This window comes from Rutidosis leptorrhynchoides, chromosome 9, assembly GCF_046630445.1.
Source record: "Rutidosis leptorrhynchoides isolate AG116_Rl617_1_P2 chromosome 9, CSIRO_AGI_Rlap_v1, whole genome shotgun sequence".
NCBI lineage: Eukaryota > Viridiplantae > Streptophyta > Magnoliopsida > Asterales > Asteraceae > Rutidosis > Rutidosis leptorrhynchoides.
The window spans coordinates 22,921,060-22,993,148 of NC_092341.1; the positions used below are offsets into that span (position 1 = coordinate 22,921,060).

Consider the following 72,089-nt stretch of genomic DNA (forward strand, 5'->3'; position numbering starts at 1 on the left):
TGGTACCTAGTATACCTAATGACCTATGCGTTTTTAACGGCAGGAAGATTGCGTTAAAAAAGGGAAACAGAACCATCGATATGATGTAGTTAGTTTGAGTAGTTTATTATAGGTGTATGTATATATGTATTGAAGATAGTCAGAGATATTTAGCGTTTTTTTAGAAGTGTTAGTTTCGAGTATAGTTAGTCCTGTTGTGTTCGTAAGATATTTTTTGAGTTGAAACAGTGGGTTCGGAAAAATTTAACGTGTGACGAGCGGGAAGGTATGTCCCGTTGAAAATATGGGTGAAGTTTGATTAAGTTTTTTAATTATAATAACTTTACATTTTATACCCTTGATTTGGGGACTGAACTTGGAAGTTGCTTAAAGTTTGGGGGATGATTTGTTTTTTTTTTCAATGTCGTATGGTAAGCATGGGGTGGTCAAAACGACCAAAAACACCATGCATTTTAGTAGTAGTAATAATAATAATAATAATAATAATAATAATAATAATAAACTCAAGGAAAATGTTAATTGTTTGGAGGAATTGGAAGTTATCATATGGGGTACAATTCATTGAAAAATTCTTTAAAAATTATGTAATAGAGGTGTCTCACATATCAATTTTTAATTCATGTACACTTAATTATAATATTAATTATATTTACAATAATAATATAAATTCAACTTCCTAAATTAATCTAAAGATATAACTATGAGTTTATAAGACAAAAAATATACATTGATCAAAAAGTGATGTGTAAGGATCACCTCATTTTATTTAATTATAGCCTAAAAGCGACATTTAAAAAAATAATATTTGTAACATTAAGAATGATACATTAAAATTGATATAGTTATTTGAGATAGTTGTAACAAATTACATATACAATTGCATTTTCTAACACTTTATGTATAGCTCTAAAGGCCATCCTTGGAATAACTCTATAAATTATAGAAGTATATTGAGCTTCAACTCTTTTTTCCTTTTCATTGTTTGCGATAATATTAATATATATAATAGGTCAAATGATTCGGTGGTATACATAGAGCATATCCTAACGGTCTATGGTGGTAGTAAAATGTCTCAAACGACCATAACACACTGTCTCTCGCTCTATACGTCCTTCAACACACTGAACGACACATTGAAACAGAGCGAACACTATTGAAATTGAAACTAAAATTTAAATTACATTAAACCAACAACCACCTACCATTAGCCTTAAACATACATATATGTTAGCAGACTATTATTATTATGCATGGTTTTCTTGTATTGGGTCTGCGAGCCTGGTTGATTATTTCTATGGGCCTGCGAGCCCACCTAGTGCTAGGTTTCTATTCTATATATTCATTGTACGCACACTGTTTTGGGGGAAATCAATCACCCGATAATTATGCAGCCTGTACGCACACTGTTTTGGGGGAAATCAATCACCCGATAATTATGCAGCCTAACATGGTATCAGATGCCAAAATAATCTCCCAATCCTAACAAACAAAACCACAACCCTAATATCCTTCTTGTTTCTGGCCGCCACTGCTCTGTTCATCTCTATCGCCTTTCATCGCCTGGAATCATGGCACCAAACAACAAGTATGATAAAATTTACACCGTCACTTCTGTCGCTCATCTTATACCCATCAAACTTGACCTTGCTAAACTCAACTATGGTCACTGGAGCAAGCTTTTTTCGACCCACTGTGCGGGTTTTGATGTGCTTCCTTTCATCCAAGGAACATTAACAAGCGAGGAACGATCCACCGAAGAATGGTCCAAGGCCGATTCTGTTGTTCTCTCATGGATCTTTCTCACAATTTCCGAGCCCTTATTAGAAAGGGTTCTTAATTCAGAACCAAAAAACGCTCACGATGCCTGGCAATTCCTTGCAACTGTTTTCCAGGACAATAAACGAGCCAAGACTGTTGAACTCATGGCCGAACTTAAAGCTCTTGACATCGGCACTCAAACCGTGGAAGAATACTTTCGAAAATTGGATTCTCTGTCCACCTTGTTACGCAATCTTGGATCCAAAGTTGATGAAGATGATCTCGTGACTTATGCTATTAACGGGTTAAATGAAAAATTCCCTCATGCTTCTCACAACATACTTCACAGCAACCCGTTCCCGAGCTTGGCAACCGTTCGATCCATGATAACCTTGGAAGAGATGCAACTCAACAGAAAAACGCGAGCCACCACCGAAAGTCTCGCCACACCATCAAGTCCAACGGTCCTCCTGGCTCATACGACCACCGGGAATACTCGATCTCAACCGGCCACCAACCACCCTCAACAGGTTTGTCGCAACTTCACACGAGGGTTCTGTCGTTTTGCTGATCAATGTCGATACTTGCACCATTCCAATCGCCAAAATACCTCTGGTAATATTTGCTCTTCTCATGGTAATTTTTCTACTGGACACTCGAGTAATTCTACCAACAGCAGGCCAAATGGCAATAGTCAAGCCCAATTATTAAAAATAATTGAAGCCCAACAATATGTCATTAATAATCTCCATCTGACTGGTGTGGCCCAACGTTCAAGTCCTGCTCTAATGGCACCATTAACTACTTTCAGGAATACTGGACAACAGCCCCTCTCGGCCCAGCAACAATATTCTGTCCAGCAGCCTTTTAATGGCCCAATTGCTCCACAGGCCAATGTTGTTGGGCCAACTCAGCTTACCAGTCCAGGCCAATTGTTTTCACAGCCTATCCAAACTGGACCACCAGGATTTCGTGGGCCATTGCAGCCTACACTTCATGGGCAGCAGCCCTCCTTTGGGCCGAATCATCCTGAATTTTCGGGTACGCATCAACAGCCCACTTATAGCCAAGAGACAATAATTCCGCATGCTTTTAGCACTACTACTCTCCCGGACTACAGTAACACGGGTTGGACTATGGACACGGGTGCGTCCATCCATCTCACATCTAGCATTAATAATTTAAGTACTATTTTTAATCATTGCATGTATCCTTCGGTAGCCGTTGGCGATGGGAACTCCATTCCCGTCGTCAACACTGGCCATAGCGTTTTGCCTAACATTAATCGCCCACTTCATTTATCAAATGTTCTTGTTACACCTAATATTGTTAAAAATCTAATATCTGTACGTCGTTTTACTCGTGACAACAAAGTTTCTGTTTCTTTTGACGAATTTGGTTTTTCTGTGAAGGATTACTTGACTCGCCGCCTGCTCCTTCGATGTGACAGCACCAGAGATCTATATCCTCTCACGACTCCAACACCGACACCAGCTCAGCATGCTCTCATAACCACCCCAAGTATCTGGCATCAGCGTCTCGGACATCCCAGCACTGATTTTTTTCGTCGTATTTGTTCTAGCAATTCCATTTCTTGTACTAATAATAAGTCTGATGTACTTTGTCATGCCTGCCAGCTTGGCAAACACGTTCGACTTCCGTTTACTAGTTCTACTTCTCATGTTACTTCTTTATTTGACATTGTTCACTCGGATTTATGGACGTCTCCAATTCCGAGTCTTAGTGGCTATAAATACTATGTTATTTTTTTAGATCATTACTCACATTATTTATGGGTGTTTCCGTTACGCAATAAATCTGAAGTTTTTAATATATTTGTTCAATTTCGTGCTTATGTAAAAACCCAATTCAATTGTGAAATTAAAGCTTTTCAATGTGATCAGGGTGGGGAATTCGATAACAACCAAATACACCAACTCTTCCGAAACAATGGCATACAAATACGTCTCTCATGCACACAAACGTCCCAACAAAATGGCAAATCCGAACGCATGATTCGCACTATTAACAACCTTATCCGAACCCCTCCTCTTTCAAGCCCATTTACCTCCCACTTTCTGGGTAGAAGCTCTTCACATGGCAACATACCTACTAAACCTACTACCATCATCCGCCATAAATCACGAAATCCCGCATACTCGTCTCTACAAATATCCTCCACACTACTTTACTCTTCGCGTCTTCGGATGCCTGTGCTACCCCCACCTCAACACAACTAACAAGCTTGCACCTCGTTCTACCCCTTGCATCTTCCTCGGGTACCCATCCAATCACCGGGGTTACCGTTGCCTTGACCTCGCCACTCACAAAGTTATCTTGTCTCGTCACGTTACTTTCGATGAGACTTCCTTCCCCTATAGTTCCACTAACACATCCACACCGCCCTCCTATGAATTCCTCGACCCCCCTCCAAACCTCTACTCCCGTACCTTCTCTGACACGCCATCTCCACCACCTACAGTTTCACCTCCTACACCCACCGCTCCTACGCCTCCTCCACCCTCACCTCCTACCCCCGCTCCACCTCAACAAACAACCACTTCCACACACCCCATGGTTACCCGCCACCGCCTCGGAACCACCAAACCCGTTCAACGTCTTAATCTTCTTGTCGACAATCCCACTCCCACTCCTGTTCCTAAATCCTACTCTCAAGCTTTTAACGACCCCAACTGGCATAACGCTATGATCGAAGAATATAATACTTTGATTAAAAATGGTACTTGGACCCTTGTGCCTCGCCCTTCGGACACGAACATAGTTCGCTCCATGTGGTTGTTTAAGCACAAGTTTAATGCAGATGGTTCACTGAGCAGATATAAGGCTCGGCTTGTGGCTAATGGCCGTAGCCAACAGGTTGGTATTGATTGCGATGAGACCTTCAGCCCGGTTGTAAAATCGGCTACCATCAGGACTGTTCTCAGCTTCGCTGCTTCTCGACACTGGCCTGTTCATCAGCTAGATGTCAAGAATGCATTCCTACATGGTCATCTATCTGAGACAATATATATGCATCAGCCTCCAGGATTTCGTGATACTGCTCACCCGGATTATGTCTGTCTCCTGCAGAAGTCTCTTTATGGGCTAAAGCAGGCCCCTCGCGCATGGTTTCAGAGGTTTGCCAGTTACGCTCAACGAGTGGGTTTTCATCACAGCAGATGCGACACATCCCTGTTCATCTACAAACAGGGCACCGACACAGCTTATCTTCTATTATATGTCGATGACATCATTTTGACTGCATCATCACCCGCTCTTCTTCGGTGGATTATCAGCTCTCTGCATCGGGAATTCGCTATGACTGATCTGGGACCACTCCACTACTTTCTGGGTATTTCTGTCACACGTAGCTCCTCCGGAATGTTTCTCTCACAGAACAAGTATGCCTCCGAAATCATTGAGCGCGCTGATATGGTTGGTTGTAACCCTTACAGGACTCCGATTGACACCAGCACCAAACTCACCGCGAGTGGTCCTCCGGTAAAGGGCCCCACTCTGTATCGCAGTCTTGCAGGTGCACTACAGTACCTCACTTTCACCAGGCCAGATATTTCTTACGCCGTGCAGCAGATATGTCTCTTTATGCATGATCCCAGGGAGCCCCACATGGCTACTCTCCGCCGGATCATTCGGTATGTTCAGGGTACCATTGACCTCGGACTTCAGCTATATGCATCATCTACAGCCTCACTAGTCGCATACTCTGACGCTGATTGGGCAGGTTGCCCGTCTACTCGCCGCTCCACTTCAGGATATTGTGTCTTCTTGGGTAATAATCTCCTGTCTTGGTCATCAAAGCGACATCACACTCCGTCTCGCTCTAGTGCCGAAGCCGAATACCGAGGTGTTGCTAACGCCGTTGCAGAGACATGTTGGCTCCGTAATCTTCTTCGTGAGCTCCATTGTCCTCTCGCCACAACTACTCTTGTCTACTGTGACAATGTCAGTGCCGTCTACATGTCTGGCAACCCGGTTCAACACCAGCGCACGAAACATATTGAGATTGACATACACTTTGTTCGCGACCTTGTGCTCAAAGGTCACATTCTTGTGCTTCACGTACCTTCCCGCTACCAGTTTGCAGACATCTTCACCAAAGGTCTTCCTACGGCACTGTTTGACGAATTTCGATCCAGTTTGAGTGTTCGCCCTGCTCCCTCTCCAACTGCGGGGGGATGTTAGCAGACTATTATTATTATGCATGGTTTTCTTGTATTGGGTCTGCGAGCCTGGTTGATTATTTCTATGGGCCTGCGAGCCCACCTAGTGCTAGGTTTCTATTCTATATATTCATTGTACGCACACTGTTTTGGGGGAAATCAATCACCCGATAATTATGCAGCCTGTACGCACACTGTTTTGGGGGAAATCAATCACCCGATAATTATGCAGCCTAACAATATAAACATGATCTCGTATCCAACCCGATCTTCATTAGTAATAAATGAAATTAAAAAGGTTTTAGAGAGAGAGAGAGAGAGAGTAAGAAGTCTTGTATTCGATCACATAGAAAACGGTCAGAGAATTTCAATTTGGTTTGACAAATGGAATGTAAATGGCCCTCTTGATAAGATTATTAATAGAAGAGAATGGTATATTATCTATATATCTAATAGACAAAACCCTGTAACACTATTCATCAATAGTAACCAGGGGTATTTTCGTCATTTCATCTTTTTTTTCAACTTTCGTAAAAGAACCAACCCTTCAATGTAACAAAAGATGTCGAAAAAAATTCTTTTTTACAAAAAAATCAACTAATATTTTTTTTTTCTTTTCTTCCTCAACGATAAAAGAGGCAACTTTCATTAAAAGGAACAACCCTTCAATGCTACCAAAAGATGTCGAAAAACATTATTTTTTACAAAATAGATCAACTAACTTTAAAAAAAGAAAAAAAAACCGAACGCTAAAAGAAACAACTTTCACAAAAGGAACAACTCTTCAATGTTAGATGTCGAAAAAAATTCCTTTTTACAAAATAGATCAAGACTTTTTTTTAACTCGCATTCAAAACGGAGCCCCCGGCGCGAAGCGAGGGCTCCACAGCTAGTTTTATTACTAAAAGAGAAAGGTATAATGTTAGATTCAATGATACTATGAAGGTTACTAACATAATCTGAAATAATCAATGGACAAAGGATATGGCCACATGAATGGGTATCAAAGCACCCGATATTAAACAAGATTAGCTCCCTTGCTTATTGGTAAGCAAGATGAATCCTTATGGGTGACTAATGATGCTAAAAGGTAATTGCGGAGGCAATAGGGTGGTTAGGGGCTCTTTCACCCATAACCGGACAAATTAAACTAAACTATAATGAATTTTTAGTAAGTTGATTTTTGAAATATTTATTCATCCACCCCAATTTATTTAAACTATAAATGAATTTATAGTAAGTTAATGTTTAAAAAATTTATTTAACCACCCCCAATTTTTAGTCTTTGTTAGGTACTGAAGAAAATTTTGGAGGCAAAATCGAAACCGAAACATAAACCATAGTCAATTTCAAAACCGAAACTGAAAACCGAATTCGTATTTGGTTCAGTTTCGATTAAAACATAAATACTCAAAAGATCAACATTTAACCAAAATAATCATAACAAATCAATTTTAAATTCGACTATAAAATCGATCTTTCTTCTTTATATGTTAATAGTTTTATTCAATTTTTGGTTAAATCGAATAAGTAAAGCCGAAAACTGAACTGAAAATCAAACTCAAATGCGATTTGGTTTTTCTCGGTTTTCATTCGGTTCGATTTTCAAGTTAATCAGTTTCAAAGTTGAAACCTTGAACACCTCTACTATCTTAGGGATTATGGGATAAGTCCTTGGTAGCCAGTTAGCGTTTAACTGTGGTTGAGTTATCTCAACAGATCTTTGTAGGAACCACGCAGCTTTAACTAGCTAAACAAAACAATCAATAAGACCATAGATTAAGATAAGCCTAATAGAGAGTATAAACATAATGAAAAAACCTCAAAACAATGTATGGATAATAACTGCATAAACATAACAAACAGTCTTACAACAGAAATACATAACAAAGTCTAACAACTGAAAAACCATAAAGCAAAACTGTAATTCATAAAGTTGGGACCTAACTGAACCTTATAATCCACAACAAAAGTACAACATCCCATCGTTTAACCGCCTATGGCTCTACTGCAACAGGGTTTTCACTCGTACCAACAACCTTTTCATCACACTCGCTACCCCAGTCTTTCTCCGATTCCAGCGGCTCAACAACATAAACTCCACCATCCGAAATCCCCAACGCAAATTGTTTTGGATTTAAAGGATGAGCAGCAATCGCATTAATACATACTTTTATTGCACTGTAAACATTTTATCAAGTTAAGAAACAGTTATTTAATTATTATATTATTGAAAAAGAATAGATCAATTACAAAGAAACTGTATATATACATATATATACATATATATACCTGAGCTTAGGTGGCAAATACGCTGCAGAAGTAATGCGACATGTCAGTTTCAACCAAATTGATGTAACGATATTCACACTCCCATCCTCCATGCTTACATAAACGTACTCTCCGTCGCATGAATATACAGCATCGGTTATCGAGCCACACGCTTGTTGCGGAAACCACTAGCAACAAAACAGAATTGTAAATATCATTATTGTAAATGTTATTATTTATTATTAATTATTATTATAAAATACTCCCTCCGCCCCATCTTGATAATCCAGTATTCCTTTGGGTTGTCCAAATAATAAGGTATATTTTCTTTATGCCCTTAACTTTTGCATATAAGATAAAAATATAGCTAAAAAAATAAGGGGTAAAACTGTCAAATAAAGAAAAAGTACAGTGTACAGATGAGATTTGAGATTTCTTAAACTGTGTGTTTTTTGTCTGTTCACTATTAATATGAGACGGAGGGAGTAGTAAATAGTAAATGTGATATGGTTACTTGTTAAGGTCAAAACGTGTAAGTTGGCAGGGACACGCTAACCCTGTGTGCCGTAGCACCCACCAATCCCACCCCGAAAGAGACCTGTGCCGGCAAAGTACCTCCTCCCAGGTACCACAGTGACGGCAAGGCGATTTTTACCCCAGCTAGCTAGACCCCCGAAACACTTCACAAATTTCCCCCCGGAGGGAGAAATAATTCCATGCGGGGCGCCCAGACTGAGAATCGAACTTGCGCCTTTCTTAAGGTCAAAGCTTCCCCCACTGTGGGCCCAGGGATCAAAGGCATCGGGTACCACTGAGCTATAAGCTCGTTGGTTGCACATACCTGCATCAGAAATTCAAGATTTTCTGGATCATACAAGGCGATTTGGCTTTCGTGGACCACGAGTAAGCGAGTACGATCCAAGTTAAAATATACTCGAGTCTCAGGCGAAGGGTTGTTGTTTCGTCGAAAAGGAATATTCAAATATTTACTTGTAACTTTTTCCCAATTTTCAGTGTTCCAGATACAAATCTGAAACATGAATCGAATTTGAGTAACTAAATTAGGTAAACAGTTCGAAAGTAATAAGACTATGCTGGAGGAAAAGTAACACACCTGTGCATCTGCTCCTGATGAGACGAGAATCTTTTTATCGATATCATATGCAAGCCCAGTGACAAACTTCTGATGACCAACTAACTTTTGTAAAGCCTGTAACGGGTTGTGATTTTATGTTAGAAAATTATTAAAAATAAACTAAAAACCTAAAGTCAAATATGGATTTGGTGCAAGGAGTACCTGGTCAAGGCGAATGTTGAATATTTGTATAGTACAATCTGCCAATCCAATAGCAATGATATTGTTGTCCTGTGGATTGAAAACGAGACTCGTTGGAGCGGGTGGATGATCAATGAACGACGTCAAAGTCTGCAAAAGAAAAAAAGGATTAATAATATATATATATATATATATATATATATATATATATATATATATATATATATATATATATATATATATATATGCAAAACAAACGTAATATGAAAATAAGGTGAACACAGTTAGTTACCTTGAATGATGTCATATTATACAAGGATACTTTTCCACCTGATGACGATATTACATAAGAATTATTCTTTGAAATTGCGAGACAGGGAACGGCAGTATCCGTATCAACATCTCTAATATCATTTATCATTAAAATCCCACTCGTAGGCTGCCACATTCGAGGTGCTTCCTCAGTAGTCGCCTATAAAATATAAATAAATAAATGTAAGTAAGAGGATGTTTTTGGAACATGAAAAACGCGATATCGTTTGATACGTACATTTCCGGTTGGGTTTTGCTCAGTCTTTTGCCATTTCCACAGTTTGTGCACAGCATTATAAGCCAGTGCTAGTACACCACTTCCGGTGTTTGTATACAAAAGTTTTACAATCTGAAAAATCACAAATTGATTAGATGAGTAATATGTGTGTGTGTGTGTGTGTGTGTGTGTGTGTGTGTGTGTGTAGGGAACGGGTCCAGGGATAAGCAACTTTAGGGGTGCAACGGGTTAAGTAAAATCATATTTTTTTGCTTTCTTTTAAAAAAAAAATTTAGATTCATAAATCTACATCAAAATGTTCTCCTAATCTATATTTTTATAAGCCAAAAACATTTGAAATCGTTCAAAAATCGGTGATGAATGATAATAATCATGCGGAATGATAAATTTATCATTCATCAAAACGAGTCATGAATGATAATATTATCATTCATCACCGATTTTTGGACGATTTGGTTATATCCTTTTTGTAATTTTTGCGTTTTCTTCTATTTGCATATTAAAAAACCCTAAAAAGATATATTTTTTTCAAAAATAAAAAAAAAAAAATTTGCTTATCCCGTTCGTACCCTTTTTAAGCTTATCCATATATCTCGCCCGTATTTATATATATATATATATATATATATATATATATATATATATATATATATATATATATATATATATAAGTTTTCCGTGCATGTAGTATATGTGAAACCATTGATACGTACCGGTGCTTCAACGAGATTATCAAGGAGTCTCATAGAACGAAGTTCAGACGGTTCAGTTATTTCTTTCGGAGTCCAAACGGCTGAACATACGAGCTCGTCTACACCTCTAGATCTCACAACTGACATATTCTGGCTATCCTGATTCTAGAAAATTCAGAAAAGGTTGATTTAAAAATTAAAAAAAACAACAGAAGATTTTGGTGAGTTTAGGAAAAAAAAAAAAAAAAAAAGAGAGAAAAAACAAATCTATTCTTACGGGAGTAGGTACGGCTGGCGACGGTGTACGTATTTCCGAAGTTCCTACGCTTGCTCCAGCTGCAGAATTAGAACCCACAAAAGTTGTGCTTGTAGATGGCTGCAAAAAAATAAATAAATAAATAACCGACATAAGAATCGTACCAATTTGGAGAGTTAATATGAAACATGTTTATATAACAACCTTAGCAACAGCCCCGGAAACAACTCTACGAGATTCTGATTGATTCTCGATGGATCGTACGAGCCGATAACCTTCTGCGTTCCCGAGTATTTTTACACCTTTATCAGCAGTTGATGCAGCTAATAGTACGCCATCTTTGTTAAACCTAATACAAGGTGTCGCCTGCAAAGTATTTATCAAATTAGTTATTTAGTTATGAACGATATAACACATAAGAACGTAAAGGAAACGGGATAATTCATTTAATTGTTACCGATAATCCGCCATCTGCATTTGTACTGGTCAACTGGTTTTGCTTGTCCATATCCCAAAACTTAATACAGAAATTGTCACCGACGGCTAAAAACCGTTTAGCTATGTCGAAATGCACGGAACCGGGAGAGTGCTTCCCAGTAAGACCACTGTATGATTGCTTAACGTTTCCGTCGCTTTCGTTCCATTCTACAAGGAACGATACCCCATCGTTGCTCGTACCAAGGGAAAAAAGCCTACATTTCTTATTGCTATAATCAGTTAAAAGATCCAACAACAGTTGAGTTTATCAAACAAGATAACTGAAATATTATAATGATCAATATACCTGGATCCATCACTATTGTATGCTAGTCTGGTACACGTTGAACCGGGGGCATCATATTCAATTCTTGGACCAGCTTCATCGTATAACCAAACCCTGATTTTCCCGTCCATAGCCGTTGAAAGAATATACTATCCAAGATTAAAAAAAATCAAGTTAGAAGAAAAGCATTAAAAAATAGAAGTTTGTGAACGATGATGTTCAAGAAAAGCATACACTACGACATGCCTTGATGTTTGCCTTATAATGTGGCAATATAGAATATATGGGTGCATCATGACCTTCGAGTATATGTTGGCGGGCCCCAGTTGCAGTGTCCCATATCTGCATAAAGTAGACAAATTATTAGCATGTAAAGTACTTTTTTGTTTCGTTATTATTGTATCATGAGTGAATGTTGTGGTAAATGTACCTTAATAGTCCTGTCCTCTCCACAAGTAATCATCAATACACTCTGTTCTTGGGTGGAAAACGCAACATCACTAACGGACCCCACATGAGCCTCGATCTGAATAACATGAGTAAACTATTTAGTACCAAAAAATGAAACCACCTTATGAATTAAGTTTTATAGCATGACTAACCTCAAGGTGATCTTTTAGTTCTTGTCCAGCATGATATGAAAACACATGTACAACGTGCATCGAGTATGCAACACCTGTTAATCACAGACATTGGAATACATCACTAGTTTCGATTATTTCAATTATCAAGTAAATGGAAAATAAAAGAAATCTATGCATACCCATAAAAAGTCCATCGGGGCTCCATTTGACTCGGTTGACGTACACAGGCTGATGATTGCCCAGAAAAGCCTGAAAACATATAACAAAGCACATAAGTACTATGCCACACCTATTAAAGGCTTACTGGTTCAATACAAAAATTATAAAAAATAGCACATGACGTGCCTGAAAAGCAAATGAACATGATCTGACGTTCCAAACCGAGAAACTTCTATGCGCGATCCTTAACCTGCTACCTATCTCCCAAAGTGAGATGTCACCCATGTCCGTTCCAACTGAAAAACGTAAGATTTCGTTACACCTAACGGTTTGAGAAACTGAAGAGATAGATAGATGTAATTAAGGCAGAAAGAACAAACCTAAAAGCAAAGTTTGGTACTCGGGATGAAAGTCCAAACTTTTCACGTTGGAACCTTGGTTTATTAAAGTAATAACGTTAGTCGGTAATTCTTCAGAAGCAAGGAAGTTGACGCCATGGTTTGGACGCGAGACCGATAATGAAGGGATACTCCTTATCTGCATTTAAGTTTATGTATCAGTAAAAAAAAAGCCTTTACTTTACAAATTTGTATTAATTATTCTTTAAGAAAAATTTGATTGTTCTTTTGCAGCATTTTAAAGAGAATTATGATATTCACCTCCTCTGGCACCCTTAAAGGTCTTGCTCTTTTCAAGACAAGTTCAGGTTCAGCAGCTACACAATTAACCAAGTCATCATGATTAGGTGGCTTACATTTGATGAAATAATATGTAAATGTAAATATTTATAAACTCCAAAAAAATAACATTACCTCCATTACTATGAGTAGCTAAAACAAGATCCCCTCCAATATTAGGATGACAAGTCAAAGCAGGTGTGTTGACCGACGATTGTCCACGAGTTGCAGTGAAAAGAAACTGTGCTTCAGGTTGTTGCATTGGCTGAGATTAAAAAATACATATTTCATTAGAGATCACTTGATATATATATATTATATACACATATGTATCTATATACATATGTATATATATTTACATATGTGTATACATATATATATGTATATATATTTACATATGTGTATACATATATATATGTATATATATACATATATATTTATATACAGATATATATACATACATACGTATCTATAAACACATATATATCATATACATATGTATATACATATACATATAGTACATATAGTTAAAAGTTCAAACGAGAAGCAAAAAAAAGAGCGAGAACTGCGAGAATCATTAAATTACAATTATTTTCACATGTGAGTAGGTTAAATCACGTATAAATGTTGATGGAGATTAAGAATGAACCAAAAATAGTTTGAAAAAACCTATCATTTAACTATATAATCAAATATATAATTTCTCGTTCACATGTGCAGATGTGTTTGTGTAACATGCGAAGATTTCATATAATTCACAATTGAATATGTAATTTGTGGTTGTGCACATTTCTTTGCCAATTATATGAACATTTGATAACAGTTATATGCAATTTGTTGAATATAAATGCATATAAACCATGTAATTAAAGAGTTCTCACAGTTCTGCCTCCATATAGACATATGTACATATATACACATACCGGGTGGAAACCAGGTCTAGGTATGGGACCAACAAACTGATGATTAGCCGAATGAGGTGGAGCGTGAGCAGCATTTGATGGACCACAAGTGTGGTCCACCAAAAGCGTTGTCATATCGGGATTAGCTTTCGGAAATTTGCATAGTTGGTGTTGCCAGTTTAGGCTGCAAAGGAATAAGCACAACAAAAAAGATTAGTTACTTACGGACTACACGTATGTACATTTTGCTAAAAGACAAAACAAGACTGTTAGTTACCTCTGGTTGACTAGTTGACGCAGCCTTGAGCTACTGACAGAAGGAAATTGACTTTTTTCGCGCAACTCTGGGCTCATAGCAATCAGTTTCTTGATCTCTTCGATCACTACAAGCCTCGCTGTATTATTATCTGTGTACTTCGAAAGCAGCGCATTTTCCCTGGAAAAAAATTATTGTTTAATTTAAGGATATCAAAAGTGTATATAGATGTAAAAATCATAAATACACATGGATAGATAGATATTTGTGTGTATGTATTTTATGGCTTTTACTTATATTTAAACATGAAAAACATTATTTCAGTAAACACCAAAAAGAAATAAATAATAATTTTAACAAAGTCAACAAAATGAGAAAAGTTACAGCATGTACTTTTAGTAAGAACAAATATATACTATATATAGTAAATAAATCGATAATTTATCTATTTATAGTAAGTAGTTCCTTGTGACACATAATTAACGTGACGTTTTGTTGGAGGTTTTATTGAGATTTCGTGTAGGGTAAAATAATCGATAGCCGGATAAATCACTGAATCGTGGTATCACTTTCCGAAAGTAATTATTCGACCCTTATTGCCTGGGTTACACGAATATCACTTTGGGATAAGACAGAGATTAGTTCTTGTTATTGGCAGTAAACAAGAACTCTTTTGCATAAGAGTATTAAGGTGTTTTTCGTATATCTTATTCTCATAAATGATAGTCTCTATTTATAGGCACCCGAAAACAAGTATTATTCCACGATGGAGATGTTTCACTAACTAATTTCGTTTTCAAATCTAAAACAAATCCTTTACATAAAGTTGTTTGTTTTATTTCAAACATCCTAATCAAGGAAATCGTTTTCAAATCTAAAACAAATCATTTACATAAAGTTGTTTGTTTTATTTCAAACATCCAAATCAAGGAAATCGTTTTCAAATCTAAAACAAATCCTTTACATAAAGTTGTTTGTTTTATTTCAAACATCCAAATCAAGGAAATCGTTTTCAAATCTAAAACAAATCCTTTACATAAAGTTGTTTGTTTTATTTCAAACATCCAAATCAAGGAAATCGTTTTCAAATCTAAAACAAATCCTTTATATAAAGTTGTTTGTTTTATTTCCAACAACCAAATCAAGGAAATCTAGATTAAATCCTTTTCATAAAGTTGTTTGTTTTATTTCCACCTAGTGCAAGAATAATACTTCCGTAATCACTCAAATTTGTGATAATGGAAAACCATTTTCGGGTCCGGGCAATCTATCACTTAATGGGTGTACACTCCGTACCTCCTAACCCATTTACAAGTATAGATTAAATCCCTCAATTACACTAAATTTCTAACAATCCTCCCCAATTTAGTGCAATTCGTTTCATGAGAATTAAACAAATTAAAACAAAAACTCATGCATAAATGAAAATATCTTGAAGATTGAATTTTCACCTTAGTACATTACACATTCCAAATATTCGAGAATCAGGGTGTTCTAAGAATTGAACCCTTCAACCCATTTTGAATAACTGAAAATAACATACACATAAGTTTTCAAATACTCTAAAGCTATCCTGACACTTTACAAGCCATGTGTCCATATCCTTTCATGAATGTATCCAAAGCTAAAAGTCCAAGCTTTGTTGAAGCGGCAAAACTTCACATTCACATAGGTAGTTCACTTCAGTCATGCACCTGCTCTTGCACTTTTTCAAATGAACTATTAAGAAGCTAGACTTCAACCTGACCTTCAGCAGGTCCGAGTACATACCTTACCTTGGGATGATATAAAATTTATGTACTCCAAATTTCTAAGTATAAGCCTTCCGCATTGAATTCAACTTCTAATTTTCATCAGAAGGGAATTGGGTATCTTATAATTAGAAATTTATGTGGACTTTAAACCCATCCCCACAGCAGACTTGTCAACCAAGTCTCTTGCCAATCCCTTCGTCAAGTGATCAGCTAAATTCTGTTGTGACCTTACGAACACTATAGAAATCACCCCATTCATGATGAGTTCACGAATCATACTATGTCTGACACCTAAGTGTCTAGACTTTCCATTGTACATCTGGCTATAAGCTTTTGCCAATGTCGCAGCACTATCACAATGGATAGACATGGGTGCTATAGGTTTAGGCCATAATGGTATCTCATGGATCAAGTTTCTAAGCCATTCTGCTTCTTTACCAGCAGCAGCTAAAGCAACAAACTCAGATTCCATCGTTGAGTTGGTAATACATGTCTGCTTTTTAGAAGCCCATGAAATAGCACCTCCCCCAAGCAAGAACACCCAACCACTCGTTGAAGAATGATCTTCAATATTGGTTATCCAACTCGCATCAGAATATCCTTCTATTACAGAAGGAAATCCACTGTAAGATAAACTATATGCCATAGTTTTCTTTAAATACTTCAGTACCCGCCTAATTGCTTGCCAGTGATGAGTACTAGGATTACTAGTATATCTACTCAGTTTTCCCACAGCAAAAGCAATATCTGGCCTTGTACATGTCATGGCGTACATCAAACAGCCAATCACCTGAGAATACTCAAGTTGTGATACAGCTTTACCTTGGTTAGGCATAAGCTTCTCACTTGGATCAACAGGTGTACTCACAGGAGTACATTCAAAGCAATTAAACTTTCTCAACACCTTCTCAATATAATGAGATTGAGAAATTGAAATTCCTTTGCTTTCACGTTTGATCCTAATACCAAGGATAACGTCAGCCTCCCCCATATCTTTCATGGAGAACTTTGATGACAAAAATTCTTTTGTTAAATCAACTTGACTTTGGTCAGTCCCAAAGATTAACATGTCATCAACATATAGACAAATTATAACTCCTTTACCAGAATCATCAAATTTGCTATACACACATTTATCTGCTTGGTTCAATCTAAAACCACTAGATAAAACTACTTCATCAAACTTCTGATGCCATTGCTTAGGTGCTTGTTTCAAACCATATAAGGACTTCACAAGTTTGCACACCTTGCTTTCATTTCCTGGCATGACAAAGCCCTGAGGTTGGTTCATATAAACCTCCTCATCCAAATCACCATTCAAGAATGCTGTCTTCACATCCATCTGGTGAATAACCAGATTGTGAATTGTAGCCAAAGCAATCAGCAGTCTAATGGTAGTGATACGTGCCACAGGAGCATAAGTATCAAAATAGTCAATTCCAGACTTTTGTCTAAAGCCTTGAATGACTAACCTTGCCTTGAACTTTTCAATAGTTCCATCCACCTTCATCTTCTTTTTGAAGATCCATTTGCAACCCAAAGGTTTGCAACCGGGAGGTAGATCAGCTAACACCCAAGTGTTATTGTCCATGATGGAATCCATCTCATCATTAATTGCCTCTTTCCAGAATGCAACATCCTGAGACCTCATTGCTTCATCATATGTTTTAGGATCATCATCAACATTGAAACAATATGAATATTGGGTAGAAACATCATCCCTAGAACCTTCAACTAAGTATAGTTGAAAATCTGGTCCGAATGATTTAGGTTTCCTTTCTCTTTTGCTTTTCCGAAGCTCAAGTGACTGATCAACAGCCTTTTCAGAGACTTCATCATTACAATCCTTATTGATTCCATTGTTACTTGGAATCATATCCTTTGGTCTAGGTATAGATGAAAATCGATTTTCATCAAAGATTGCATCCCTTGAATCAATCACAGAATTGATTGAGACAAATTCATTAGGCTCTATTACATAGAACCTATATGCCTTGGAATGTTCAACATATCCAATAAAAATGCAATCTATACCTCTTTCACCTAAACTTTTCTTTTTGGGATCAGGCAGTCTTACAACCGCCCTACAACCCCATACACGAAGATAATTCAAGTTAGGTTTCCTTTTATTCCAAAGTTCATAAGGTGTAATCTTGTTTCTTTTGTTAGGAACTCTATTAAGCAAATAACAAGCTGTTAACATAGCTTCCCCCCAAAATCCTTCACTTAAACCCGAATAGGATAACATGGAATTAACCATTTCCTTAAGGACCCTATTCTTCCTTTCAGATATACCATTTTGTTGTGGAGTATAAGGAGCTGTGGTCTCATGGATAATACCAACGGATTGGAAATACGATTGGTCAATGTATTCACCTCCCCTATCTGTTCTAAGTCTTTTAATCAAAGCCTTTTGTTGTAATTCTACTTCAGTTTTAAATATTTTAAATTTATCTAATGCTTCATCCTTAGTATGTAACAAATAAACATAGCAAAATCTAGAAGCATCATCAATAAAAGTCACAAAATATTTCTTGTTTCCTAAAGTAGGAGTAGCATGCAAATCACATAAATCACTATGTATTAATTCCAAAATTTCAGTATCACGATGTACATTTTGAAATGGTTTCTTAGTGATCTTTGTTAACATACACGTTTTACACTTTTCATTGTTCATGTCAAAAACCGGTATTAATCCATCTTTAGACATATCTTGCATTCTTTTAAAGTGTATATGTCCTAGTCTAGCATGCCAAAGTGTAGAATTATTTATGCTAGAAGTAGATATAAAAGCAAAATTAACATTCAAGTGATTAATGTTAAGTCTAAACATTCTATTGCATAAATAACCAAAACCAACAAACATACCATGTTTTGACAAAACAAACTTATCAGATTCAATCACTTGTTTATAACCACAACAATTTAACACACTACTGGAAACTAAATTTTTTCTTATTTGTGGTACATGCAAAACATCAAACAAACAAATAGTTTTTCCAGAACTAAAACACAAATCCACACTTCCACGTCCATGAACAGAGGCTGTTGACTCATTTCCCATATGAAGAATTGATCCATCAGTCACGGACTCGTAAGTCTTGAACCAAAATCTATCCTTGCATACATGGGTGGTGGCTCCCGAGTCAACCCACCACGCGACATCATCATCCTGCACAAAATAAGCCTCAGATATATATGAAACATAATAATTCTTATTTGAATTATTAAATATATTCTGACCTTTCGAGTTGTGGTTGTTTAAACCATTTCCCGAACCGCTTGTGCTAGATCCTTTGGCATTATTATTACCAAAAATAACCTTGCAATCCTTTTTTATGTGTCCAGTTTTACCACACTTCCAACAAGTCAATTTAGACTTCTTGTTCGGATTAGCCTTGTTATAACCTCGATGTTTACGTTTGCCCTTTTTGTCATTATTACTAGTGAACTTTTTATGTTCCACCATATTGACAACAGACGTACCAGCAACTTCGTTGCTCTTTGGCTTGTCATTATCCTGCAACCTGAGGGATTCCTCAATACGCAGATGACTACCCAACTCAACAAGAGTTAACTCCTCCTTCTTATGTTTCAAAGAATGTTTAAATTCTTTCCAAGATGGAGGTAGTTTATCAATTATGCTTGAGACTTGAATAGACTCATCCATGTTCATCTTATGTTGTGTGAATTGACCAAGTATACGAATGAGCTCATTGTATTGTTCCAAGACCGGTCTAGAATCGACCATCTTGTAATTATTAAAATTACTAACAAGGAACTTTTTACTAGAAGCATCCTCAGACATATACTTGGTTTCTAAACAGTCCCATAGTTCTTTAGAAGATTCAACATTTAGGTAAATATCAAAAAGGGAATCAGCCATACCATTGAGGATTAAACCTCTAGCGATGTAGTCATCGTTCTCCCACTTGCACCTTTTCCGAATTTGTTCAATAGTGGCATCATCACCATGATCTTCAGGAATTGGTGTGCTGAGTACGTACACCACACTCATGCTGCTCAGAAAGAAGTGCATCTTCTTTTGCCATCTCCTAAAATCAATTCCCTCAAACTTATCAAGTTTGGAGAAATTCGCCGTCATGTGTTTCATCGTAGCCGCCATCGATTATAACGAATAATTACTTTCGATTGTTGGAGGTTTTATTGAGATTTCGTGTAGGGTAAAATAATCGATAGCCGGATAAATCACTGAATCGTGGTATCACTTTCCGAAAGTAATTATTCGACCCTTATTGCCTGGGTTACACGAATATCACTTTGGGATAAGACAGAGATTAGTTCTTGTTATTGGCAGTAAACAAGAACTCTTTTGCATAAGAGTATTAAGGTGTTTTTCGTATATCTTATTCTCATAAATGATAGTCTCTATTTATAGGCACCCGAAAACAAGTATTATTCCACGATGGAGATGTTTCACTAACTAATTTCGTTTTCAAATCTAAAACAAATCCTTTACATAAAGTTGTTTGTTTTATTTCAAACATCCTAATCAAGGAAATCGTTTTCAAATCTAAAACAAATCATTTACATAAAGTTGTTTGTTTTATTTCAAACATCCAAATCAAGGAAATCGTTTTCAAATCTAAAACAAATCCTTTACATAAAGTTGTTTGTTTTATTTCAAACATCCAAATCAAGGAAATCGTTTTCAAATCTAAAACAAATCCTTTACATAAAGTTGTTTGTTTTATTTCAAACATCCAAATCAAGGAAATCGTTTTCAAATCTAAAACAAATCCTTTATATAAAGTTGTTTGTTTTATTTCCAACAACCAAATCAAGGAAATCTAGATTAAATCCTTTTCATAAAGTTGTTTGTTTTATTTCCACCTAGTGCAAGAATAATACTTCCGTAATCACTCAAATTTGTGATAATGGAAAACCATTTTCGGGTCCGGGCAATCTATCACTTAATGGGTGTACACTCCGTACCTCCTAACCCATTTACAAGTATAGATTAAATCCCTCAATTACACTAAATTTCTAACACGTTTCACATAAAAAAATTGAATTTTTAAGAGGCACATGTATTCCATGAATTCAATTTAACATGCTTGAGTACAAACATGCGGATATTTTCACCAAAAAGTTTGAATTTGATAAATCAACTAAATTTGTGCATTGAAAGCTTCTAATGTACAAATTATAAATGCAATTAATAGTGAATTTATCATCATCACCCAAATACAAAAATAATTGTCCAGTTGAAAAATGTTTAAGGTTTAGAATGTACCTAATATCTCCAAGGGTAAGAAGGAGTGTCATTTCCTTAAATAGTGCATCGTTGTGCGGTTGAAAAACTTTTAATTCTTGGTTAAGGATATTCAAGGCCTTAACACGATCCTTCCTGTAATCGACAAACCAACAAAATTAATACAGAAATAAACAAAATTTGAAAATAATAGTTTACAATAATATTTATAAAAAATTATTAAATAATAATAATAATAATGATAATTAATATTAATATTGATATTTTAATAATAATAATAATAATCGGAAAAAACACTATTTACTATACCTTTCCAAAGCCTCAAGGTATTTTTGTTTACGAATCTCAAATAATATTTTCAAAGAATAACGATTTTCACCAACGCTTATAAATCCACTGAGATATCTCTCCAAGGCTTCCCATTCTCCCTTTTTAACAAGCTCTTCAATATATTTCACATTCAAGAACCGTCCAGACTCCGATTCCAACCTAATTAATTCACAAAAACTAAATCATCAATTTTCACTACAAATTACAATAATTATAATTATAACAAATATTATTACTACTAGAATTAGAATATAGAATAATAATTTAAAACTCGATAAATAATTTTTACCGATGCACCGTTTCCTTATAATTCTCTTCATGTAAGTATTGAAGTACCAAATACAGAAGTTCTTTAGACAATCTAGACATCCTTCCTCTCCTATTAAAATCACATTTCAACAAAAACACTAAGTGTTTCAAACATTATTAGAACAGATGACACATAAAATTAAAACAAAACAAAAGTAGTATTACATGCTGATTGTAAAAAGTTTTTGAAATGCATGTAATAATTGTACCAAAACGCGTATATATATATATATATATATATACATGTATTTATATTTATGGTTTTGTGTGTGAGAGAAAGAGAGAGTGCGTATCTGCCACCGAAAAAAGTAAAAAATTAAAAGATAATTAATATTCAAGTGCGTCATCAATTTTAGTGTATAACATCATGAATTGAAAGCTATTCTTATACCGATTGAATACTAAATTCGTGTGTGTGTGTGTATGTATGTATATGTATATATACATATACATAGAAAATATAGAAACAAAGATATAGACATAGACATATAGATCAAAACGAAGCAAAGATTACTTGCAGAAATGAGAACGATGCAATAAAAAGGAATTTAGAATCTGTGAGTGGGTGGCTGTTACAAATATGAGTGAGTGAAGAACTAAACTATCATGACACTATTTATAGAGGTTTATAAACTTTTTCATGTTCGATCATTACACGCGCTTACCAAAAGGGTTAGACACACGCATTGATCGGTACCCTCCGTGAAACCGCGTGTCTAAGACACGAGTGGTGTATCGTTGTGGTCCACATGAAAATCTTAAAGGTACTGACAGCTATTACTTCCATGCAAAATTCATGCAATAAATTATTTAGGTACAAAGTGATTACTGAAGTTGGTTATAGAAAGACATAAAGATCTTCGGGAAAAGGCATTAAGAATTACGAATACAATATTCCCTCCGTCTGAAAATAATTGTTCCACTTTGATTTTCAAATGTCTTTTCGTTCAACTTTGACTTTAAATATTATTGTTTGTACAATATAACTTTTGACCATATTTATATGAACTGATTAGGTTCTATAATGGAAATTTCTCATCAAATGTTATATAGCATAAACAAAGAAAATTAAATCCAAAGTCGGAAAAAAGACTTTCAAAACTCAAAATACAGCAACAAAACCCAATACCACATAAGTGGTGTATGGGGGAGGTGAGATGTAGACAATCCTTCTCCTATCCGAGAATAAAGACAAGTCATTTCTCCACTCAGAGTGAAAACACTCTCAAAAGTATAGAAAGTCATCCTCTCTCTATTCGACGGATACAAAGATTGCTTCCTAGTGGATCTCCGGCCAATAAGTAGGAAAAAGTTTTTTAAAAGTAAAATTAAATTAAAAATAAATTTGAGACGCCATGTAGAAGGTAAAATCAAATTTTCATGGGTTTTAAATCCCGCCTGAAATTTAATTTAGGCTCTAAGAGTCACTCAAGTCGCCAATAAATCAACGCTTGTTGTCGACTCAATAACTAGAGCCGTATTCAAAACTCAAAATGAGACAGTTATATTGGGATGGAGGGAGTATTATTTAACTTTACTAATAATCTTATTGTATTAAATGCACTTAATATCTACAATCTAGAAAACATATATACACTATATATATTTATATGTATTACAATAAATTAATATTTTAGTATAATGATAATTATCTAATGCGGAGTAACTTTCTATTATCAGTATTATATACGGAGTATTATACTTGCCCAATGGAAATAGATCAAGAAGAGAGTACTCAACAAAGTCTACTTAATTAGAATATTAGAGTATATCTTCATTATAAAAGAATTTTAACGAATACTCATCAATTAATTTACTATTTTAGTTATTATTTTATGAATATTTAGTTTATTTCATAAATTCTTTTTAAGAGTTAAGGTTCTCTATGAATTTACATTTACTTACTTAATTTCCTTAAAATGTAATAGAATTACCTAAGCGGTAAAATATCATCATATTCATGTGATTATCATTTCACTTTTCAAATACTAAAAAGTGAGTTCACAAAGATCTGTCATTATATATTTTATTATAGTACTATTTTCTAAGTTATATGCTTTTTTAGTTAAACTTTTTAGAATATTATCTTTGTCATTATATATTTTATTATAGTACTATTTTCTAAGTTATATGCTTTTTTAGTTAAACTTTTTAGAATATGTTTTACTGGTGTTTTTTATTATGCGTGTTATATTATTGTATATTTTAGTTAGCCCATTTATCTTGTATCGTTAGTATAGCCCGGTTTTGTAAAGCCCATGTACATATGTATTTTTCACAATGAATCCTCTAATTCATTCCTTTAAGTACATATTTACATAGGCTTCGCAAAACGTGTTATACTAACGATACAAAAAAATTAGCTAACTAAAATATGCAATAATATACACGTCTAATGTGTATAAAGGCGTTGTATAATTTAATAATCGTCATTTTAAAGTCAATATATAACTATTATATACACCACTTATATGCACGTTAAAGTTAAGGTTTCTATGAATTAATTTTACTTACTTAATTTCCTTATAATGTAATAGAATTACCAAACCAATAAAATATCATCGTATTCATGTGATTATCACACTTTTTCACATACTAAAAATGTGAGTTCACTGGGATGACATTATATATTTTATTATAGTACTATTTTCTGAATTATATGCTTTTTTAGTTACACTTTTTGGAATATGTTTTACTAGACTTTTTTATAAGAAACTGTATACTTTAGTTAGCCCATTTATATTGTATCATTAGTATAACCAGGTTTTGTAAAACCTATGTAAATATGTATTTTTCGGAATCAATCATCTCATTCATTCCTTTAAATACATATATACATGGGTTGTGCAAAACCGGGCTATACAAACAATACAAGACGAATGGGATAACTAAAATATACAATAATATACACGTCTAACGTGTATAAAAATGTTGTATAATTTAATAACCGTCATTTTGAAGTTAATATAACTAACACTTTTATGCACATTAAAGTTAAGGTTCTCTATGAATTAAATTTATTTACTTTATTTCCTATTAGTAATGTAATACAATTATCTAACCAAAAAATGTCATCTTATTCATGTGATTATCATTTCACTTTTTCACATACTAAAAATGTGAGTTCACTAGGATATGTCATTATATATTCTACTATGTACTGTTTTTTGAGTTATGTGCATTTTCATATACACTTTTTGAAATATGTTTTGACTTTTTATTAGACGTGTATATTATTGTATATTATAGTTAGTCAATTTTATCTTATGTCGTTAGTATAGCCCGGTTTTGTAAAGCCCGGTTTTTTAAAGCCCGTGTAAATATGTATATTTCCGAATGAATTCTCTCATTCATCCCTTTAAACACATATTTACATGGGGCATTGCAAAACTAGGCTATACTAATGATATATAAGATAAAAAGGGCTAACTAAAATATACAATAATATACACATCTAACGTGTATAAAAACATTGATTAATTTGATAACTGTCATTTTAAAGTTATAACTGTTATGTATAGCACTTTTATGCAAGTCAATAAGCATATTGGAAATCCGATTAACAGAAGATTAAAGTGGTGATTGGTGATGGAAAAAATGTCAGGAGGGAAGAAGAAAAAGGCGGTGCAAACTATTCCCAAGGTTTTGCGGATTAGGAAAATAGGGTTGACGATCCAGTCGACAGAATGATTCCAAAGGTAGATCAAGGATCAATCTACCGGAGCAACTCAATAGCTTGGGGTGGATAGGGCTGCACACGGAATCAGATTCGTCAGACGAGGAAGACGGACGACGCGATTAGGAAATCGGAAAAAACAACGGATGCCTCACTCGAACTCTATCCCATCCAGAACCCGGAGTGAAAGTCACGCGCTTAGGAAGCTATGCAAAACCTTATAAAAAGGTGACTTGATGCGTACTCGCATGATCAATCGATGGACGGGATAATTGCGTGAATGATGAGACCGGCCTAACCTAAAGTGGGTCCTCCACCTTGATAGCGAATCTTGATTGAGTGACACTAGGAATCGATTCACAGAAAGAAGCATGGCATGAGATATGCAATGGAAAAAGTTCCAATAGAAATTACTTTACTCGATGAATATAGGTAGAGCCCTCCAACTCAAGCACGAGAGAGAAGCACCAACAAGCGGGATCGGGATCAAGACTAGCCCTGGTATATAGGAATGCAAGTAGGCGAATCTTTACATGTCCTTCAAAGCTTGAATAAGAGAGTGGAATGAAAAGGGGCACGCTAGCTGCAATCAAACTAATGTGCTAACACGCAACTACACAAGGATGCTTATAAAGCGCTTTAGTAATAGTATAGATAGGGCTTGTCAGAAATCTCGATTATGATTAAATAACAAAAGTAATTTAACTCAAAATTACCTCGTAAGGGCTTTCAAATTTTGGCTTTGCTACAAAAATTTTAAAAGGTCTTCAAAAGGCCATTGCATAGTTTACGAATTATGGTTAGTAGAGACCTAAACACAAGAATGGTTCACACTTCACAATCACACCAAGCCTTATGACGAAGGGGGATATAGGATTGTTGATCTATCACCAAAGAAACTATACTTTAAGAACTGGATACAAATAGAGCGGCAAAAAAGCCGTCTATATAAATCAAACACCATCAATGAGACGGTGACATAGAGAATTTTGTCACCCCCTTGTCACTTAAAAATAAAGAATGAGATATTAACTTTTAAATATCAAATTGGTGGGATAGAGGATGGAATCAAAAAGCGAACGCACTAGACAGACCCTTGAATTAACGAGCTTCCTTCTCCGGGTCTTTAGAGAAGTAACAGAGCGTGGTAAGATATATAGACGTCCAATATTGCAACAACTAGTTGCTCGGCCTTAATCTTGGGGTCATCTGACACTTCAGTCAAACGATAGATAAAGCAACCCAACTGATATCGCGAAGAGGCTTTTTTCTTTCACCATAAGACCTGGGAGATTATTATTACCCTTGGTAGCTTACAGTTTACGTCCATCCCTGGTCGGGTACAGTTTCCTTTTTCTTTGTACCTTGTACCTTTTACCCGAACTCACGCAAGTGTATCCCCCCCCCCAAAAAAAAAAAAAAAAAAAAAAGTCAGCCACCCCCAAGATATGCTTCTAGTTGAGCTAGTGGAGCTAATGTGACAGTTTTAGCTCTAAAATTAGCAAGGTTGCAAAAGACGTGAGACGGGGTCGAAACGGTAGGGTCCTAAAAAGGACGAGACGTTCGAGACGGGTCGAGACGGGAGTTGACCAAAGCTGACCTTTAAATATATAAGTATATAAATATAAATGTATATATGTATACATATTTTAAAGCCAAAAACTTTAATTGACTAATTTGTACCGATAATCGCCATCATCGTTAATTTAATACAAGAAGTTTAAACTAAAATACGACAAATTTGACCGATTTTACCGACTTTCTGGCTTTTCCGAATTTTGACAGACTTTGACCCGATTTTTTTCCGAATTTTGACCGTTGACTGTCATATTAGACGGTTTTCTTCGAGCCGGGACGTGGTAGTCACCAAACCGTCGCAACGGCTTGAGACGGGGTCTTTTGCAACAATGAGAATTAGACATTTACTTGGTTTATTAACGCCATTGGCTGCTAGAGCTAAAACTGCAGCTCTTGAATTAGTGTATCCTATAAAAACTACATTAGCTCCACTAAAAGCATATCTTGGGGTGGCTAGAGAAAGGGTCGAAACCGATAAGAAATTACCCGGTTAGGCCGCATGCATAAGAGTAAAATTACACCCCCTCCTTGAGGAAAATGTTATATCAGTTTACCCATTAGCTCCACCATGTGTTTACATTTTGTAGAAATATTAAATTAAACATATCACAACACTAAAGAGGTACTTTAAAATTACCCGCATTGCTGGATATGTACTGTCCGAAAGTCTTAGGAGCGACATTGTAGTTTCCTCATTCTTGATTTATCAAGAGAAACTTCATATGCAATTCTGGGCCTAGCTACCAAATTCCAATTTTTGGTATCCTATAAGTACATGGTGAAAGTAGGCATCATGATTCATGAATATAATTATTATTAAAATATATATCTTCATACACAATAAAAACACTTACTGTCATCTGCAAGGGTCGGATTTAAGTAACTCCATCAATTTTCCCCGGTCCAACGGCAGAAGTCTGTACACATTTCTTCTAATTTCACAAACAATTTGATTGTTGAAGTCAGGGATATGTTGGCGTTAAGTCGTTAACTTACAGCACAAGAGCATATAGTTGAAGTCTTTTAAAATTAAAAAATAAAAAATAAAAAAAAATACAAACAAAAACTACCAACCTGTTTTAATAGTGTAACCAGGATGCTAAGGAATCCACGCAATATCTTCTTTACACACTGAAACCTGAGTAGTATAAACAAATAATGATTTTGAAAAAAAAAATAATTAATTACGTATAATGGAACATAGCTTGAAGATTACCAGTGGCAGGGAGCACTCCAAAATCATTGGTTCTATGTTTTACACCACATTTCGTCACTGGTAAACATTTATATCACAAAACAGGATTATAAGATTTCGATAAAAATTATACAGAATCATACATTGCTGATAACAATTTAGAGTCTTAACAGCATTCTGCCAATTTCATTTAACGCTGAATCATACCTTGATGGGTTTACAGGTGCTTCCAATGGTTTTTTTTCTGGAAAACATATGGCTTTTTTGAGTAAACCCTTCCATTATTACAGACGTCAATGAAAAGATTTTACCAGCCTGTATTAAAAAGTTAACCAACAAAAAGTTGATCAATAACATGAAGAAAATGCCTCATAAAATTGATCCACCCGACCCGCCTAATTGAATTTTACTATTAAGTCAACGAGTCAACTGGATCTATTGAATTCATATCAAGGTTCAAAATACTGATACATATTGATTGGTAGATCGAACAATAGATACAACCATAAGCTAAAAAATTAACCCATATTACCATGTTCTGATGTTCCAGTTGTGCTGTGATGGAAATGGGCCTCTGGTTAGTTCATGAGCGTTGAAAACCCTCTTACTCGCCTGAAGCCTGAACAAGAAAAACCTTATCGTTTACCAGTTATTGTTTCCATATGTCATTAATCATATTATGTATACAAATGTAATGATATCGCATATGAACTCAGATCACGGGCGGATTTGAGCATGTTCTAAGTGTGCTATAGAACAGGGCCCATAATCCGAAGGGGCCCAAGAAAAACCCAACATATATTATATTTAGTGATCCACCGCAAGTCCATTAATTGTTTGATATTAAGTTTTTTGCAACCGCTATTTTGAAAGATGATCGTACTCATGATATTATTAGTTTTATAGAACTTATTATTATATATATGAAAAATTTTACGATACAAAAGGCCCAATTTGTATTTGCTGAACATGGCCCATATTTTTCACGGGACGGCCCTGACTCAGATAAATTTAAAAAAAATTATGATAAGCAAAATTACTATAGATTTAACCATATGGCTACTGATATGTAAAGTATTTCACTACTTAATCAGATTTGGTAAATGATTTTGTGTCTAGGATTATAAATTTTTCTCAAACTGAGAATAAAAATAAAATAACCCGCCAAATATCCTTTTTCACGCCAAATCTATCAGCTTACACTTCAATAAATTCCTACTTATAAACTAGGGCGTTAAAATTGATAAAACCTAACTTATTTGGTTCGCAATGCAGCCTATTAGGCTATTAACTAAACAGCTTATAACGTGTGAAACCCTAAGCTACAAATTGCAGAAATTAGAAGTGAGTACAGGATTGTTGGTATTATTAGTATAAATTTAACATTTAACATGAATTAATACGGAATATTAGATTGATAGGTGATGAATAAAGTTAGCATGATGTTATGATACCTGACGATTCAAGGATTGGAACGCATATTTGATTTTAATTGAACAGTGAAGACATATATTTGAGCGAAAAATAAGAGAATTGGAACGCATATTTGGCTGTAAAATGTGTTTAAAAAATGAAATGTGTCAAAAAAAAATTGATAAATTTCAAGTATGTTTTTTTTTTTTTATTGAAATGGAATGAAATTAAAGTTCATTTTATAAAATAACTAAAAAGATATATAAAATTCAATTTTCATTTTAATTTTCAGACTCGTTTTTTCAATTGGAGTTTTTAGATTCGCGAATCGAAAACGCGTGTCGAAAACGCACTGCGAAAACGTGTGTCGAAAACGCGCAGCCCAAACGTGCAGCGAAAACGCGCTATGATAACACATGGCAAAAACACGGGCCAAAATGGGGTAGAAGGAATTCAGATTCATCAACATCTTGATGGAATTCAAATCTATCAACATTCTGAAAGAATAAACGTTTTATAGATGAGGGAATCTCAAATTCAAGGAATTTAATTCCTTCCAAAATATGTCATCCAAATTTAATTCCAATTCCATCAAATTTTCTTAGGATTTTGTGAACCAAACGGTGCCTGATATTTTGGTCGCAGATAATCATCAGTTTCATTTTCGGCAAACACAATTTATTCTATTTGATTTGTTCGATTTTAATAATTTTGAAGGAAAACCCGGAAGCGAAATTCAAACTCAAAACTAAAACCGAACTGAAAATCGAATTCGGTTAAACCCGAAAAATCATAACTTAAACATAATCATCATTATAAATGGATTTTAAATTTGAATTTGAATTCGAATTTATATTTTGAAATGGATTTTATCTAGGGGTGTGCACCATTTGGTTTGAAACCATTTAAACCGAATATCGAATCGAAACCAAATCGAAAAAAACCAAACCGAATTTGAAAAATGGTTTTCGGATCGAGAAAAACCGAAACCGAACTTTAATTTGGTTTTTCGGTTTGGTTTTCTGTTTTGAATTTTTTTAATTTGGTTGACCGTAAACCGAATATAAAACCGAATTCAATTTATACAATATTAAATAAATATTTTAAGTTATTTATATTATTGTATACATGTACGAGAAACGATTTTGAATAGATATTTTAACTCTTCAAGTCAAATTCGGTTTACTTGGATTGAAATCCTATTTTAATCTTTAATTTCATAATTTTCCTTTTAACTCCAAAATTTTGAAACTGTAATCATTTCAAGTCGATTTGCTATTCAGTTCAATTTATGTGTGTATGCACGTTGAATCAATCAAATTTATATACACTGCTTTACAACAGTTTATTATTAGAAAGTATACACTATGACTAAAACAGAGAAAGTTTTAGATTTGTTATTGGTATTGGTTTTGTTTATTTTTGATATAAAATGTATTGTATTATGTTATTATATAAGCTTATTTTATTTTCTAAAATTTGTATATATGTTCGATTATATATATTATTTTTGTATGATACTTACAAAGTTAATAATATAATGTTTATTTATATCATGAGAAAAAAGTAAAAGAAAAATCGATGTTGAAGTTAATTTGGTTTTAACCAAAACCGAACCGAATTCAAATTTGGTTTTCGGTTCGGTTTTGGTTTTGGTTTTGATATTTGAATTTGGTTTCGGTTTGGTTTTTGGTTTTAATTTTTAGAATTTCAAAACCGAAAAAACCGAACCGAAAAAACCAAAAAACCGAAAACCGAACCGATGAACACCCCTAATTTTATCTATATATCAACTTTGAAAACGGAAACCGAATTTAAATTCAAATTCAATTTGGTTTTTTGAGAATGTGAGGTCGACTGTATATTATGGTTATGTTTGGCGACGAGCTTATTGGAGTTTTTAGCTTTTATCTTTTATGAAAAAACTCATATTTAATAAAACACTTTGTTTGGTTAAAGGAGCTTATAACTTTTAGACATGGAGAAAAAGCTAAAAGCTACAGGAAGTAGCGTTTAGCTTCTAGCTTTTTATCATTATATTCTTTATTTAACAGATTCAGCTACTTTGCCAGACACTAAAATATACTTAAAAACTAAAAGTTATCAGCTAAAAACTACCAGCTAAAAGTTAAAAGCTACTAGCTACGTTTAAAGCTACCAGCTAGTTTTGTCAAACATACTCTATACATAAATCAAAAATGTGGATTTTCTTGTATTGCGTACTAATTTGTAGTTCGAATTCGGTGTCGATTTTTTCTAAAAACCCAAGATAGTGAAAAAAAAAATTGAACAGCCAAACTTATATTATTATAAAATGACCCAAACTAGGGAGGAGCGAATAGGCTACAAAGGATTACACAACCAAGTAATTCAACACGAAACGCCTTTATACATCAAGAAAACAAAAAAAGAACAAATAAGATCAAATAAAACACTCTTCTTGATTGAACAAGATAGTTAATTAAACAATAAAAATGATACCTATCAAGATGATAAAATCAATGAAAAGAATCATCCAACAAAACATACTTCAGAAATTACACATGGACCACTTTGAAAACTAATCAGAGTTTGCAACTACAATAAAGACAAACGTTCATAAATTTCATGACATTTTAATTCAGATGATCAATACTATACAAAAAAAGGAAGGGTTACAATTTACATTTACAATCAATATTATATACGAATCAAGATTATTATACAAAGCATTAAGTGAATGAATGAATGATCATGAATTTGAAAACTGTATATGCTAGCAAGCTCATAGTGGTGAAATACCACCAACAATATAAACTTTTTATGGATACCAATTTGATGATGAAACGTCGCCATGAATCATGATATCCTTTTTTGCATATGTCCATAAAGACTCAGAAGTTGGAATGCACTTTTTCAAGTAATCGATATGTTAGCGTTGATCTTGACATATGATTCTCCCTTGCAAGAACAGACAAGACATCTTTAATGGAGATACTATGTGTAAGGCTACCACTCTTACCCAAATCTTGATTCTTTGAAGAAGACTTCAAAGGACCTGTGGCACATTTCGTTTGTATGAATCTAAAGGTTCAAAATTGTAGAAAGAATCTGCTACTAATTAAGAGAGCGTCAACAGAAAAAAATGATAAGGGCAAAAAAATGTTTTTTTTTTTTTTTCGTTTCATCAAAGTTGCAATGTAATTCAGAATTCATATAAAATTTAGCTTAATGCTTACGCACTTGACTAAAGGGGATTATATCTTGTGTAAAGGGTTCTAAATAGTAAAGAGATTGTATGAAAAATTAGCAAAGGTATAAAAGGTTAGTGCTTTACATGATTATAACAATCAGAACTTTGAAAGCAATACCAACCCTCCAATAATTGACCAAAGTAGTGTTTAGCTTGCATAATATAAATGGGAGAACATTATTAATTAGTATACGGTATATGCGTATGTGGTGTGTGTGTGGGCGAACTTTTTTCTATGGCAATAAACGAGATGAAATACTAACCAGAAATAGCAGAGACAGCAACAGAATTCGTATAAGTATGTGGATGCTGAGTCAGCTCAGAAGTAGTTGCTGAGTCAGCATCACCATCACATTTCTGGCGAGCCAGCTCAGCCATCAGTTGCCATTTTGAGTATACGTCATCTCCTCCTATAGCTGCTCGTGCAGCAACATTTGCAGCAGAAGTTTTTATTTTATCATCTCCCATTTTCTCCACCTTCAAATATAAATGTTTTTTTATTACACAACATTTACTTTACAAACACATGAAAATGGTTCCAAATAACCTTTTACATCATCTGTTACCTTAAATGATTTCTTACCTCGTCTGTTTTTTGGAGTTGTTCTGCTGCATCAGCCTGCTTCTTCTCCAATTCTTCCTGAGCTTTTTGATTCATTAACATGATTTGCTGTCGAACATCTGATGTGACAACCGTCATGTGCATAGGCTTCTCAAAGTCAACCCTCTACAAATTATTTCAGTCAACTATAATGTTTTAGTATTTAATTAGACTATAATATAAAAAAAAGGATAGCAAATAAAAACTACTAACATGTTTTGAATGTCTGACCAGGTTGCAAATGAATCCACGTAATCTTTCTTCTACACACTGAAAGCCAAGTTGCATAAACATATGTATGATTCCATAATAGACTATCAAGTAACATTAATCAGATAAAAAATATGATTATAAACAAATGTATGATTCCATAATAGCTTGAAGCTCACCAGTGACAAGCAGCGTTCCAAATCAATGCTTTTATGCTTTACGCCATATTTTGCCACTGAAAAACATTAATTAAAAACACAAATTATAAGCCGTTTATAAAAAAAGTTACAGAATCATATACTGCTGATAACAATCCGAGACTTAACTGATTTCAGCCAGTTTCTTTTGGAGAGGAATTTTCTGCAAAAACAGCTTTCCTTCTTCTTCTTGAACAATCTTTCTAGAAGCTTCTGAAACTCGGGTTTCTTCCTTAAAAGAAGAAAATAGTTGTTCTTCTTCTTCCTATTGGATCAGATCATTAGTGAACAAGTTTGTTGTTTTATTTTTCAGAAAAATATGTGTTTCAAGTATTAAGAAAACGTACCCTGAGATTAACTCCACTGACAGCAGTTACATCGTTAAGTTGCTGAATACTTTGATCTGAAAATGCTCCAGATACTTTTTGCTTCTTACTGACGTACCAAATAGTTAAGAAATTAAATAGAAGAAAGAGTAAGAGACGGTCAAAGTCAAATTATAGTCAACTTATAGTTTCTACAAAATTATAACTACCTTTTAGGATTAACAGGTGGCTTTCTAGGGTGAGTCCTTGCGTTATTTTCAGATGTCAATGAAAAGTTTTCAACAGCCTGTATTCAAAAGCTTAACCATTAGAAAACAAATCATCATAATATGAAAATAAAAGAAAGATTCATAAATTTAAATCACCCACCAATACGATTCAAACTACCAATATGTAATGATTGGTATATTGGATAATAAATAAAACCAAAAGTGAGATAAATATAACTGATATTACCATGTTCTGACATTCCAGTTGCCTAGTGATAAACATGGGCTCAGGTTTATTCATAGGCATTGAATCCAAATCCATAAACTCAAACGTGTCATCCTCTGAAGATACTGAAACACCAGTTTCGTGATCAAGTCGACCCGATTTGGGTAAAGATGACCCGTGTGGTGTTAACACCTGTAATTTATGTTGTTGGTCATTCACATCATCCACAAAATCTGATTGGTGCTCAATCACATGTGGAGATGGTTTTTGAGTACTTTGTTCAGCAAAAAGCTAAAAAGGATGATACAATTTGTTAGAAGCATTCACTATCATCTATAAATAAACAATAAAACGTTATACTTAAATAAATGAAAAGACATTATATTACATCTGTATTTATCTAAGTGTCAATTAAAACATTTACTATTTAAACCCCTAAAAAAGATGAAGAGAGGTATATTCGGTACCTGCTTTTGTTGTGCCTTATAGACTGACACCTTAACCGTATGTGGTCCAGCAAGAATCCTCATTTCACGGAGAAATTTAGATTTGCTTATTCTATTAGCCTGGAAATAAAACAACCGTTCAGCATGCTTATTAGTTGATATAACATGCAGAATAATGAAAAACACTTTGCAGATAAGTGGGCCCGCTAAACTATACCTGTAATTGATCATGCAGGTCCTGAAGTTGCATAGCTCTATCTTCATCAAGATGCGTTTTCATAATAGGAAGCACCTGTGCAAAAGGCATCTGTGCAGTATATGTCAGATTCGTTTCATTAGATGATTGGTTTGTAGTTACAGCTTGATGATTAGCCATTCTTTGCAGCTTCTTATTTGGATTCTTTGTCAGATTTAGATCCAGATTTTTATCACTATTCTGCATATTCGTAGCTCGAGAAGTATGAATGTTATGTTGGTCAGATTTTTGGGGGAACAAATCATCCTGAAGTCTCTTTGGTTGACTTATATCACGTGAGGTGTCAGTTATTAAATGTTGACCATTAGCTTCTTCTTTAAGTTTAGAAGTTTTCCACTGTTGAAACAGCTCGCTTGGAGTATAATTGGTTCTGTGAGATAAAGCTGCAATATTGATTTAAAAACTATAAGTATACCAGAACTGAATGTTGGTAGAATCAAAACAGTGATGGAAATAGAACAGGGGAAAAAGCAAACAAGATGATGAATTACACCAAACAAAAGCTATCGTCATCTCAAATTCGTTATCTCGTATGCCATTATGTAAAGATATTGCATATTAACTCATACCAATCTAACAATTATTATGACATGTCAAATCATGCGATCAACATGCCTATGGTTAAGTAACTCTTTCGATTATGTAGCCTTTTGCATACCGTGTATGAGGTCAAAATGTAACTAATTGAATTGATAATATCCACAGAGAAACTATGCAAAACGGTTGAAAAACTGTGACGTACCACCACCAAAATTTGAACTAATTGTAGGCTGAGAGATTAAAGATTTGACCCCCTCAATATCCCTATTTACGACAGCGGAGGATGCCTGAACATCTGTCCCTGAACGCATCTTTTTATCCTGAAAAAATAAGATCACCATAATAAATATAAAACACATCAAGTAAACGCAATTACAATCATATGTGTTTATGACCTAAGATTCCTCAGGAAACTTCATCACATAACGATCAATCAGATTATATACAGAATACAAAACTCACAATATGACATTTTGGTTCTAAGATTAAACATTTCTCTCAAAGTACGAATAAAATTACTTTTTCGATGGTGTAGCAATTTGCGTAGCGTAAGTTTAACGCAATTTCATGTACAACAGATCAATTCAGATCTGCACAATTTGTAACCTCTTGATCAATTTGATCTATTTATATGTATATTTATATTTTATTTTAGCCAAAAAAAAAAAAAAAAATTACAGCAAAATATCCCGTTTCCCGCCAAAAACTTATCACAACTGTGTCAACTGACAATTCGATAATAAAAACCTTTAAGTATGCTAGGGAATTGAAACAGCATAAAACCTAATGTGATTTGGACCGCATTGCGACTAATCAACTAAAATTATACAATAAAAATTATGAAACCCTAACCTACAGATTAAAGAATTTAAATGTGAAGTAAACATTATAATAATGAAATTCTTATTATTAATTAACTAACTTGATTATTGTTGAGTAGATACCGCAGAATATAGATTATGATACCTGATGTTTATAAGGATGCGAAGCCATGATTGAATTTGATCAGAAGAAATTTTGTGCGAAAAGAAGAGCATCTGAATTCTAACATTGCACGATATTTATACGACACAAAATATGGACCGTCCACCTTTGACCCAGTATTTTGGGCTTTTGTTAACATCAACCCTTCTAGCCCATTTTGCAACGGAAATAACTTTTTCAGGAAGAAATATAGGAAACCTTTTTTGGGAAAATCGACTCATGTAACATTGTATTTCAATTTTTTATTACATTTATACTTTTTTTTTTAACAAATTTTGTCAAAATACACCATTCGTTTGAGTAAAAAGTTGTTCTAACTCAGGTTAACATGTTCGAACTCAAAAATTTATGAGTTCGAACTAGTTTGTGTTCTAGAGCCAAAATTTGCACCAAGTTCGAACGACTTGACAGAATTAATAAATCATATAGTCCAACAACATGTACAATATATAAGCCCAAAAGTCCATCCTTTTCTAAAACCAATTGGTGATAGAGGGACTTCTCCTTAGACTTATATGCATACATTTGTTTTTGTCCAATGGCCGATGTGGGATAACTTCCCAACACGAGTTCGAACATATTTGTGTTCTAACTCATGTTCAAACTTTGAACGATCGTATCTTTTTATTCGTAACTCTGATTTAGTCTTCGTTTTTTTTAGATGTGTGTTTTTTTGAATCTATTTGTTTACCATTCGTTCGAACAAGTTTGTGTTTGAACTCAGCATATACACAATGTTTTAAGTCCCAATTTTTATTTGTAAATCAACCTCATGTTGCAATTTACATTTTATGTAATGAAATTTATGGGTCTTTAGGGGATTGTGGTGACCTGAATGTTTCATTTTCATACCACGAGTCCAAATTGATATTATCGTCGTGTTTGTAAATTTGGATTCCCGAATTATGCATATGGGTCAATATAGACTCTTATGACACCATTAAGTTAAGTCGTAATTTTCATGTTAACTAAAAATAAGTCAATAACAAATTTTCAAAACACCAACAATTGCAAATACAACACCAATGCAACTCGAAAAGACCCCAATAGCAAGCTACTATGGTGGACTCTTCCCCATAAAAATAAGATTAATATCGAGTGAATCAATTGTTCACATATCAGATATTAAACTGATATCGCAACTCAAATAAAAAATGAATTAAGGAATAACAGATACTACATTTGATTTAGCACAAAGGTCGAGAAATGTGTGCTTTTCCTCGACTCATGTTTGGTTTTTATAAGGTCTGGCATCTTCTTCGAATCACAGTCCCTCAAGCAACATGAATAAAACATCATATCTCAAAATACCCAACATGAAAGGGGCAGATCACAATTCTTTTTTGTAAAAGCAGTATTTAATATATACTCCCTCCGTCCCAAATCTATTGTCCCCAGACAAAAAACACACAGTTTAAGAAAAAGTAACTGACACATGTACCTTTTTGTTAACTTTTCAGTCTTATCCCTTACTGTTTACCTCTTTTTTCCTACATGAATAAAGTAGGGGTACCAAAGACTTTTATCACATTATTCTTATCCATTTATGAAAGTGGACTATAGATTTGGGACATCCCAAAATGAAATACTAGACTATAAATTTAGGACGGAGGGAGTAAAGAATAGTACTGCATATTGGATAGGGGCCACACGAACGCAAGCCCTGACTAACACAGATTATGACATAGGTTCGACTACTTCAGCCAACCTTAAACTAGCACCTCTTCGTTATGTGCAATGGAGATCACCAGCCTACGCCATGGGCTGTCTTGATCGTTCAAAGACCCCGTCCAGGTAAGTGACTTTTCCATTGCCTTCATTACATTTTATACGACCATCGGCCCCTTCGTCACTTTCTGTGACGATCGCTCCAAATTCATATGGACGAACACGTCATTCATTGATTTCATTGCGAGGTATTTGACCTCTATATGATACGTTTTGTAAATATTGCATTCTTTTGAAAAGGCACACCATAAATGAATATTTAAATCAAAGGTTTTCAACATCTAACGATTTCTACATATAGACAATCACCATAAATAATAGTTTACAACATTACTTCCGTTGACAATGCAGTCAAAATAAGATACCTGGTGATGATTTGGTGAATGCAACGTTTCCTTGAAAAATATGTCATGTAAGACTCCATGCACATAGCTTGTCTAACATCTAAGCAAACAGTGGAAGACTTCTAGGGAACCTGAGAATAAACATGCTAACAAGTGTCAACACAAAGGTTGGTGAGTTCATAGTTTTAATGTTTTGCATAATCTGTACATAAAAGTGGATCACAAGATTTCAGTTGTTCCATCCAGAAATGTTTATCAAAATATTCTACAAAATTGAGCACCCTGGTAACTAAACGTAACGTATATATAATTTGTACCCTTTGTATAATCATCTTAAAAATACACGCAAACCAACGTGTACGCTTCTCAAATAGCATACGTCCGTTAAAAGGCTAGTGCTCTAGCTCGGACGGGGATATCAAGCCCTATGGATCCATATACTACTACTCGCGCCCACCAGTTCTTATAAATGGCAGTTAACAGTTACCAAAGCTAAGAAATTTTCGGTTCAAACTCAGTGTAGAATTTAGTATGTACTTGTATCCATTGCGTTTAAAATAAAGTGCATGTATTCTCAGCCCAAAAATATATATTGCAAAAGCAATTAAAAAAGGGATCAATGAAACTCACACATATAAATATTGTAAATCAGTTAATAAAGCATTTGCATGTATTCTCAGCCTAAAAATGTAGAGAGTAAAAGGGATCATATGAAACTCACCTTAGCAGCATATAAAGTCGTTCACCAAAATGTGACCGAAACTCGGATTACCAAATAACCGTAGATCTCAACGTATCAATATTGTGATTTAATATTTTAGAAAAGTACGTAGACGCAACAGAGATGATAAACACTAGGTTTGACTTGAGAATAATACCCTTGAACATTATCCATAACCTCCTTGGCAATAACCCATAGTTTTCTTAGCTCTATCCCGCTCGAAAACCATTTTGAAAGTGACACGCTCATAACCTCGTCGTAATATTTTATGTATAATATTACTAAAAATATTAAGATTAATAATAATAATAATCTTAACAATATAATAATAATAATAATAATAATAATAATAATAATAATAATAATAATAATAATAATAATAATAATAATAATAATAATAATACAGAGATAAATATAAAAGAAAATGAAGAACTGAAACAAAATCGGGCGAATTTATAGATTTGAGCCACCATCACCCACCATGCGATCGCATGGTTTCATGGGCATACGGCCATGCGATCGCATGGCCAACTGTCACCAGCCTGGTTCGTTTGTTTTTATCTTTGTCGACATAATATTATATTTATATATAATATATATAATATATATAATTAATTATATATTATATTAAATTCACGTGCATAGTTGACTTGTAATTTTCGTTCCAATAAGTCGTACGTCGTCACTCGACTTATGTCCCGGTTCCGGTTTTTCGAACGTCCTTTCGTATACTGAGAAAACTTGTACTTTACGTTTCGTGAATCGTACCTTTGTCAAAATATAGTCTTAAATCATCCATAAACTATACCACTCGAGGTATAACTTATACATTTGAGTGTTTTGGTCATTTACTTTTATAAATCATCGTCTCGCTATTTGTTAATATATATATAATATATACATTTACATTTTGAAATAGTGTTTCAATGCAGCAAAGTTACTGTAGCAAATAGTGATTTTCGAAAACACTGTAGCATTTTGGGTACTGTAGCAATTTGAAAATACTGTAGCAAATTAGTGTTTTACTGATTCATCTTAAATGCTTTAGTTAACTTATTTAAATATCAATCGAATCAATAAACGAATGTTACTATCGTTTACAAAATAACTTGAAATTATATATATGTATATATCTTTTTAATATACATAAATCAGTTTTTAAATACACATTGGAAGTTATTTATAAATAAATTTTAATAATAAATATTTCAACTTATCATATATATTCAAATACGTAGATATTTAAACCAATAAGTTTAATGTACGGTATCAAACAATTAATACATTGTTACCTTTTCAAGTTATAGTATATATGTATCTATTTACATATAATTGTTCGCGAATCGTCGAAAACAACCGAAAGATATTTGAATATATGAAAGTAGTTCAAAAATTTTTAGATTCAGTTTTACAGACTTTCCTTATCGCGTCAGAAATGTTAATCATACAAAGATTAAGTTTAAATTTGATCAGAAATTTCCGGGTCATCACACTTTCTTTACGCCAATGTGGGATCATTGTCACATTTTACAGCTAAACATTTGTAATCATAGTCTCATTTCGACTTTATGTTTAACTTTGCCGCTCCTTGTGAACCCAGATGCAACCAAATTTTGCCCAAGTCTCTGATGCCTTTTGGAGCTATTTACTCTAATTCTAATATATCATTCTAAACTAAATACGACGCCAATTTTCTTATACCACTCCCATGTGACGAAAAAACAGAAACAGAACCACAACTTTTTGCTAATTTCTATGGCATCTATGCAATTTTTGTTAACAAACAACGAGACATGATGGTTTAGACAACCCAAGTAAATACCTGAATAGAATGCTAAGATGTGTACAAGTGAAGAATAAATGAAGTTTAAGAAGAGAATAACAAGTCTTGATCAAAAAAGGTGGACGTTGAAGCAAGAAATGTTACAAAATAGTACAGAAAGGAAGACATTATTGAAGGAATTGGATCAACAATTGAAACTTATTTAATTATGTCTACACCCTAAAAACCAAAACTTATACCTTAAGTCTTGCTTTTTATAACCACCGGCATACTGTTCGTATCAGTCTCTTAATCAACAAATAACCAGGAACATACTCTTCGTAACCATCAATGATGTTGGGTGACACGCACCACGCACGACTCTGCACGCACCGTGCGTGAATAAGGGGCAATATTGCAATTCCGAAAATTTAAAGGCACGTCGTTAAAAGCTTTGCGATTTAGGAGTATTTTCACCGATTTCCCATAATATATTAGGTTTTTGTTATCGTGATGTAAGGCCGTAAGTTGTTAGCCCCATCTCGTTTTGACATACTATTCTTGTGTTCTAAGGGGTTAGCCCCATCTCGTTTGGTTTAATTTGAATGATGATGATATGCTTGCTTATACTGACTTTTCCTCTCACTTCTCACTAGAAACCTTTTTTTCAAAAACAAAGCTCTTTTCCCGATCTGATCCTTTCACTCTTGTAGATCTAGTCACCATCTATGTTTTGTAGCTTTTGGGCATTCCGGACGTCCGGCCACCGGCATCTCGCCGGTGGTGTCGGATTTTTTGCTTTATGTGTAATAATGGCGGCCTCCGGTCACTTTTTCGGCGTTATTGATCTCCGTTCGTGCTCTCCGGTCTTCCTTCAACCTCCAGGCGGCGATTCCGGGTCTTTGTTCTCGGGATCTGGATTTGTTGGGGTTTTATCGGCAGGTCTTCGGAGGTGGTCTCGCCGGTCTTCCACTCCGCTTCTCAGTGACGGTTTCTTTCCTTTTCAGGTTATAGGCGACGAATTCATGTTTGAATTCTACAATCTTTAAGGTAAGGTCTCTGTTTCGTTTTGCGGATTGGTTGTTGTGTTCCGGCGAGTGTTGCCGCCTTGTGTGTTTTCCGGTGGCCTGAGTGTCACCTGCGGTTATTGAGGACGGTTGGCGGCTGCTAGCGGCCTTGATGGTTGCTAGCGGCTGACGATTGTTCTTGGTGGCTGCAGGAGACTACATTTAACGGGTGGGGGTTGCAGCTCTCGCTATGGTGGCTGTTCGGCAGCCACTGGCGGCTGTTGACGGTTACTGTGGCCGGTGGCTGTTGGCGACTGTTGGTGGTTGCCGGTAGTATGTAGTGTGGTGGCGGCAGTCATGGACTGCTGATAACGTTCGATGATCATCGGTTGTCGTCAGCGATCTTTACTTGTTGTTTGTTGGTTGTTTGGATCTGCTTGGTTATTTGTCCTTAGAAAATTTGGCGGAGATGGCCTGGTCTCTTTCGGTTTGATTCCGCGATTAGCGCTGGTTGGTTACTGCTTGTCTGTGTAGTTCATGCCTTTCCCGTAGTCGTGTCTATTCGGGTGGACACGATGTTGTTGCCGACGTGTGTCGACTTAAGTTGACCTCGGAAAATTGATGTATACTGGAGTGTTCTCTCGGGGTCTTTTTTTCCGCTCGAACGGGGTTTCGATCTGATTCGACATGTTTGTGTCGGGTACGAGAGGCTTTTTTGGTTTGCAGGCCTCGGGTTAGGTGCTGCTGGAGTGCCCGGTGTTCTATTTAGTTATGCGGTTCTTGATTAGCGGCGATTGCAGTGTTAGATACGAGTTAGGTTTTATGTATATTTTAGATTTAGGTTTGGTGGTTCGTTCGGTTGTACTATATCATTTTAGATTTCATTTTCAATGTGCTCACTCTCATCCAATGTTATCGTCAATTGTTTGTAAGACGATCAGAGCGAGACCTTTCAATTATATTCGTTTGTATGTACCACCGGATCTTTATGATATTTTATATATATATTAATATTTTCGCCAAAAAAAAAAAAAATGCTTGCTTATAAAATAAAAAAAAAAAAAAAAAATGTATATTTATGTTTTAAAATTTGGACCTATACAAAATTATGGGCTATGTCATACCCTCTGCAACGCCAATTTTCGTCCGTTCCCCATTAAAAAGACCTAATTAATATACAAAAAAAAAAAAATTAAATAAAAAAATTCTACTCATAGGATCCTAAAATCAAAAAACTTTTTGTTTGAATTTAATTGGCGGCAGTCGAATTATAAGTTTGGATTGATAACGAAGAGCTTAACAGTATCAAAAGTAGAATTCGAAGATCAATCGAGTCATATTCTTTCGTTACATTACAGTACGTAAAAAATTGATCTTCAACAACAAATTAGGGTTTATCTTATTATTTTTCTTATTATACATCTGGCAGTCAACAATTTTTATATATATGTAATGTATTTCTAATTAGGGCTTGTAGATTTCTTTTAATTTTACCCAATTTTCATACTTTTTTATTTAAGGTTTGTTTCCGTACTTCCGAATTATTTTGTTTTCGACATCTTAAGCGATTTGGTATGGTTCTTGTAAGTTCAATATGATTATGTCAATATCATTAGAATTAGGATTAGGATGATTATGATTGATGTTTGATAATATTATTAATTATTTTTGGAAGTGAAATCTGTTGTCAATGAACAATGTTCACTTAATATATATTTTGTTTTGCTGCATAATTTGGATATAAACTTGTTTTTACCTTAACTTGTATTTATTAGTTTATAATCATTGTTTTGTAGTACATATTTAATTTAATGAATATTCAATTTGTTTGTATTTCTTCAGCATTCATAGCTTTTTATGGAGGAACTGCAGAAGAGAAGATCACAACCTGGTGATGTCCCAGTGGAGTTGATTCAGCGTATACAATCGTTGTTGCCGCTAAAAGAAGCGGCTCGTACGTGTGTGTTATCCAAGACTTGGTCACACGCTTGGTCTACCATCCCTAATCTCAGGTTTGATGTAACCCTAATGTTTCGTAATGAAGAAAAAAAAAGAAATTTCATTCAGTTTATGGATCGCACTATTTCTAAGTATGTCGTCCAAGACAACATACCAATTGAAAGTTTTGATCTGAGACTAACTGACATCAAGTTGGATTCTCTTGCTTATAAATGGCTTCGAACTGTAGCTGCCCAAAGTTGTTTCAAGGAGCTTTACATCCATATCTGTTATGTTTCTGATAGTAAATTAATACTTCCGGATGAAATATTCTTCGGGAAAAAACTACATACTCTGTGTATAACTGATTGGCGTTCATCACCGATTAGAACCATTTCAGTGGGTTGCAATCCTTTGATCAACTGCGTGTCCCTAAGAGTACTCAAATTGTTCCATGTGGAGATAAATGAAGAGTTACTTGATATGATCAAATCGAAATTACCTTCTCCCGAGATTTTGGACCTTGTTATTCAGAATTGGACTCCGGAAAGGTTGAATTTTACAAGTTTATCATTGAAAAGACTAACCCTCCAAATTCGTGGAAGTAGGCCAGTTGACATACAAGTTTTGTTGGGAAATTACGGCCTCACTAATTCCCACCACCCAACCCAACAATAAACAGTAAAGAAATAAGAACAATACACAACACAAGATTTAACGTGGAAACTCCAAAACAGGAGAAAAACCACCGGCCCCCAAAGAGAGAAATACACTGTATCACAAATTGTTACAATGATATAGACGACTCTCTTAAGCCAACTATACTCTCCAAAATATTTAACTAATACAACTTTCAAACAAGGGTAAGAAAGAAAGAAATAATCAAATACTTAAAGTGTATTGATTGGTGTAATTTGGAAGTAATCCCATAAGCTCCTTTTATAACCAAAGAGATTACTTCCCACTCTTTCCATCCACCGATGTGGGACTAAGCAAAAAACATTTCTTCTACTAGCCAAAAAATCAAACCGACAAATCTCCACCTTTTGGATAGAAGAAGATAACCATGCTTCCACATTGCAAGGATAACCGATGTAGACGCTTCATCGACGACAACTTCAAGATCCTCATCTTCATGTCGTTGACATTATCTCCCAAGAGACAAAACTTGCATCTTCATCGAACATTGTCAAGACCCGACAATCATTGTCATCACAGACAATCATAACTCTTAACAAGAATTATTATACTCCACCATTAAGAGTATAGCACTTAGAATATCACATTCCAAGAATTTCACCTCGGCACATGTTGTTTAACAACCAGCTGAAACTTTATGGTGCAACTTCCCTGTTTGGCTTTTCCGAAAGTCCCATCAGCTACAACATCAGTTTCCACCACACAACCTGCATCAACGCCAAACCAATGCCTATGTGTAATTGTGGAACCGCTAACGAAACATCCCTTTCCACGGTGGCGCGGACACACCATGAGGATGACGTGACTTCAGAGGAATTCGTCACTCTCCGTAACAACGGAGACAATGTTAGCGTCTTTGGAGCCATTTACCGAATTAGCTCCACCTGGACAATTAACCCTTACATGCCCAGTCTTCCCGCACCTCCAGCATACCAGATTCTTTCCGGAGTTTCTCTTCTGCCTATCCGAACACAACAGTACCGTACTTTCTGATGACGAGACCCCGTTACCTTCCAGCCTTTTCTCCTCGGATATGAGCTTGCTAGTAACATCTTCAAACTTCATAGTTTTCTTCCCATACATCAAAATAGGTTTCATGTGTTCATAAGACGATGACAAAGATAATATCAACCTCAAAGCTTTATCTTCATCATCCACTTTAACTCCAATAGCTTCAAGTTCCGAAACAATACCATTCAAAATGCTCAGATGATCTGAAATCTTTGAACCTTCATCCATACGCAGAGTACGAAATTGTTCTTTAAGACACAACCGATTTGAGATGCCCTTGCCCTGGTACAACTGCTCTAGTTTAACCCAAAGCTCCTTTGCCGTTGATAACCCGTGCACATTTGCAAGCACGTTCTTTGCAAGACACAAACGAATCGCACTTGCCGCCCTCAAATCCATATCATCCCATTCTTCTTCATCGAACTTCTTGCTAGAATCACTGCCAGGAACAAGGGTGGGTTTACCCTTCAAAGCCTTGTGTAAACCGGACTGAATCAACACATCCTTGACTTGAACCTGCCACAAGCCAAAATTGACCCTCCCATCATATTTCTCTACATCAAACCTCATCGGACTGAACTTCGACATCGTATTCGTATCCTATAAACAACACTTTCTCTGATTTTGCTCACGTTTCGAATAGTCAAAAGATGTAGCAGGTAGCCAGGACCCTTTAAATCGGAAATCCACAACTCGCCACTAACAAATCCAACTATTACTACGAATCAGAAAAAATATTGTCTAACCAGATACCCTATACGATCAATAGAACTCGTTTCTGATGTGGACGATCCACTCCCGTGGCAACCACAGAGCATACTCCGACTCCTATAACAGAGACCCCCGTCAAACCTGACGCTCTGATACCAGTTGTTGGGAAATTACGGCCTCACTAATTCCCACCACCCAGCCCAACAATAAACAGTAAAGAAATAAAAACAATACACAACACAAGATTTAACGTGGAAACTCCAAAACAGGAGAAAAATCACCGGCCCCCAAAGAGAGAAATACACTATATCACAAATTATTACAATGATATAGACGACTCTCTTAAGCCAACTACACCCTCCAAAATATTTAACTAAGACAACTTTCAAACAAGGGTAAGTGTATTGATTGGTGCAATTTGGAAGTAATCCCATAAGCTCCTTTTATAACCAAAGAGATAACTTCCCACTCTTTCCATCCCCCGATGTGGGACTAAGCAAAAAACATTTCTTCTACTAGCCAAAAAATCAAACCAACAAATTGATTGTTGGGGTGACCTTCACCCCTTTCCCACATCGGTTGGAGAGGCAAAAACAAAGGCCCATATATGTGGTTTGATACCTCTTCCTCACAGGGACGCATTTTAAACCCGTGAGAGCAGTTGAGTCACTGGTGGCTCGCTGTTCCCAAAGCGGACAATATTCTGTGGTGGTCCTGGCTTCTGTCTCCGTTGCCATCAACTGGTATCAGAGTCGGGGTTACCACACCGATGTTTGGGGGGGGGGGGGGGGATTGTTGGGGTGACCTTCACTCCTTTGCCACATCGGTTGGAGAGGCAAAAACAAAGGCCCATATATGTGGCTTGATACCTCTTCCTCACAGGGACGCGTTTTAAACCCGTGAGGGCAGTTGAGTCGCTGGTGGCTCGCTGTTCCCAAAGCGGACAATATTCTGTGGTGGTCATGGCTTCTGTCTCCGTTGCCATCAACAAGTTTATGCTCCAAAGTTACATAATTTGAGTTACAGGGGCCAAACAATGCCTAGTCTCCTGTTTCCATCGAGTAATGCGCTTCCTGAATATATCAAGCTTGAACTAGATTTGTGGGATCCTGTTGATCATTCTTTCAACCTTAGGATGAGGGAACTAATCGATTTATCAAGTAAGTTTGACATCATAATAAGATGTTACTACGATAATATCGATGTTGATGATCACGAAATAAGGTTCCCAATTCCGTCTACAAACGTGCAACAGTTATATTTTTATACAGAGTTACATGTTGACCAGAAATATTTTTATACACTTCTTACGATTTGCCATCCGAAATACGTAACCATATATTGTAGCGGTAATGAGTATAGTCCTGATTACCGGTTTCGCAACTTCTTCGAGCACATGAGAGTTGGAATAATGGCAAAGAAGACGTGTAACTTAAAAGATATCGAGTTCAAGAATCGTGTTAATGGAAAGTGGGAAATTCTAACAGATACTTGCATAACTACTATTCTTGACACATCGGATGGTTGGAACTGTTCAATTGAGCTGAAACTAAACTGGTAGAAATACTATACTATGTAAGTTATACAATAGGACTATCTATTACAGTATAAGTTTCATATCTTTTCTGAAAGTGGTCAAATTATCCATTTATTCATATGTTAAATAATGATCCAAGGGTTAATGATTCCTAGAATTGAGTCAGGCTATCATAAATTCATCTTACTTTTGGATCAACTAGTCACTGGATAGATACATGTTTTAGAAACATATTTATTTACTCCAAGTGTGTCACCTCTGTTCATTGTTAGACTTTGGAAGTTAAAGCTTAAATCCTTACGACTTCTTGCAAAGTGGTTAAATTTGTTAAAGCACGTATCCTGAAATTCATGAGTACGAACTACGAAACTTTGGTCTGTTTCTTAGTTTATGTTCTTTAATTCTACCATGGTTCCCAACAAGCACTATTTTAGGTGTTCGATAATATGTTTTTATATATTATCAAACCTTGTGTTTGTAAGTATGTTAATTGGTGTGAAACTGAATAAATACAAAAGCAACATTAAGGAAAATACTCGATATGTCTACAAATAGTAAATCATTTAAAATGGTTAAATGGTTTTAAAAAAAAGACAGGATGGTGTGTGATGTACTGATGTATAATCTGGCTGGCAAAGAAAGCATTCCAATCCATTGGTTCAACAAAACAAACATAAACTAGTAAAGGTTTTAGGGACAAATCATGTCTGTTTGACTCTTGGAACTAAGTTACTTATCTACTACACGTTTTATTTTTGACGCCTTAAAATAGAAATAATTTGACATGTTTTTAACACCTGTAAGTGTCACAAACAAAGTTTTCGACACTTAAAAACGTCTAAGGTGAAAACTCATTAACACTTAAAATGTCAAAAAAATTATTAAAACCAAAAAAAATTTGACATCATAATTTTTCACACTTAATTTTATTGACTCTTTTTCACGCTTTTGATTTTGTGACACTTAAAGGTATAAAAAACATATCAATATCAATTTAATTATATGTTACGGCATTAACAATAATGGTAGTGTCAAAAAATGACGTAGGCTCGACCATTTGGGTCGCCCTTAGTCTGGTGACTCACCAGTATGTGCAATGGAGATCACCAGCCTAAGCCACAAGCCTTCTTGATCACCCAAAGACCTCGTCTAAGGTGACTTTCTGATTGCCCTCTCTCGTGTATTATACTATCATTTCTCATGTTCCTTATTTTCTCCAACCGATGTGGGGTCCGATCAGCATTCTACTCGTGGAGGTGGAAATGTTGAATAATGAATACAAAAGAACCATATCGAAAGCTTTTAATGGCCTTTCCGAAACATTATTCCAAACACTAGATTGTTAAGCTTGATAGAAGTTAAGCATCTTTGAAGGTATTACTACATCTTGAAAAGGATACATATCTATCTATAGTTTCTATTAAAATGCTATAATGATGATGTCATTAATATGGTAATTCTTTTGTTAAGAAAAAAAATCAAAAATGAAAAAGAAAAAAATCTAAGGCCTAAGCTGATGTCATTAATATTAATTAATTAAATCTTAAAAAAATTAACAATAAAAAAACATAGATCTTTTTCCGTGTTTTCATTGTGTAGCCCTAATTTAAAACCCTCACATCGATTCTTCTCTAATATTCTCTTCATTCGATTATCGCCTGTAAATTCATCTCAGCCACCATCTCCTCCATCATCTATGGGCATCGATCATCTGAATTCATCTCCGTCACCTCTTTAAACCACTGCCTTAAATCAATTCATGTATAGCCACCTCATCATCATCAATCCTAATGTTTTTTTTTTTGTTTTTTTTTTTTTTTTATTTTTTTTTTGAAGCCATCAACAACTAATCGTCACATGAATTGTTTTGGCTTAAGGTATGGGCAATCTATCATTGTTCTACATATATCTTGATTATTATTTGCTGTAATATTTGGCTTAAGAATGGATCTTTAATATTGATTTGGGTTTTATTTGTTACGATTATAACTTGATTTGGGTGTTAGGGTTCTGTTTGTTTTTAGTTTGGGCATTTACATATATTCATAATACATTGTATATGATGTTGAGTTAAACTAACATAAGTTCATATGTGATTACACACGTCATTTGATGCATCTTATGTTATGATTATAATAATAATGGGAAACTGAGATTTTTTGCAAGATGAAACTAATTTTTGAAAGTTTAATTAGATTTAGGAGCCAAGATGAAACTGATTAAAATGACGTTAACATGAAAATTTAATGAACATTCAAATGACGCACGCCAACTCTTTGATTAAATGTGTAGGTGAAGCTAATCTTTCCGAGTTTATATCTCGAGAGAATTTAACAAGTAATAATGATAGTTGAAGGTTCGTATATTGAGTAATTAGAAGACGAGTTACCAACGATCAACCATTGTCATTCAAGAAAAGGTATGCTACTCTATGATTTCATGTTTGTTTTTAAGTTATCGGTTTAGATTTTGCTTATGATATGGTTTTTGTTGGTGTTTTGCGTCGAGGTAAATGTTGGAAAGAGTTTTCCCGATGAACCGTAGAATTGAATTAAGTAAACTTAGAGTTAGAGATAGTTATTGACACCATAGAATATATCCGCAACAATCTGCGTCAGTTGGTGTTGTTGATTTCCAAGTCGAAGGAACTTATGATTGGTAATTCCGATTCTTCTTTCATATGAGTCTTTGTTTCTTGCTTATTAACTGTTAGATGAAATGCTTGAATGAAAACTAAATTTTGTTATTATTGTGTTTGATATAACATTGTACATGAAATTTGTTAACTTCAATTGTTGAAATTTATTAGTGTAGTATTTCATCAGCATTCTTACATTAAGTACAGAACCAGAAAAGAAAAAGTAGGTGTGAACTTCAAGCACATTTATTTTGTTTGGATCTGTGATACAACTCATAGCTTGTGCAAGTTTTTTGTTTTTGGGTCACAATATATAATTTTGTAGAATTAATTAATGTTAAAAATTGACACTTTATTGTGTTGTTTTGTGTAACCATCAAGTCACTTCTTCAAAGTTGGTTACTGTAACTGATTGAGCACTTGGTTTGGTAGATTACTTATTGCCTAGGCCCAAAGACATGACTTATTGCCCAGGTTACTGCAGCTGGTTGAGCACTTTATGGATGTTGTGTATATTTACTAGACATGATTTTATCATATCTCAAAAAGTTACCACATATAGTTTATTGAGGGCGAAAGTCATATGAACAATATAAATAGAAGACTTTGTATTTGGTTATTTTACAGTTAATATAAAGTAGTAGTTTTAATTTTCATTTAAACATTAGAGTCATCACAAATCTTGATACATATGGAAACTGAAGGTTCACATTCTTCAATTGTGGATGACTACTTTTTCAACTTGACATGATCATTATGGATGAGAGGTTTGTTAGGACTTTAAAATTAATAATTAATTTATTGTGTTTACTTTGCTTTAATTATAATTATTAAACTTTTAAAGGATCTGTTAGTGCGGACTTAGAAGATGCAAGCAACTATAAAAAAGGTAGTTTTGGTGTTCGAGAACGTTTTGTAAGTAGTTTCTCTGTTTTTGTTCGGTTGACAAAATTTATGATATAATGTTTGATTATAAATGTGGCTATAAACAAAATGCTTACAAGAAGCTTTTTTGTGATTAAATCTCTTTTTAGCTACTTAAAATTATTATCATTGGGTTAGTTTGTATGTGGCAAAGGTTGAATGTTCATTACTCAACATGATAAAGTTTGCTATAAACAAAATTATTATCAATGTGTTACTACTCGATGTTATAATGGTTTTAATAATTTATCTTGTGTTAGTTGATCAATCAACCCAATCTGTTTTGAGTTTAAATCAGTTAAAAAAAATGCTTGGTTACTGCTATAATATTTCTAAAGTTTAAGTTTTGGGCTGTTAAATATGGATTGTCAAATTCATCTTTTAGTTGGCAATGTATTCATAATAACATGGTGTGGTCTGCATGGTGGAGTATTTTGTTTATGTTTTTATGTCATTGAATGGTTGGATCAAGTATTGATTTTGAATTTAGTGTCCTAAGAGAGAGGATGGTTGCTGCAACTACTTATTGTTCCATGTAAAGTTTCGGACTTTGAGGTATGTAAATACCCTTTTTATGCTATTTATTATTCAATATATGATTTTGGATGTTTCCAAGATGTCGGTCTAATGATGAAAGCTATTTAGATATGATGTTCCCGGAAGAAGTGTATATGGCCTTGGCTTTTTTTACCCTTTGTCATAATTCAGTTTGTATCATTTGCCCTTTGTTGTGTTGATCATTTAGGTTTAAAGGTATGCTATTTGAAGTGTTAGTTGTAGGTGGTGAAATGGGTAGGCCGATAATAGGTTTTGAGTGAGCTGGTCAAAATGGGTACATATGTGACACAATGGGTTTCATTATCTGATTTGGTAATGTTGAGGCATGTGGGTGCATTCAAATTAGGTATCCATCTTTTCTACCTAGACTTTTTAAACATCTCTTATTGAGTTATTAAAGATCAATTATATTCATGCTTTGAAATTTATTGTCGATCATATGCAAGTGTTGACGTGTAAGTGTTTCAGGTTATTGAAATAAATCTATGTTTTATTAGTTCTTAATATTTGTAGTTCTAACTATGTTTTAAATGGTTGTATATGGCAGTAGAATTAGAAGATACATAGATGTGCATGAAAAAAGATCACAAGAGAAATGAATGAAAGTAGAAACTATGGTAAAAAGATATGGTCAAATCTTCAGGTAAGTATCGATATATATATATTTGTCACTATCAAGTACATAGGCATATAATTAAAATATATAGATGTTTGTTTATGCTTCTTTACTCATCTTTAAACTGTTAGTTAATATAACAATGATTGACGTTGGTTGCTATTATTTATTAAAATGTTTGAAGGGTAGCATCATGTTTGCCTTTGAGGATCTTGAAACTGAGATGATGATGAAACTGAGAAGTAGCGTAGATTAAACCATTCTGCCTTGGTACTTCTTTCTAATGACTATAGTGATTTTTCAGTATATACGTTTCACATTGATACATTTCTCATTCTTGAAACTTATGTGTAGGTTGGTACAGAGGATGGAGCCGCACAAACACTAGCCTAAGTTTTTCAATTTATAAAGCTCTTAAATGAATGATACAATAGCCATCCTTTCTACTCCATCCTTAGAGGTGATCCATTATTCAAATTGGTTTTGTTGCATTGATAATACATGTGACAACTTCCAAGCATTATTCAACTTTCATATTAAGCTATGTTTCAAAGTAACATGTGTATTGCTTGCAGTAGTATTTTGGACTCAATTAGATTCAATATTCATGCAGGTTTAAACTATGTTTAAACGAACCCTGGTTCCACAGGTCATTTCACTAGTATATCCTAAAGCAAGATTTCTTAAAAGATCATATCGTGGAAATGAAAAACATTATTGAATAACACTTGCCAACATTATTGCATAAATTTATCTTATACAATGGTATTTATAGCTTTCAATTTCCAGCATGTAAGTGCTAATTTCATTGTCTTTGTTTCTCAAACATGAAGGCTCAAATTTTACTATGTAACTAACAAGGCATTAGCTTGTAACCAATTATTGTCATATATATACTAATGACACATAACCACCCAAGATAGTCAAGTGGTTGACGTCATGCACGTTCAAACCTCAATAGCAGCACATCAAAGATTGACTAGGGAAAATAGTTAAAACGGTAACGAGACAACCCGATTAGATCATGTACACCAAAGTAAAAATATCTGACCTTCCCGGTTGAACAACTTGTAGATCGAATAGATCAACAGATCACTCAACCAAAACCAATAATTTTGAGGAAAAAACTATTCTCTTTAATCAAACAATCACTATATCACTGAATATAGACAAATCACAATCAATCATCAAGATGATGATGATCAACTAAATTTGATAGAGATTAATTTTTACAGATACAATAACAATGAATAAACTGAATGAATGAATGAATCGTCTAACTCTAATCGGTTAGATGATATAACTATCAACACCGACACGGCGACACACTTTAAACTATTACAAAATGACAACAAGGAGCCTGGACTTAATAACTTGTGAGTGTTGACAGATTTGGTCCTTCTAGTTATAATAACTAAACCCAACTATGTCCCGTTGTTGTGTAATAACAATTTCACCCTCATACTAGGTATGTCAGATACTCTTGTATTAAACTCGATCCACAAAGGGTTTAGACCTTCAAAACTTCATGTACTTGGACTTTTCATCATCAACACTTTCATCATTGACTTGACAGGATCAAGCTTTAGACCTGCAACCACTAATCATATACTAAGTATAATATAAAGAAAAGCAAATTAGATTGACCTTTTAACCAGTGGCGGAACATTGTGGAGATGGGGCGGGGCACCCGCCCTAGTTGGAATTTTTTTTTTAATTTACACTAATATATAAAAAAATTACTATAAAATAAGGTTTTTTTTTAGTGTTCGCCCCAGCCGTTATTGAAAAAGTTAATAAAATTTTAAACGCGCCTCATCTGTAGTCGGGTTCAAGTTCCGCCACTGCTTTTAACACCGGTAACGTCATAGAAAACCTCATCCGCTAATATACCAATGCTATGTTTAAAGTTTGTTGCATTTACTCGTTAAAGACATGTAATATATCATACATATTCCTTGTAATTCTTTCTTTGTGGTTTGTTGCCTTTTTTTTACAGCGATTGGGATCACTCGAGGGGGACTAAACCACCCGTTGCGATCATCTCCCGTTTCGACTATGCTGATGCAGCGATAATAACCCCGCCCCCATCGTAAAAAAATATCATGCCTATTAGCAAATAAAATACTTTCATATCTTCTATCAAATAACAGTATTGTCAAAAGAGCGATGAGTGTGTGTAAATCTGAAAGGAGAAAAATAAATAACTTTTTTTGGGGCTAAAATGTGCCATTAAACAAATGAATAGGGGGTCATCTTGTAACTTCTATTGACGGACTCTTGTAATTCCCACGCGCGTCTACCAGACCTTTTTCCTTTTCTTCTTCCCAACAAACAAACAAACAAACAACTTCTCACAACGGTCATCACTCATTCCATCTTCTCCCTTTTTAACCAAAAAACCCTCCATTTATCTTCTCATTCCCTCTCGTTTATACTTTCATTCACTTCAGTTTCACCCAAACACAGCTAGCTAGGGTTTCATTACACCAAAATTGATCAAAATCACACAAATTATATAATATAATACTCCGTACTTCGTATCTAAGTATATAAATTAGACGATAATCAATCATGCCGAGCATAGATTACGGTAATCGTAATCCTAGGGTTTTAATTCATAATGCTCTCATTTTTAGAGGCTTATCGTATTCGTATCATAAGCTTCCTAAAAACCGCATCAAGCTCTCTATTCTCAAATTAGACGGTTCTTCATTTGGTAAACGTGATTTCAACTGTTTTTACTGCACATATTCATAATGTAATGTTTAAGTTCCGATTTATTTAATTTTTATATGGTTTAGGCATCGAGGTGTCGATGAATGCTACTGTAGCGGAGCTTAAATCCGTACTGGAGGAATTTTTTAGCGTGTTGCCTAAAAATGAGAGATGTGTTGTTTCGTGGTAAATTCGATTATTTCATATAGAAGATTGATTTTGATATTGATGTTGTTTTACTTTATAGAAGCTCATATGATTAAGTGTTAATATAATTATAGTTTTTTGTATTAATTGCTGGGAATTTATATACCTTTGATTTTGAATTTTGTAGTTACTACTATTATTTATAACAAGTCTCAGATTAAATAAAATTGACTGGTTGAATTATTGAATGAGATATTGACAGGGGATAGAATATCAGTAACTAGATTTGAATGGTTGAGTGGCTGAATTAGCACATGTAGAGACTGATTAAGACTTCAATGATTCATATCACCAATGTGTTTGTTTTGTCTTGTCTGAATAGTTAATCACCTGTTAATAATTTAGAATTCAGGCAACAGACTACTTGGATAACATGCAATGATACTGGTTTCGTATTAAAACGCGGTACAAATTATGATAGCATCTAAAACTTGAGTAGAACTGTATAAAAAACTATCATATGCGATGTTGTAGTTAATGGACAGCTATGTAGTTTATTAATAAATGGAATTGAGCTGAATAACTTTAGTTAATGGACAGCTATGAATTTGATTATGTGTTGCATTAGCTGAGTATTTTTATTATGAATGATGGGTCAGGTCACATGTATGGGGTCATTTTTGCTTGTGCTATGAAGGCCAGAAGTTGCTCGATGACAAAGCTTATATACGAAGAATTGGAATCAAGGATGGTGATCAGGTTGTTGTCTCATAGACTCGTATATATTTTTCCTCAACATTGCTTCTTACGCTTTAATTTAATTGTCAAAGCTAAGATTGAACGTAATACTGGTAAGATAGAATAGGCTAGTGTTTTTGTTGCATGTGAAACTAACTTAAGGTGATAAAGTTCCTTTTAGTGAAATAATTGTTGAGTGCAAATCGAATTAAACAAAAGCTGCTGCACACAAGAATCTCGCGACTGGAGTGCATAACTTCGTGGTCGCGAATTTGGCTCACGAGTGGGAGGTTTTGAGCTAGCGACTGGAAATAAGCTTGATCACATGCTCGCGAACGCGAAGCTGGTAGCTTGTTGGATCTCGCGATCGCGAGACGGGTGTTGGTCGGCCAGAATTGGGTTCGACTTAGGACTCCTCGTTGTATCGTGATTCTAAATCCTTTTATGCTATAAATACCCTCATATGTAACCTGTAAATCGTAGCTACGAATTTTAATAAAGGATACTCTTTGGTTGACCGTGGATTAAAGTAATCACATTGATTACATATAACCACGTTGCTAGAGTCGGGTCGGGCTCCGACCCGTTGTCTCATAAACTAAGGAGATACGTGCCGTATCGAAAGAGGTTCTTGGTTCTAAGCTAGTAACATAAGATGGAATTATAGCTCAACGGTATTTTTGGTGTCGAAAGAAGTGCGGCGTGATTCGGGTGTCTCATCCGACGGTATCAAAAGAAGGTGTAATTAGCGGGTCGGGTTAAAGAGGGTGTTGTTGAGCGTCTCTTCGAGTGGGAGATTGTTGAGTGCGAATCAAGTTAAACAAAAGCTGCTGCAGACAAAAATTTCGCGACCAAAGTGCATAATTTTGCGGTCACGAAGTTGGCTCGCGAGCAGGAGGTTTTGAGCTCGCGACTGGAAATAAGGTTTATCACATGTTCGCGAATGCGAAGCTGTTTGCTTGTCGGATCTCGCGATCGCGAGACGGAGGCTGGGCGGCCTGAATTGGGTTCGACTTAGGACTCCTCGTTGTATTGCGATTCTAAGTCGTTTTATGTTATAAAAATCCCCATATGTAACATGTAAATTGTACCTACGAATTTTAATAAAGAATCCTCTTTGGTTGGCCGTGGATTATAGTAATCACATTGATTACATTTAACCACGTTACATTCCCGTGTTATTTACGTTCTTGTTATTCGTCCTTCGTGTTCATCAAGTTTAATCCGTTTATTGTGGGTTTGACAACCAAGTGTTATCAAGTCTTGTTAGGGTTCATTTAATACGTTCCTAACAATAATGAATGTATACATCCTTTTCAGACCCTATATAGAATTATTCAGTTGGGACTGGTGTGTTATTTACCAAAATCTATGAGCGGTTGCGTTATTGTAACTTTTGGTTTGACTCTGAACACAAAATAATGGTGTGGGGCTATATTCTAATTAAGTTTGCATATAGGAGTTCCATTTAACTTAGGCACAGCTATAGATGATTGAAGTGCATTTTGCCTTCACATGCCATTGTAAATTATTGAAATGCAAATTTAGATTTATCAAGAGCATGAGCATGGTATAATGTAATTTATTACTCGTATATGATTATTAGATTTATATGGATCATAAACTTACAGAGATATTGGTCATGAATACATGCAGATCAAATTTGCGAGGCATGTTGCAAACAACTATCGGCCATCGAAACAGCAAATCAAGAACGAAAGTGATGAGTTGAGACTTTCAGTGTATGAATCACCTCTCATTATATCTCATATACTGATTGTATATTTTCCGCTTGAAGTGTGTATATGGTCCATCTCGTCTCATTGAAATTACTGAAGTGTCCTAAATTTTGATATTTTTTGTTCAGAGTTTTTGAAAAGGGTTATAGTTTAATTTTTTGTTGTTATTTAGGTTAAGTGCTCAAGATTCTAACGAAGGTGGTGAATTAGCTGATGCCGGTATCTGTGATTCTGTTATAGATCAAGAGACCGACATATATCAGTGCCAGTGTGAAGAAGATGAGTCAGTTTTTATGCCTGGGTCAAAACTAACAAACTTCTTAAAAGGGTGGTTTTCATACCGAAAATTTCGTACTGAAATTGTATGACTGATAAATATACAAAGGGACGCAGTTGGGATGGTGGTCTAAAAGCGTAAATTTGCATCCCAAACTCAAAATTTTGGAAACTTAAGTTCAGCTAGCTCTATGTAAACCTGTGGTTCCTAGTGTAATTGCTGATACTATTGTCATGGTTGCAGCATAACTACTAATTGCCTCTGTAGTCTGAACTTTATCAGCTAATCGAACAGTAAGGTCTTTTAAGATTAAACAAGTTGTTATAATTTGCATTAACCAAATCTGGTGGTTTTCAACCACAAGAATACAGCTGAAAGCTATAAACATGGTAGTAGTTAAATACATCATGCCACAGTTACAATTCTGGTTATAAAGATCTATGAATGATGTATACATGTTTCTATTTTTCATATAGTCAATTGACAATAATCAGTATAGAAACTTAATGAGTCGAATTATCAACCTACGCACAATATATCCTGTCTGCGAACACCAAATTATCAATGCAGATACTCACACGCACGCACACCCCATATCCGATGAAACTTTTTTACCTCAACCTCATAGTTGAAAAGACAACACACTAACGCTAAGCTGATGACACATTGATATCAACTCAAGCATATAAAGTTTGTTAAAACTACAAGATAAAGTTGATAAGCTCGAAAACGTAAAATCCATAAGATAACCCCAGAATCTTGAAACTATTATTATCAATTCTATAACTGCATAATTTTTTATTTTAAATATAATTAATGCAATACATTTTTAGTTTATTTTTATTTTTTATAATAAAAGAAAAATGTAAGACCTTTATATTAGATTAGACTAGTTGTGGAGCCCTCGCTTCGCGCCGGGGGCTCCGTTTTAAATGCGAGTTAAAAAAAAAAAATCTTGATCTATTTTGTAAAAAAGAATTTTTTTCGACATCTAACATCGAAGGGTTGTTCCTTTTGTGAAAGTTGCTTCTTTTAGCGTTTGGGTTTTATTTTTTAGAAATAAAAGTTAGTAAAGTGGGGGTTCGATTTGTATTTTAATAAAAGTTATGGGGTTAAGTTTGTGAAATGTGAAAAAAAATATATGTATAAAGTGGGGGTTCGATTTGTATTGTAATAAAAGTTAGGGGGTTAAGTTTGTGGAAATTGAAAATAAGAATAGTACTATTCATAAGCTTTTTGTATATTAGTAATAGGGGTTCGATTTGTATTGTAATAAAAGTTAGGGGTTAAGTTTGTGAAAATTGAAAATAAGAATAGTACTATTCATAAGGTTTTTTTATATTAGTAATAGTAATATTAAAATTTAAAATAATAGTAATAGTAATGTCACTTTATAAAACGTCCAAATAATGACGTCATATTTACATTTACAGTTACCAGTATTTGCAACTGCTCAATACTTAAATGTAAATAAACAGTGAAGTAATGTAACGTCATATATCACATAGATAGCAAAAAGAAAACAAAATTTTGGCGCCAAAATACTTTCAGACAATGATGGAGAAGAAACCGAAATACACTAAGAAGAATTCATTCCGATCGTAAGATTCATCGATCTTGATCATCGTTTTCAAATAATTTCACTTTATGTTGTGATTAGCGCTCAATTGAATGTATAATTTCAATCACAGGAGAAACTGTTTATCAAGCCGCGATGATCGTGAAAAGGCGTTATTAGATTCTGATCATGAAGCATCTGATTCCTATCCAAGAGAGAAAATTCGATGTCTCTCGATCTATCATCGAGATTTGCCTATGTTAGGTATACTGTATACATATACATATAAGTTTCTGATTACGGCATGTTTTGACGTTAATTTAGCCCTAATTTGCACTGAATTTAGGTTAATTGAGAGAAACAACAACTTGTTCTGATTATCTAATTAATTGTGGACTTTTATGTATTCTGCATCTTCTATATGTTTAATTTTGTGTCAATATGTAGTTATGATTAATAAAATGTAATTTAATTTTGTTTTTTCGTGTAGGATTAATCTTTATAATTTCTCCTATCTGTGGATACTTACAGTTATGATCTCTGCATGTTAAACCCAATATTAGGCCTAATTGTTCTGTATTGATTGATTATTGTTGTTTCTATATTTCAAAAGAGTAACACTATTGAATGTGTGATGTTATGAGACAGTTTAGGCCTGAGTGATAAAACTACCATTAACTTATAATGCTGTGAAATATATTTTGCCTTTTGTTGGACAATTAGTTATGATCATTGGATGTATTACAATAATTAGGTCTAATCTGTATTGAATTTTTGGTTATGGCTTCTTTATATGATCCGGTTGGATCTTGACCCAGTACCCCGATTCGAGAGAAACAAAGAGGGATGAGAGAGTCCATATTTGGCACGTGATTTTCTCAACAAAAAATGTTCGGTTGCAAACCACGTTCATGCCTCATGCCCATGTATTTTTCTGTTAGTGGGATACATGGAGATATGGCTCCATTTACATGTAATATTTAAATAGGTTGTAAGTGGAAGATTGGAATTATGCCTATTAATTACGATATGTAGTTAAGAGAGAAATTATTGCCTCTAGTTTTCATTGTCTGTATGCAAGTAAACTTGAGAGAGAAATAAAGCACAAAACTAAACCACATATCTATTTGTCTATTATTTTCTGTTCGATTATTCATCACTCCATATAACATACACCCAAATCTAAATCCTTACGAGATCGCCGTGTCATTAAATCTCGTAACGGATCATAGGTATTCAGAGCACTCGTTTCTGCGTGTGACAAATTAAAAGCTTCCGCGAATTTTGTTCAAGTTGCATAGCAATGGCTAAAAGGAAAAAGAAGAAGAAAAAGAAGACAACGACAAAGTGGGCATGAAAAAAAAGAAACAACTATTTGCCATGTTACATTTAAAAAAAAATGTTCAACATGAGAAGATTATCAACTCTTTCATTTGTTAACAAAAGGAAGAAGAAAAAAAAAATTTGCCCATAGTCCCATTAAAAAAATATTATTGGGAAATATGGAGAGAAAAAAAAGCCTTCTACTTGAAGAGAATCCCATGTTTAGTTGTACATGGAGAAAAAATACATCTTCTTTTTTCATGAAAAGAAGGTTAAGAAAAAGCCTCAAATGAAGAACAACAGAAACGTTGTAACAAAAGGTACACAACGTATGAGCGTTGTATTTGAGAGAGTTTTCATCAACAAATTAGAGACTAGCAGGAGCTAGTCATCTTAGCCGGAGAAGGGGAGGAGTGATCCGGTTGGATCTTGACCCAGTACCCCGATTCGAGAGAAACAAAGAGGGATGAGAGAGTCCATATTTGGCACGTGATTTTCTCAACAAAAAATGTTCGGTTGCAAACCACGTTCATGCCTCATGCCCATGTATTTTTCTGTTAGTGGGATACATGGAGATATGGCTCCATTTACATGTAATATTTAAATAGGTTGTAAGTGGAAGATTGGAATTATGCCTATTAATTACGATATGTAGTTAAGAGAGAAATTATTGCCTCTAGTTTTCATTGTCTGTATGCAAGTAAACTTGAGAGAGAAATAAAGCACAAAACTAAACCACATATCTATTTGTCTATTATTTTCTGTTCGATTATTCATCACTCCATATAACATACACCCAAATCTAAATCCTTACGAGATCGCCGTGTCATTAAATCTCGTAACGGATCATTATATGACAGGATTACAGGAAGAACTGCATATATGGCTGCTAATTTGATATAATTAATTTCATAGCATTTGTGTATATTTTTACAGATTGAATGTTGTCGCAATGTGATAATGTGGTATGGTGTGATTCTTATCAGGTGAGGGATCCATTTGGAACAGATATATACCATGGAGACACGAAAGCAATTACAGATCAGCCCGTCTTGAAAAGCAGCTCAAGGTCCTTGAAGACAGAATCGATAAGCAACTAAAACGGTTCCAAGCCCAATACTCGCGGGCCTCAAACCATTCTCTACCAAAGGATGTAGCCAACCTTCTTATGCCCAAATCCACCCCACCTCTTGAACTTGCTACACTCTCGTGGCTCGGTGACTGGCGTCCATCTTCCATTTTGGGCCTACTCAACTCCCTAATGAAGTCGCCCACGTTAGCCTCATCTTCGACCCATGCAGGTGCTATCGAGAAGGCTATCTCACGTTTGATCCATGACTTACGGATCGAAGAAGCTGTAATGGATGAGGCATTGACCGAAATTCAATCTAATTGGATCCTCAACCTCCCTTTTGCTGTACCAAATAATAACCATAATGGGTCAACTTTGGACCAAGTCAATTCCGAGATCAAAAAGGTCCATCGTCTCATCATCAAGGCCCAAAACTTCAGGTCCTCTAAACTTTAATACTGCCCATTAAATTTTATTACTTTTTAGTGATTTCACTAATTAATCAACATAATATAATATAATACCATTTTAATTTATTTGTTGTAACAGGATAAATGTACTAGAGACAGTGGTCAAGAAAGTGTTGTGTCAAAGTGATGCTGCTGAATTTCTAGTTGCTTTTGGTGGAATTCAAGAAACTGTGCACCAATTTTCAAGAGACTATAAAATGAGGAAAGGCCCAGTATGTATAGCATTGAGCTCTGATTCAGAAGTTGTGGGGGTGACAGTAGCAAATCAATAGGCAAATTTCCTTGAAATGGATAGATGAGAGGGTATATCTGGTAAAGCATTTAGTACAACCCATGACATCTATTAGCCCTGCACCCCATTGTTCTGCATACATATATTAGGTAGTAACCCAACTGGACACTGTCTATATGCATTTACATTGTTCTTTCACATCTATTGTACTTGAAATTTTCCTGTTTACTTTACCTATTACCATTTTTATGTACAACAGAAGTAAATTTGTTTGTTTGTGAAGCAAGATCATTAAATGTGTTTTTCTTTTGTTAACATCATCACAATAGATAAAGGGACCCCATATAATAGTACCTAAACTAATGCCACTTGTATACCTATTTATATAAAAATTCCAAGTTACACAAAGATTTATAATTGGGTAGTGATATACTCAGTATTCAACAAGGATATTTTAGTGCATTGACAGATTGTACTATACAAACAAGTATTGCATAAATTAAATGAATTTATCAAACTACTTATTGGATATATTATCACCCATACATTGATGTAATATTAGTGTAGTATAATATATAAAATCCATGAGCTCCTTGATAAACAAACATTTTTCAGGCATGCTTTATTTGATACTCCGTATAAGCTAAGTTTGGCACATCATCATATGTAGCATGGCCATAGATAAAAATGAATATGTTGTCTTCTTTTGGATTTAACTATTATAAATTGGTGTATATGATATGATATGATAATAGATTATAATATTATCATAACTACGATATCTTTTAATATAAATCAATGTCTACGTTCACCCTAAATTTTTTGATTCTTGAACCTGGAATGTGCTTTAGATGCCATAAATTTAATATTGCTACATGTGCACAATATGTGAAAAAGAATAGAAATAATTGCTACACAAACCATTAATAGCATATATAAAATTCGTTTGTTTCCTTATCGGTTGATAGTTTAGTCGTGAGCTCTTGTTTGATTGTTGTATAAGTTGAGCTCCGTTTTTTACGTTTATTAAGTTTCTTTGTGTTTCATTTTATTAGGAAGCCCCCAATTCGGTTATTTATATATATTTGTTTTTGCCAAAAACAAAAAATATATATATAAAAATTTGTGTATTTCGGATTACATTTGTTAAGTCTATTAAAATAGTATTATAATAATATGTGTTATATCAAAGGGTCTTTGACCTGACGGTATCGAAGAACTTCTCTGACTTTGAGGTCATGGCTTCGATTCATGTTTAGAAAATTATTAGTGTAAAATTATGTAGGGCGTGTGAATTTGTCATTCTACAAAAAAAATACAAAAAAAATACAAAAAAAAAAAAAAAGTGGTATTTGAAAAAAGAGAGAGATGGTGCTGATTCGAGCTCAGTTCATTTGATACTATACAAGTTTGATATCGGCTTGATTCAACTTGTTTATTAACTACTCTGTAATATTATTTTGTTATTACTATATAATTTATTTATAATATATTTGTTCTTTTTTTATTTTTTGTATTTAATTGACCACATATAATAAGATTTGCTATTATTATATTTATTAGTAATATATCATAATCATAATGGTTAATAAATGTAGTTATTATTAGATGATTATACATATTATTTTAGTTAAAATAGCAGTAGTAGTTAATGTTATATAAATGAAATGTTTGTTTAGGTTTAAATTTTAATTTTATTGCAAAAACAAGAACTTTCAATTTTATAGAAAACAAGTGTGATTCCTGGTCATGGTGGTTGTCAAACAGCAACGTGTTCTCTTCCAGCTCCCTACGTGAATTCATTGATGAAAGACTTCTGCCGACGCCTGCTTGTTCAGATAAAACAATAATTAACAAGCTCGTCCCACAAAAAATCTCGATCTTCGTTTGGCGAGCTTTAAGAAATAGGCTTCCGGTTCGTTTGGAATTAGACAAGAAGGGTATTGGCCTCGATTCGACTAGATGCCCGATGTGTGATAAGGCCTTGGAATCCCTAGTCCACATTCTAGTAGAATGCGATTATGCAACGGATGTTTGGAGTCGTTTTTTTCGATGGTGGGGCTCAAATACTCCCAACGATCTAAACCTAAAAGATCTACTCCATGGAAAATACCTGCTTCCGAACAACACTCTTCAAGCAAGAATTTGGCAGGCATCGATTTGGGTTTGTGCTTACAAAATTTGGCAAAACCGAAACAAAAAAATCTTCAGCAAACAATCATGGATGGCTTTGGTGGCAATTCAAGAAATACAATTAAAAAGCTACGAGTGGCTCACGAATCGTTCAAAGAAAGTGAACTTGAATTGGCTCGAATGGTTATCCAAACCATACGCCTTTGATGATCACGGCTAATTTTTCTCACGTTCCATGTTTTCATGTTTTCTGCTTCATGCCTTGATGTTAGTCGATAGTCATATGTTTGTTGAATTCCTCCTTTTGTTCATATCTTGATTGTAAAATTTCATATATCAATGAAATTGCTTTTGGCTTTTCAAAAAAAAAAAAAAAAAAAACAAAAAAACAAGAACTTTCATACCATGAAAGGAGCTTCAACAAGTCAAAGAAATCCTAAATACAAATCAAACTACGGATCGAAAAACATAACAAAAAACAATTAAAGCTAACAAAAGGGTCAGCCAAACAATTAAAACCAACCTAAATAAAAAATAGAAACCAAACCATCGGAACATTAATAACAAAAACACCCGCAACAACCCAAACGAACATCAATGAAAGCACACGCTAACGAGACAAAGACAAACTTAATCACACCCAACAAATTTAGATAACATCTACATAAAAGTTCTTCAATTCCACAAGCTCCAACTCGTTTAATAGATGATATTTAAAATTTGTTCAAGTTTGAACTCGTATCCATTTAAAATCAAAACATACAAACTGTAAGCTAGTCAAAATCGACTTGAACTCATTTACACCTCTATTGTTAGCTAAAAATGAAGGCCAAACTTGTATATTTTAGAAAAGGATACTCGATTTAAAATGTAATGTTTAAATAATAAGCTTTCCCATATTACATAATCCTTAAATCCATAGGTATTTTTTAAATAACCATTTTTGAAAGCCTATAAAGTGGAAATTTGCATGGTCCGATTTATAAGTATTATTATTATTATGGATTAGATAAAAAGGTTGGATAATTACAATCCCCATAAGATCGAAATTGATATCATTGTGATTCGACTCTATCCGAATTCTTAACCCAACTCTCTTGGAACAAAATCTAGAATCTTAGGTAGAACATAAAACGATAACAAATTTAAGAAAAAGTGGATAAAATTTAAGTATGCAATGTATCTTACCATCAAAATCTTCTTACCTAAACCATCCAGGCATAGCCTTGGTGGCCACCAGGACTTCCAATGAAGCAAGAGGTCACGGGTTCGATTCTCTTCAAGGCAAATACCTTGGGGCGAGCTCCATTTAGTGAATGATTGACTAGAGGATGCTTTGCCTGATAGCGGTGGAGGTCTGGCTTGCCGTTTACCCGGGGTTTACCAACTAGAGGGGAGCCATTATGGCTCGTCGCTAGAGGGGTTCCTCGTAAAAAAAAAAAAAAAATCTTCTTACTGTTATAAAATATCTAGATTGGATGTTAATTTTATTATTATTATATTTCTTGCATAGTAATATTTTATACTATAAATAGACATGTATGGTAGCCATTTAAGGTGTACCATTTCTCTTGAAATATCAATATCAATATTTCTTCTCTCTTTCTTCTCTCTTTTTCTCTCCTTGTTCTTATAACCATTAAAGGTAGTTATAAGCTTACTGAATTATAACACGTTATCAGCACGAAGAGCTTAGTGTAATCAAAGGATATCTCAAACGATCACGAGTCACTAATCAAGGAAGAAGAAAAGATCCGTTAAGTAGAAGGTATAGATCGAAGCAAGGTTGGAACTTTGGGTGTCTACTGTTTAGAGGAACTCTTCTTTGAGTTTTCAAATTCGATTTTCAAAAGGCTACAAAGGTTGTATTCTAATCTTCTCTCGTTCGATTTCGTTAATTTGTTTTGTTTACTAAAGTTTTGTACAATGATCCGTGAAAGAGTATGATTTTATAAAGTTTTAAAAAATGCTTCCGCTCGCTTTGAATTAGTATCATACTCCAATAGGTATTTGGTTCAATATCTAAACAAATTTGATTTACATAATCCATTTTCTTAAAAGAATTCACACTGTTTATTTTATGATGAGAGATTATATGTGTTAATTAAGATGAAAGAGAAGTATAAAGAAAAGAAACACTGCATATATACTTATAAACAAACCAAATAAAAAGGGTACACAAACAAAGCATAGTAATGTAAAACTATTTTCTAATGCCTAATTGTCTAATAATAAAAGGGACACTAACTTGTCTAATAAAAGGGACTCTGATTTGGCGGTACAGAGCCAAACCTTCTAACCTTGAAGATAATGTTCAAATCTTAGAAATGAGACGAAGATTGTTTCAAAGAATGAGAAAGATTGCTCGGTGTAATTGTCTTTCAAAAATAGAAAAAATAAGTAAGGAAATGAAAATGGACATAAATTATTTATGTGTATACAAAGAGCCATAAGCATTATATTAGACTGTTTCTAACCGTGACGGTGACATCAAAGGCAAGTGATGTACTTTTTGGTGATGTGGCAAGGTCAAGAGACGAAGTTAAATAAATGGGGAGTTAAAAAAAATAGTCAAATTGTTTCAACGAACAAGGGTTCAATTGGATGTCTCTTAAAAAAAAAAAAAAAATCCAAATTTCCAGTTATTTGATTTAAAAAAAAAAATCCACGGGTAAGGGTGATGGATCCAATGGATCCGCATCCATGACCCGCGGGTGCTATCCCTAATTGTGACAAGTACGAATCAACTAAAAGTCTAAAAGATAAATGCTCTTATAGGGACCAAATGTTCACAATAATTGCCTAAGCTAGATATGAAACAAATAGTTCATCAAGAAAAAAAATATGCATCTAAAGCTTCTACTGAAAATTAATGTGCAAGGTACAACATATAACTATATGGTCAAATTCATTTGAACCTTCGGAGTCACAAGTATATGATGTATATATATTACTCAATTAACAAAATAGTAAATCGAAATTAATTCATATGAATAGTAAAACGAAATTAATTAATTTACTATTCACATAAAAAGCGCATATTATAAAAGCGCATATGATGAAAAACGCATATGATGAAAAGCGCATATGATGAAAAACGCAGCGCATATGATAAAAAGCGAATATGATGAAAAGCACATCGCATATGATGAAAAACGCATATGATTAAAAGCGCATATGGTGAAAAACACAGCGCATATGATTAAAAGCGCATATGGTGAAAAACACAGTGCATATGATTAAAAGCGTATATGGTGAAAAGGATATATGATGAAAAAACACATATGGTGATTTATAAAAAAAAAAAAAAAACACATATGGTGATTAATGGAAAACACATATGGTGATTAATGAAAAGTATATTGTGAAAAAGAATTACAAATATTTCTTGAAAGAATTCAAGGTAAGATATATGAACCAATTCATCCATCATGTGAACCATTTTGATATTTCATGGTTCTAATAGACGCATCTAGCGGATGGTCTCATATTTGTATGTTATCAAGCCGTAATATGGCATTTGCAAAGTTTCTTGCACAAATTATTAAATTGAGAACACATTATTCTGATTACACCATTAAAAGGATGAGACTTGATAATACCGGTGAGTTAACATCTCAAGCATTTAATGATCATTATATATCTACAGGGATTGTTGTTGAACATCCAGTTCCTCATGTGCATACACAAAATTGGTATAACTGAATCAATAGATAAACGCTTGCAGCTAATAACTAGACAATTGATAATGAGTACAAAACTATCAATATTTATATGTGGACATGTAAATTTACATGCTGCGATATTAATTCGCATTATACCATGTGGAAGTCATAAATATTTTCACTTACTACTTGATTTTGGCCAAGAGCCAAATATTTTCCACCGTAGAACATTGGTTGTGCAGTGTATGTTCCAATTGTATCACCACAACACAATAAAATGTTTTTTCAAAGAAAGATGGTAATATATTTTGGATATAAAACATCTTCAATCATAAGATATACTGAACCCATGATGGGTGATGTTTTTACAGCACGTTTTGCTGATTGTCATTTTAATAAAACATTGTTCCCTAGATTAGGGGGGTGAAGTAAAAAAAAAATATAATAAAATGATGCTTCATGATGTGAACATCAATTAAGGTATATTGAACTCGCACAAAAGAATGTGAAACGAAAGTTCAAAAAATAATGCATATGCAAGAACTTGCAAATTAATTACTTTATGCATTTACAGATATAAAAAAAAAGGTGACTAAATCATATATACCAGCGATAAATGCTTCAGCTCGAACTGAAATTCCAAAAGCTGGCAATAATGTCACTGTTGAGTCTTTGCCACGCATCAAACGTGGAAGATCAATTGGTTCCGAAGATAAAAATCCTCGAAAAAGAAAATCAGCTGATAATGAGGTAAAAGAAAGTGTTCAAGAAGAACCACAAATCAATATTCCTTCTGCAGAGGATATTGATAAATGTAAATACTAAAATTGCGATAAATTATGCAATATTATGGAACCGAAATGAAATTAAAATCTCTATGAGATATTTTCATATAATGTTACAATGACATCATGAATAAAGATGATGATCTGGAACTAAAATCTGTCATTGAATATACAAAATGGACATGATTGAGCTCAATGGAAAGGAATAATACGAGCTGAATTAGAATCGCTCGATAAAAGAAAAGTTTTCGGATCAATCGTTATCACTTTTAAAGATGTGAAACGTATGGAATACAAATGAATTTTTATCCGAAAAGAAATGTGCAAATGAAGTTACAAGGCAAAACTAGACTTGTAACTCAAGATTTCCCACAAAGACCATAAATGAATTAGGAGGAAAACTTATCCTCCTGTAATGGATACAATTACTTATTAGATACTTAATCAACCTGGTAGTTATTTAAATGCATCTCATACATGTTGTTACTACTTACTTATCTGTATGGATCACTTAATAGTGATATATATGAATATACCTAAAGGGTTAAGGTATCATAAGCATCTAATGTAAAACCTAAGGGAATATATTCCATTAAATCACAAAGATTTCTTAATGTGTTTATACAAACGGGACGTATGTGGTATAACCGATTAAATGACTACTTGATAAGAAAAAGGGTATACATATAAACTTATTTTGCACGTATGTTTTATAAAAACAATGTTCGGATATGTGATCGTAGTTGTTTATGTCAATGTTCTTAACATCATATGAACAAATAAAGAGATCTATGAAATCATTCAACTTCTAAAGAATTATTTTGAAATAAAAAATCTTGAAAAAACCAAGTATTGCCTTGGATTGCAAATTGAGCATATGCCTAATGGTCTACTTGTACATCAAACAACTTATACTGAAAAGATTTTAAAACATTTTTTTAAAGATAAAGCCAATTGGTTGTTAGATCACTCAATATTGACACTGATCCATTTCATCCCCGTGAAGATCATGAAGATATTAACGGATCAGAAGTTCCATATATTAGTGCAATTGGGACTGTTATGTATCTTACAAATTGTATAAGACCTGACATTTTTTTGCAGTTAATTTGTTGACAAGGTTCAACTCAGCCCTTACAAAAAGACATTGGAATGGGATAAACACATATTTTGATACCCTTGAGAAACTACTAATTTAAAATTATTTTATTCTAACGTTTTAAAACAAGATTTGGTTGATTATGTATATGCAGGTCATTCATCAAATCCTCATAAAGATAAATCTCAAACTCGATATGTATTCCTAAATGGAGGTACCACAAAAATCATGGCGTTCTTAAAACAAACACTTGTTGCAACATAATCAGATCATGACGAAGTGATTGCATTATATGAAACTACTCGAAAATGTGTTTGGTTGAGATCAATGACACAAATCATTATTGATTCTTGTGGACTAGAACGCTATAAAAGACTAACAACTATCTTCACCAACAACTATATATGAAGATAATGCAGCTTGCATAATACAAATGAAAGAAGAGTATCAAAAGTGACTGAACAAAATATAAATACTGACGAGGCGCCAAAGCCATAGACAGTCTTAACGGTCATAAGTTTGATGGAAAAGAATGGTATGTTGGTAAGGCTCAGAAAAGACTACAAGGGAATATGAATTGAAACAAGGGTTTGAGCAAACCATGAAGGAGATTGTAGACAAATCACAGGGGCTAAACTTCTACATAAAAGATTTAGATGATACAGTTTCAGATGAAAACCTCAGATTCTTCTCATATACTCAAGATCTCGTAAAAGACAACCAGATTAAAATGAGATACGTTCAATCAACAACTCTGCTGATCTTTATACCAAAGCACTGCCAACTGCTATTTTCAGAACACACGTTCATAATATTGGCATGAGGCATGTTCAGAAGATGTAACAACTCAGGCGTTGCCTACTTGAGGGGGAGTCAACTCTATACTGCACTCTTTT

At 34.3% G+C, this 72,089-nt stretch overlaps 5 protein-coding genes, 1 long non-coding RNA gene and 1 other non-coding gene across 9 annotated transcripts; 4 read left to right on the forward strand and 3 right to left on the reverse strand.

The window, feature by feature from the left end:
* The first annotated feature begins 1,568 nt into the window (after positions 1-1,568).
* Positions 1,569-3,774, forward strand: LOC139867824 (uncharacterized). Its single transcript, XM_071856175.1, has 2 exons — positions 1,569-3,562; positions 3,663-3,774. Exons 1-2 carry the CDS (start codon positions 1,569-1,571, stop codon positions 3,772-3,774), a joined length of 2,106 nt encoding a protein of 701 aa, XP_071712276.1.
* A 3,991-nt stretch (positions 3,775-7,765) lies between these two features.
* On the reverse strand, positions 7,766-29,873 carry LOC139867826 (topless-related protein 4-like). Its single transcript, XM_071856176.1, has 32 exons — positions 29,858-29,873; positions 28,936-29,037; positions 28,611-28,718; positions 28,425-28,481; positions 28,283-28,346; positions 28,063-28,140; positions 27,846-27,973; positions 21,935-22,024; positions 21,625-21,804; positions 21,337-21,450; positions 14,347-14,505; positions 14,091-14,253; positions 13,303-13,432; positions 13,150-13,205; positions 12,871-13,027; positions 12,677-12,786; positions 12,511-12,580; positions 12,350-12,423; positions 12,178-12,273; positions 11,994-12,089; positions 11,769-11,896; positions 11,442-11,676; positions 11,189-11,350; positions 11,006-11,104; positions 10,750-10,893; positions 10,037-10,147; positions 9,779-9,958; positions 9,508-9,636; positions 9,325-9,420; positions 9,052-9,240; positions 8,232-8,398; positions 7,766-8,120 (listed from the first exon to the last, which is right to left on the reverse strand). The coding sequence occupies exons 8-32, from the start codon at positions 22,012-22,014 to the stop codon at positions 7,937-7,939; spliced, it is 3,309 nt and encodes a 1,102-aa protein (XP_071712277.1). The 5' UTR covers positions 22,015-22,024; positions 27,846-27,973; positions 28,063-28,140; positions 28,283-28,346; positions 28,425-28,481; positions 28,611-28,718; positions 28,936-29,037; positions 29,858-29,873; the 3' UTR covers positions 7,766-7,936.
* A 2,639-nt stretch (positions 29,874-32,512) lies between these two features.
* LOC139867194 (transcription initiation factor TFIID subunit 4-like) lies at positions 32,513-37,082 on the reverse strand. 2 transcript variants are annotated; one of them, XM_071855525.1, is made up of 13 exons: positions 37,026-37,082; positions 36,262-36,379; positions 35,481-35,902; positions 35,285-35,383; positions 34,839-35,009; positions 34,592-34,668; positions 34,404-34,491; positions 34,186-34,321; positions 34,039-34,094; positions 33,863-33,919; positions 33,632-33,775; positions 33,312-33,525; positions 32,513-32,853 (listed from the first exon to the last, which is right to left on the reverse strand). In XM_071855525.1, exons 1-13 carry the CDS (start codon positions 37,050-37,052, stop codon positions 32,690-32,692), a joined length of 1,773 nt encoding a protein of 590 aa, XP_071711626.1. In that variant the 5' UTR covers positions 37,053-37,082; the 3' UTR covers positions 32,513-32,689. The 2 variants fall into 2 exon arrangements, with proteins under 2 accessions (XP_071711626.1, XP_071711625.1); XM_071855524.1 differs by having other exon boundaries at positions 34,839-35,108.
* A 1,600-nt stretch (positions 37,083-38,682) lies between these two features.
* LOC139869622 (U1 spliceosomal RNA) lies at positions 38,683-38,845 on the reverse strand. Its single transcript, XR_011766225.1, has one exon. It is a non-coding gene; the product is annotated as a U1 spliceosomal RNA (small nuclear RNA).
* A 5,617-nt stretch (positions 38,846-44,462) lies between these two features.
* Positions 44,463-45,221, forward strand: LOC139867827 (putative F-box/LRR-repeat protein At3g42770). The gene has a single exon (XM_071856177.1). It carries the CDS (start codon positions 44,463-44,465, stop codon positions 45,219-45,221), a length of 759 nt encoding a protein of 252 aa, XP_071712278.1.
* A 4,859-nt stretch (positions 45,222-50,080) lies between these two features.
* LOC139866663 (uncharacterized) lies at positions 50,081-53,841 on the forward strand. 2 transcript variants are annotated; one of them, XR_011765529.1, is made up of 7 exons: positions 50,081-50,378; positions 50,794-51,159; positions 51,808-52,054; positions 52,554-52,618; positions 52,832-53,264; positions 53,422-53,507; positions 53,592-53,841. It is a non-coding gene; the product is annotated as an uncharacterized lncRNA (long non-coding RNA). The 2 variants fall into 2 exon arrangements; XR_011765530.1 differs by having other exon boundaries at positions 51,844-52,054.
* Positions 53,842-60,413: 6,572 nt separating this feature from the next.
* LOC139867828 (uncharacterized) lies at positions 60,414-63,551 on the forward strand. Its single transcript, XM_071856178.1, has 4 exons — positions 60,414-60,457; positions 60,548-60,678; positions 62,724-63,249; positions 63,359-63,551. The coding sequence occupies exons 1-4, from the start codon at positions 60,414-60,416 to the stop codon at positions 63,549-63,551; spliced, it is 894 nt and encodes a 297-aa protein (XP_071712279.1).
* Positions 63,552-72,089: the final 8,538 nt, after the last annotated feature.

Bases quoted from the DNA above. Each gene is read 5' to 3' on its own strand.
- LOC139867824 (XM_071856175.1), top strand. From the start codon at position 1,569: ATGGCACCAAACAACAAGTATGATAAAATTTACACCGTCACTTCTGTC. The intron at 3,563-3,662 runs GTTACGCAATAA...CAATGTGATCAG, and splicing joins CATTATTTATGGGTGTTTCC to GGTGGGGAATTCGATAACAA.
- LOC139867826 (XM_071856176.1), bottom strand. From the start codon at position 22,014: ATGTCTAGATTGTCTAAAGAACTTCTGTATTTGGTACTTCAATACTTA. The intron at 21,451-21,624 runs GTATAGTAAATA...TGTCGATTACAG, and splicing joins TACCTTGAGGCTTTGGAAAG to GAAGGATCGTGTTAAGGCCT. The intron at 10,894-11,005 runs GTAAGAATAGAT...TGAATTTTCTAG, and splicing joins CGCCAGCCGTACCTACTCCC to AATCAGGATAGCCAGAATAT.
- LOC139867194 (XM_071855524.1), bottom strand. From the start codon at position 37,052: ATGGCTTCGCATCCTTATAAACATCAG. The intron at 34,492-34,591 runs GTAGTTATAATT...TTGGTACGTCAG, and splicing joins CCACCTGTTAATCCTAAAAG to TAAGAAGCAAAAAGTATCTG. The intron at 33,776-33,862 runs GTTAGTAGTTTT...AATAATTTGTAG, and splicing joins TGGTCAGACATTCAAAACAT to AGGGTTGACTTTGAGAAGCC.
- LOC139867827 (XM_071856177.1), top strand. From the start codon at position 44,463: ATGGAGGAACTGCAGAAGAGAAGATCACAACCTGGTGATGTCCCAGTG.
- LOC139867828 (XM_071856178.1), top strand. From the start codon at position 60,414: ATGGAGAAGAAACCGAAATACACTAAGAAGAATTCATTCCGATC. The intron at 60,458-60,547 runs GTAAGATTCATC...TTTCAATCACAG, and splicing joins AAGAAGAATTCATTCCGATC to GAGAAACTGTTTATCAAGCC. The intron at 60,679-62,723 runs GTATACTGTATA...GATTCTTATCAG, and splicing joins TCGAGATTTGCCTATGTTAG to GTGAGGGATCCATTTGGAAC.